Source organism: Marmota monax, unplaced genomic scaffold (genome assembly GCF_021218885.2).
Source record: "Marmota monax isolate L192 unplaced genomic scaffold, Marmota_monax_Labrador192_F-V1.1 WCK01_AAM20220418_F8-fsc00155, whole genome shotgun sequence".
Lineage (NCBI taxonomy): Eukaryota > Metazoa > Chordata > Mammalia > Rodentia > Sciuridae > Marmota > Marmota monax.
Window position 1 is genome coordinate 4035190 of NW_026694554.1, and position 72089 is coordinate 4107278.

The window sequence follows — 72089 nt, forward strand, 5'->3', positions numbered from 1 at the left end:
TTTAAGTAAAAATTTGTACTATTACATGACATAAGGAGCATTGAGAAGTTATAACAATCAAACATGAACACATCTAAGAGTCCCAAAATAAATGAAACAAAAATTAGAAGAACTTCAACTTCAATTACAGCTGAATACTTCAATGTCCTACTTTGAATAATGGATAGAACTAGACAAGAGATGAATAAGGAAATAGAGAACTTGAACAGTACAAATCTACTTGAGTTAGCAGACATAAAACATTCTACTCATGCCATGCATGGTGGTACACACCTATAATCCCAGCGATTTGGGAGGCTGAGGCAGGAGGATTGCAAGTTCAAGGCCAGCCTTAGCAACTTAGTGAGGCTCTAAAGGACTTAGTGAGATCCTGTCTCAAAATAAAAAAATAAATAGGGCTGGGGATTTTGCTCAGTGGTTAAGCACTCCTGGGTTCAATTCCTGGTGCCAAAGAAAATGCAGAAACAAGATAAACATGAAAAAAAATTAATTGTATAAGGCTGTATATGCTGGCAATGAACAACATGATAAGTAAATTCAGAAAACAATTTCATTCATAAGAGCATTAGAGTAAAATACTACGGAATATATTTAGGGAGATTTAAGATTTATACACTGAAAAGTATGAAATTTTAGGATACACCTGTAATCTCAGTGGCTCGAGAGGCTTAGACAGGAAGATGGCGAGTTCAAAACCAGCCTCAGCAAAGGCACGGAAGGCGCTAAGCAACTCAGTGAGACCCTGTCTCTAAAATAAAATACAAAAAAGGGCTGGGGATATGGCTCAGTGGTCAAGTGTCCCGGAGTTCATTCCCTGGGACCAAAAAAAAAAAAAGTGTGTAATTTTACTAAAATTTTAAAAAGATTTTAAAATAGAAAGTTTTCTTGTGTTCATGGATTACAAGACTTAATATTTAAAAAGGGAATACTCCCCCAAATGACCTATAGATTTAACACAATCCCTTTTAAAATCCCAATGGCTTTTTTTTCTTTTTACAGAAATGGAAAGGCTGATCCTAAAATTCATATGGAATTACATAGGTCCCAAATGGTTAAAACAGTCTTAAAACAGAAGAGCAAAGCGGGCTAGGGTTGTGGCTCAGCGGTAGAGCCCTTGCCTAGCACGTGCAGGGTGCTGGGTTCCATCCTCAGCACCATATAAAAATAAAATAAAGGTATTATGTCCAACTACAACTAAAACAAAATATTTTTTTAAAAAAAGAAGAGCAAAGTTGGAAGACATACACATTCTGATATTAAGTTCAGCAATTAAAATAACATAGTACTAGCATAATGATCATCATATGGATGAATGGAACATAATTCAGAGTCCAGAAATAAACCTACACAGCTACAGTCAATCAATTGAAGATAAGGGTGACAAGACCATTCAATGGGGAAAGAAGTCTCTAACAAATGGTGTTGGGACAACTGCATATTACATGTGAAAGAATGAAGTTGGGCTGGATGTGGTAGTGCATGCCTGTAATTCCAGCAACTCAGGAGGCTGAGAGAGGAGCATCACAAGTTCAAAGCCGGCCTCAACAACTCAACAAATTGTCTCTAAATACAAAAAAAAAAAGAGCTAGGGATGTGGCTCAGTGGGTAAGCCCCCCAACCCACCCCATTCTATCTCTAGTACAAAAACAAACAATCCTTTCTGAAACTGTACAACACAAATCTTTGCAGCAGCACTATTCAAAATAACCAAGAGGTGGGAACACCCCAAAATGTTTTAACAACTGAATGGATAAATATGGTATATATGAATTTTTCCATCATAAAAAGGAATTAAGTATTGATACATACTATGCCATGGATGAACCTAAATAAAAAAAAAAAATCATACACAAAAAGCCACGATTCCATTGATATGAAATATCCAAAATAGGCAAATTCAGAGACAGAAAGCAGATCAGTGGTTTCCAGAGGGTGGGTAAACGAGGACTGAAGACTGACTGCTTAATGGGTATTGCATTTCCATTTGGGTTGATGAACATGTTCTGAAACTACATGATGGTGATGTTTACACAATATTGTTAATGTATTAAAATGATTAGAATGGGTCTGGGGTTGTGGCTTAGAGGTAGAGCGCTTACCTAGCATGCATGAGGCACTGGGTTCAATCCTTAGCACCAGATAAAGTAAAATAAAGACTACCTATAACTAAAAAATAAATATTTAAAAAATGATTAGAATGAAAAAATAAAATAAAATGATAGAATGGTAAATTTTATGTTATGTGTATTTTACCAGGATAAAAAATTTAAGGGCTTGGGTTGTGGCTCAGCAGTAGAGCGCTTGCCTAGCACGTCCACGGTGCTGGGTTCAATCCTCAGCACCACATATAAATAAATAAATAAAATAAAGGTATTGTGTCCAACTAAAAAAGTATTTAAAAACAATTTTTAAAAAGTTTGCCAGGCATGATGGCACATGCCTATAATCCCAGCTTCTCAGGAGGCTGAGGCAACAGGATTCCAAGTCTAAGGCCAGCCTCAGCAATTTAGGGAGACCCTCTCTCAAAATTTATAAATGGGCTGGAAGCATAGTGGTAGTGTACTCCTGGGTAAAACCCCAGTAACACACACCAAAAAAAAATGCTTTGAAAGATTTTATTACAAGAATTAGAGGAAAAAATGAAAGGGATCTGAAACTATGAAATAGTTCTAACGTGTTGAATGCAGCACATTCCCATAATCTGTATTAAAAAAAAGGCTCTAGGGCTGGGGTTGTGGCTCAGTGGTAGAGCGCTCGCCTCACACATGTGAGACCCTGGGTTCAATCCTCAGCACCATATAAAAATAAACTAAATAAAGATATTAAAAAGAGGCTCTACAGAAGAACAAGTCTGGCTTTTATTTTTACTATGCTACACATAACTTTTACCAAGAATTATTAAATATTGAAGTCTCTTATGTATCCATTCAAAAGAAAATCCTTAATGTCAAGGGGAAAAACGAAAATAAATTAACAATGTTAGATTTGAACCTGTTCATTATTCAAACATAAAGCAGGTATTATATTAATGGAGCATTAGCAAAGACAATATTTCTTTTTTTTTCTTTTTTGTGGTGCTGGGGATTAGAACCCAAGGCCTTGTGCACGCAAGGCAAGCACTCCAGCCCAAACCCCATTTTATAAAGAATTTACAGATGTTAAGTTTTAAAAACAAACTTCTCCAAGCTTTAGATACAGATGCCTAAATGGAAAAACTTGATTTCCTGAACTATACCCACAAAGAGTATGAATTTCAAGAGTATGACAAAGACATCATATTAAGACCATTTAGCAAACTCAGGAAACTGCATTCGAGAAACTTTGAGGAACATTTTTTTTTGTGACAGTAGTCGGCCCAAAACACAAAATTATTAACAGAAAAGTTAGAATGAGTGCCACAAGTAAAATAAGCATAATCTCTAGTTGTCCTCTCAATTCTGGCCTTAGTTTTATACTGACTTCACAAAACTACTGGACTGTGAGGATTGGAATGAAACAATATTTATACTTGTATTTGATTTTTCTAAAATGGCATTTAAGAACAATTACCTACTCTGAAGATTTTGGGGGCATTTTACTTTTACCATACCCTCCCTCCTGATAGTCCCTCAAAATTATCTCAAAACTATGGTTTTATAACTTTCTTACAATATGTGAATTTTAAAGATATTCCCCAGAAACTTTTTTTAAATAAAAGTTTTATTGGAGAAAAATAGAACCACCACGTACACAGGGAAAAGAGCACAAAAATTCAACTGATACAGAACAACTGAAAGTCACAATTATCCAATGTAGTCTGCAATTACTTTTTAGTTTCTTAAACAATTCCCCTTAATTTTTAATAGTCTTGCTCATTTTTCAGCTGAAATAGCATCAAGTTTTCAAAGAATTAAGAACTTCAAGGAAGGGACCCACTTTCAAGATACTGAAGGTGACATCAAGAGTCTCCTTCTAATAGGACCAACTCTTTCTAAAAATCGTTCAAGAGTAATTAGTGAGTCTGGTGTAATGGTCTACATATCTCAAGAGACCATCATGGGTGAGTTAGAACACTGATGGAGATAGATGGTTCAGTATGGAGAGGGGGCAAACAAAACAGCCACATTTCCTTGTCAGATGAGCTCCTGTGAGGCTGAAAAAACATAGGCAATGGCAGCTCAAAAAGAATTAAGAAGGAATTCTAAAATACTATATGCAGTTAGACAACAGTGTGCAAGTTGACGCAATTAGAGAAAAAAGAGGCAACTTAAAAAATATATATATATAGCTGGCCACAGGTCTTTGAGAACTCAATAAAATAATCAATAGTAGACAGAAGAGTCCCAAGTCTCCTCAATTGAAGGTTAGGAACTAGGCTTCTTTCCTAATGGCTCCAAACAGGAAGGAAATATGCTGTTGCAAAAAGCATTAAAGAAGTTCTAATTAAAAAAAAAAACAAACAAAAAAACACAACTTTCTGCATCTTCCATAACTGATTCCCTTCAAGGAAAAAACAAACGAGGAGACAAAACAAAATCCCACTGATGGTAATGAAGCCTTTTACTCACATTATCAATTGAAGAACAATACTATGTGTGAACAGTCTTGAGACATTCCCTGAAAAGGTGTCCAGTGGCTATGAGAACTCTTTAACTTCAAGCAACTTTGAAAGGAATACAGAACTTGAAATTGATTCCAAATAGGGGTTGTGTGGGGAAAATGAGGGAAGACCTTTATATCTAGGGTTTTAAGATGTTAGCAAAATGGTTTAAAAGGCTCATTTATCAAAGAGAAGAACTGGGATGCTTCAAAAAAAATCCACACTTTGGTAGAGAAAATTGGAATGCTAAATCCTAGAAAGCCTGTAACAATCTACAATTGGTCCAAGATAAAGACAGAACTGTCCAAAAACATTTAAAGTCTAAATCAAGTTGAAAACTAGCTGATGAATTTTCACTCCTGTAATAATTTACAGAACATGTTGATTTTGGTCTCTTTTGCAATTTTTATATTGTATGCACTTTTAACATGAAGAAAGAGTTGGATTTTTCTTTCCTCTGATGTTCCTCTAATATGACTGATCAGCAATCTTTTAATTTTAGCTATTTTATAAGTACCTGTTAATCAGCACAGTAAACTCGGGGCTAAGCCATATATACACATCCAATACTCATAAATGGAAAATTTTAGGATGTGAATATACAAGATACTATGTAAGCAACTGTTACCCTACTTGAAAACTTGTTTCCAAATAAGCTTTTTTTAAAATATCCTCTTCAGTGTAACAGAACATTACCTAGTAAAATATCAATAGCTATGACAACTTATTTTTCTTTTCAAGGGAAATCACAAAACAGGTGAACAACCAAGTCCAGGGTGGTTTTTCTATTTGATAAATACATCCAGAACTCTGTACAGTAAATAAAGTTTGCATGCAGTTTAAGTATCTTTAAATGAGAATTTAAGCAAATAAACCTTTTGCTTCATAATGGTGTATAAGAACCCCCCGCCCTTTATAATAGCCATAGGGACCTCTTCCCCAGTTCCAAAGAGGAATCACGAAGACCGGGTACTTTCTTAAGAGTTTTCTGCACATCATACTAAATAACATGCAAAGAGTTCAACAACATTCTTCTTAAGGTAAGTATTACTCTTTAAAATGGGCATGTTAACCACTGAGAAAAAGTCCACTCAACTATTTCCATTACAATGCTTCATTTGGTCATCGGTAGTATAAAAGAAGTCAAATAATATAGGATCAACAAGTTAGTTTATCCACTGTCTACTGCATATGACACCAAGGTCAACATTCTATGCAATATAGTTGTACTGGTTTGGGTTTTCTTTATCTCTTTCCATGTAGTCCCGGTCAATTAAGGATTCTATTCTCTTCTTAAGATCAGCAGGCTGTAAGAGAAGGCAAATTTTAAATGCAAAGCTAATAATCATTAGCAAAAGCCCACTTAGCAATACCCCATTAAAAAGAGAACTATTGGGGCTGGGGATGTGGCTCAAGTGGTAGCACGCTCGCCTGGCATGCGTGCGGCCCGGGTTCGATCCTCAGCACCACATACAAACAAAGACGTTGTGTCTGCCAAAAACTAAAAAAATAAATATTAAAAAAACAATTCTCTGTCTCTCTCTCTCCTCTCTCTTTAAAAAAAAAAAAAGAGAGAACTATTTTGTATAACAGATTTCATATATTGAATTTACTTACGTTTAGGTTTTTATTTACATAAATCCCTTAATATTTTTCTTTGGTGGTGGTGGTGGGGTGACCTACTGGGGACAGAACACTGATGGGGTACTCTACCATTAAGTTACATCCCCAGCCCTTTTAAATCATCACACCCATATCATTATACAATATTTTCTAGCATTTTTCTGTTTTTAAAAATGTTTATTTTTTAATTGTACACAACATCTTTATTTTGTTTATTTTTATGTGGTGCTGAGAATCGAACCCAGGGCCTCACACGTGCTAGGTGAGCACTCTACCACTGAGCCACAACCCCAACCCACCAACACTTTTCTATTTTAAAGAGATCTTCCCTAAAGCAACTACCCTCTGCACAATTAAATACAAAACCAAACTTCTCATAACTTCCCATGAGGAACACATTAGAGTTTATAAAAATACTACTTAGCTCTAAGCAATGTAGTTTGAAAAGATAAATACACCTTTATTTTGGATAAAAGCTAGGTCTTCAAGTTAGTTTTCATTAATATAAATTAAATTTTAAAATGGATAGGGGAAATCACTATTTAAAAGAATACTATATCAAATGGCTCAATAAACGAAGTATCATCATTCACATGTGTATTTCAGGTTTAATGTAATTAATTTAACTATCAACTCCTATACTTGATTTGGATTTCAGAATCTTAATTTTTTTGATACTTTTTAAAATTTGTTCTACTCAGTTAGAATCTTAACTTGTGGTTTAAAAATCAAGAAAGCTGGCGGGGGGGGGGGGGGGCTGGAGTTGTGGCTCAGCAGTAGAGCACTCGTCTAGCATGTGCGAGGCCCTGGGTTTAATCCTCAGCACCACATAAAAATAAAATAAAGGTATTGTGTCCAACTACAACATTAAATATTTTTTTTAAAAAATCAAGAAAGCTGGATACAGTGGCACATCCCTATAATCCCAGCAACTTGGAAGGCTGAGGCAGGAGGTTGGCATATTCAAAGCCAGCCTCAGCAACTTAGTGAGGCCTAAGAACTTCACAAGACTCTGTCTCAAAATAAAAAGGGCTGAGGATTTCACTCAGTGGTAAAGTGTCCCTGGGTTTAATCTCCAGCATTATAATAACAACAACAAAAATATTATCAAGAAAGTTTATACAGCTTGTGTTCATGGCTGACTGTCATCTTGAGATGACAAAATTATACTAATGTCTTGTGTATCTAGCCTACAAAAAGAATACTAAATTGTCCCTTATTATGTGTGGGAGATTGATTTCAGGACCCCCAAACACCAAAATCTGCCAGTGCTCAAATTCTTATAAAACATGCTGCAGTATTTGTATACAACGTATGCACATACTTGTGTATGTTTGTATATTTTTTGTGGTACTGGGAAACAAACCCTGTTGAGAGCCACAGCCCAAGGGGCCCTAGCAAACTTCCAGCTGCCAGCTGATGATTGGCTCACAGTGGCCCCAGCAACTTCTAGCTGCCAATTGATTGGCTCCTCTGTGGTGATGCTCATTGGGCTGTTTCCCTGCCCTTTCAGACCACGGAGCTGCTCATTGGGGGACTTTTTTTTGGCTCCGCCCATGACACAGCCAATCAGCCTCAAGAGCAGGAGGAGTGGGGGAGGTTGAGAGGCTTGTGAGAAGCCGGTGGTGGCAGTTGGGCTCTGAAGGTTTTTCCTGAGGAGCTGTGTGGTTTGGTGTGTGGTTCTAAAAATAAAGTTCGTTTCTTTTGACAAGTGGCTCCTGAATTGTGCCCAGCCAGACTGCGGCAAAACCCAGTAGTGCTCTACCATTGAGCTATATCATCCCTAGCCCCTAGCCCTTTAAATTTCTATTTTAGCTAAATTGTTGCAGCTGGCCCTGAACTTGCCATCCTCTTGCCTCAGTCTTCTGAGCCACTGGGGATTACAGGTGTGCACCATACTCAGCTCCTGTATATTTTAAATCATCTCTAGTTTATCTACAGTACCTAATACAATGCAAATACTATGCCAATAGTCATTACATTATACAGTTCATGTACTGTTTAGAGAATAATGACAAGAAGAAATCTGTTTATGTTCAGTACAGATACAATTCTGCTTATTTTAGAGATGGGGGCCTGCCTCATTGTGTTACCCAGGATGGCCTCAAGGGCTCCTCCTATCTCATCCTCCTGAAGCTAGTATACAGGCAGGGACCATTGCACCCAGCTAATGTAATTTTTTAAAGAATATTTTTCAAGCTTGGCATGGTGGCACACGCCTATAATCCCAATGGTTCAGGAAGCTGAGGCAAAAGGATCTCAAGTTCAAAGCCAGCTTCAGCATCTTAGCAAGTTCCTAAACAACTTAGAAAGACCCTGTTTGAAAATAAAAAATAAAAAGGGCTGGGGATGTGGCTCAGTGGTTAAGTACCCCTGGGTACAATCCCTGGTACAAATAATAATAATAATAATAATATTGTCAATTGGTTGAATCCACAGATGTAGAGCCCATAGATGGAGGGCTAACTTTATAATCTTGCTTGCTAATAAGGGAATTTTTCAGACCATGAACACTGGATAAAGACGAGAAAGCCATGCAGGGTATCTCACACCTGTAGCCCCAGCTACTCAGGAGACTGAGGCAGCAGAATCCCTTGGGCCTAGAAGTTCAAGGTCAGCTTGGGCAACACAATGAGACCCTGTCTCCAGAACAAAACAAGGGCTAGGGATATAGCTCAATGGTAGAGTGCTTGTGTAGCATGCATGAAGCCTTGTGTTCAATCCCTAGTACCACCAAAACAAAACAAAAAAAAAAAAAATGAAAAACTCTCAAAATATTTTTAAAAATTCCATCTAGTAATCCCAAGGTTTGAATATCAAGAGATTTTTCTGTTAACTGTGATGAGACACCTAGACTACTGCCACATTATAATGACACTTCTACCTTCCTAGCAGTGATCTCTCTCTGGCTGGAGATGAAATGACTATTAGGCAGAGCATGAGGGTGGAGTATGATAATGAGGCAGTATCAGGTTTGGAGAAGAGAAAAAGCCTATCTTATTAGAATCAATAGCTATTGAGTGCTTATTATATGCCAAATCCAACACTAAATTTGTTTTTATATTCATGATCTCCTTTAAGCCTCACAATAATCCTACGGGATAAATACAATTATTACTTCCATTTTATAAAAAGAAACAAGCTCAAGTGATTTATCAAAGTCCAAAGCTCTTAAGAACTCCAACATCCAGGAGTCTATCCAAACTATACTAAGTGTTTAGGAATCTTCTAAAACTTAAGATAATAGTTCAGAATATCATAATGTCTAAGCATCTTTACTACTGGGTGTTTACATGAAAACATATACATTTAATTGCCAATTTCAGTTTACCAGAACTACAGCCAGACTTTTCTTTTTCTTTTTTTGGGGGAAGTATTGAGGATTGAACCTAGGGGTACTTTACCACTGAACTACATCATTGACCTTTTTTTATTTTGAAATATGGTCTCAGTAACTTGCTGAGGAATCCTTCTGCCTCAGCCTCCTGAGTATCAGGGATTTACAACCATGTGTCACCATGCCCAGCTAGCTAGAATTTTTATAAGACACTAAAAGGAGGTTAGATTTGATCAGTGCATGCTGTATGCATGAATGGTACAGCTACACTGAAATCCATTAATATGTATAACTAATACATGTTAATAAAAATGTGAAATATGAAAAAGTCACTTAATGATAACTAGTTATCTGTACATAAGTTTGTTTGTTTTGGCTTTTTTTGTTTGTTTGGTGCTTGGAATTGAACCCAGGGACCTTGCTTGCATGTGGTAGGCAAGTGCTCTACCAATGAACTATATGCTATCCCCTGTACAGTTTGTAATAAACATTTATATAAGCTAACTAAATGTAAGACTTAATGCAACCTAAAAAATAATCAAACCTGCCAAATACCAAGGTGTTTCTTTTTCTTTTGGGCGGGGGGTACTGGGAATTGAACTCAGAGGCACTCAACCACTGAGCCACATCCCCAGCCCTATTTTGTATTTTATTTAGAGACAGGGTCTCACTGAGTTGCTTAGCACCTCGCTTTTGCTGAGGCTAGATTTTAACTTGTAATCCTCCTGCCTCAGTACCTGAGCCACTGGGATTACATATGTGCAACACCACGCCTGGCACCATGGTATTTCAAGGAGAAAAGAAGTTCAAAAGAAATACACTGAATAAACTTGAGAATGTCAATAATTCAGTTAGCCATTAAACTTTCAGGTATAGGGGCTTCTATAAATTGTTGCTCCCTTTTTTTCATAGCCTCCCACATATGCCAACAAAGTCTTCTTTTTAATCATATGCATAAGCACAGGAAATTAAAACTTGTTTCTCTAAATGGTCTTAAGGCCTTAATCTGAGTTTGTAAGATTAGTGTTCAAAAATTCAACATATTCTTTTATTTATAGCAAGCTTAATATGAAAACATGTAAGTACCTACCTTAACTGGAAATTTTAACTGGTTGTACACTTCAGAAACAAGGAGATTGTGACTAAGTGTCTTCCTCATCTTCATAATCCGAACAATTGCAGCATCAATTTGATACTGTCTATCTTGAAATACTCTTTCTGTAGTGCTTGCTTGCTCCTCAACCTAAAAAAAACAAAAAAGCTAAACTTAAGAAAGAATTGTACCTGAAATGAAACTTGATGACTCACAAAAATTGCAAATTAGGGACACGACATTCTTCTGGTTTTACATGTACTGAATTATCTAAGTAAGTGATAATCCCAGTGATTATGAACACAGAAAAGACAGAAAAAACTCACATAACTCCTCCCTATTTTAATTATATTGCCTTGTACTAATGGAGTAAAGCCAATACCAGTTAATAGAATAACACTGTCTTTGAACTGATTTTCTGGAAGTACAGAGGGCTGATGCAGATTTTAACATATTATTCTTTTCTACTGCCTCAGCCTTCCAAGTAGGTGGGATTATTAGCATGCTCTATCAGCTACCATTTTCTTTTACTGTTCTCTTCCTGATAAACTTATGAGTACCAGTACAAGAGCTTGTTCACCAGATTTCTGTATAAAAACAGCTGTATAACAGTTTCTGACTGAAGAAAAATAAGTCAGTCTTTGACAAGTAATTTTCATTTGGTAATATATAAACTTCAAATACATTCCATTAGGGCTTACATTCCTTCAAGATTTACACAAATTTAGGTGTTTAGGAGTCAGTTTGCCAATCCAGATACTAAAGTAAAAATGTTAACCTTTAGTACCTAAAATGAAAGAATGATTTGAATTTTTTGCATCAGTTTAATTTCTGGTACAGCATAAATGGTTTGGAAGGAAGGACAAGGTAATCTTTTTCTTTAAACATTTTTTTGTAGTTGCAAATGGACACAATACCTTTACTTATTTTTATGTGGTGCTGAGGATTGAACCCACTGTCTCACACATGCTAGGTAAGTGCTCTGCCACTGAGCTACATCCCCAGCCCCAGGACAAGGTAATCTTTTACATTAACATCGTGCTTTGATGTATGTGTAAAAAAGGAATTTGTTTGAGGATACTGACCCTGGTCTCACATTAAAACTTTTCCCCCAGTATTGCATTATACCTGGTTGGAACTGAAGCCAACCTGTTCAGGATGTTGTGGTTGGTTTCCTTAATAAAATATCTTACAATTCAAATGGCAAAAATAAAATATCTAACTTCACTGTTAATCAAAGAAATAATTAATTAAATCATTAAAATTCTTCAACAAGCAAGTTGGCAAAGATTTTAAAAAGAAAATATAATCTTGAGCTGGGGTTGTACTTGCGTAGCATGTGCGAGGTGCTGGGTTTGATACTCAGCACCACATATAAAGAAAGAATGAAAAAAAGAAAGAAAATATAATCTTTAGTGCTAGTGAAGGCACAGTAAGACAGGCACTTATGCTGCTGGGCAGAGAATAAATTGGTCTAGAATTTACAGAACACAATACGGCATTATTTTTTATGTTTTTATTAGCATATTATAGTTATACTTAATAGTGGGGAATATAGCATTATTTGCTAAGATGGTTAAAATGTTCACATTGTTTGACCCAAAAAAATTGACTTCCATGAATTTATCATAAGGGAAAGATCAGAGAGATTAAGCTTTAGGTACAAGGACATTTCTTGCAGATTTATTTATAATACTAAAAAGTTATGAATTTGGATTTTGAGACCAGACTGGGCAACACAGTGAGACCCCCTCAACCCCCACATAAAAAAAGTCATGAATTTCAGTGCCAAAGAATCAACAAATTATAATGGCAATGTAAAAAAAATATTATGCAGTCACTTGTCACTTTTGAAGATATTTATAAGCATAGAAAAATTCTCGAGGTTGGGGCTGGGCTTGTGGCTCAGTGGTAGCATGCTTGCCTAGCACATGGGAGGCACTGGGTTTGATCCTCAGCACCACATAGAAAAATAAATAAAAGTTATGTCCATCTACTGCTAAAAATATTTTTAAAAGTTCTCAAGGTTGAAAATTAAGTGAAATAAGCAGGATATAAAACTACATTGGCTATCAACCCAATCATGAATACTCCCGGACAAAAAGAAAACCCAAAATCAAATATGGAAGATTAGATATTGGCACAGAGAATGCATTAAGGTATACAATGTTTGTAAATTTCTACTATGAACATATAGAATTCTTATGTATTAAGACTAGGAGAAAGGAAAGCAAAAGATTTACCGTTTCTTTCATCTGGATTTGATTGATCTTTATCCTGAAAAGTTTGTGTTTGAAATCATCATTACAAATGAACTTGTCACCATCTTCGATATCTTTGCCCTTTGGATTTTTTGCCAGAACTCTAGCTTTGCCACAGGCTAATGATTGCAGTGTTCTCCTTAACTCTCCATCCTCTAAAGAAACAGTAATTTAGTTATCTGTTATCAGCTCATCAGCATGAACCTCATGTACATTCAAGCTCAATCTAGCTTCCATCCCTTCCATCCATCCCTCTATTCAAACTTCTCCCCCCACCCAAGGTCACCAAATACTTTGTCCATGTCTTATCTAATAGTATTTTTCCTGGTCATCGTCTACAGGTGTTAATTATCATTCCATGTAGATAACTATAACCAAATCTGAAATGACATTTGACTTCTCTCCAGTCCTGCGTTTAAAGGACACCTTCTCCAGGCTGTCTGACTATCATAACTCCAGTACATCCTTCTTTCCCCATAAAACTGCATTCTCTTTCCAACTGTTAGTGGTGATACCACTAATATACTAACTACCAATATACTATGATGAAAAACTCTGAAATCATCTTTTAACTCTTTTTCTTCATTCCTCCATGCATGTAACAGCTGCTTCCTTTGAGATGCCTCTTCTCACTGGCCTCATTCTAGTCAAAGCCCCTTAGTATTTTATGCCTGAATTATCACAATAGCTTCTAGATTAAAATATCTTCATCCTCCAAGTTCCCCTGTCTACTGATTCCAGGTAAGTTATCCAAGTAAGTTACTTCTATTACATCCCACATGAGACCCTATAATGTACATTTCATTTGTTAGATTTACCAGGCCTTATCTTACCAATTGAATTTTGTAGCTCACTATTCTATGCTACAATTAAACTCTTCATGATTCCTGCCATGTTGTCCCCACTCCTAAGTACCAAGTTTTTTCACACAATTTCCCCTTGCCTCATATGCCTTCTCACTGACCAAAACTTAAAAGTCCAGCTCAAGTTCTACTTCCTTCATGAGGGCTTTCCCAACCGTGCCAGTCTCAAGTTATCTCTTGTTTTTGTTTGTTTGATTTTGGGGTGAGTGGTAGTGGGGATTGAACTCAGGGTTACTTGACCACTGAGCCACATCCCCAGCCCTATTTTGTTTTTTATTTAGAAACAGGGTTTCACTGAGTTGCTTAGCTAGTGCCTCACTTTTGCTGAGGCTGGCTTTGAACTCCTGAGGCTCCTGCTTCAGCCTCCAAGCCAATGGGATTATAGGCATGAGCCACCATGCTGGGCTTCGTTTATTTATTTCAAATGTCTTTTCTCTCTTTCTCCATGGTTACATTAAGAGTATGGAAGAGAGAGATTATTCCTTTGTATCCTCCAGACTTTAATGTAGTTGTGTGCACATTGTGGATACCTAATAATGCTTGCTAAACAACTGGTTCAATACAAACCTATCCCGGTAGCTTGCTTGATCTCTTCTAAACTGAACTCCTCTCCCTCATTAAACATTAGCAGCACCAGTGTTTGAAAAAGAGAGACCTGGAGTTCTTTTTTACCCTGTTGGAAAAACAGCAATGTTTAACCAAAATTAAAAAAAAAACAACATAAAATATTAATCAAACTAAAAATCTCTCATAGGAAAAGCATTTTTCAATTAGTGGGTTTAGAAATGGATTAACATTATTCAGAAAAACCACTTGAGGTGGTAATACAGTATGTTCAGTGTAGGGTTTAGGTATGATCCTTCCTAAAATAAGGGGAAGGATTAGTTAATCTCTTAACAGTTTAAACCTTATAATTAAAATAATTTTCATTACTTTGTTATTCTAGTAACTCAGCCCATTTGTCCTTACAGACATTCATCACAAGCAGTAACAAATCACTATATCAAATGCATTTTTTGACTTGTTTGATTCGGATTAATTTGGAGATATATATATATATATATATATATATATATATATTTTTTTTTTTTTTTTGGTACCAGGGATTGAACTCAGGGGCATTCGACCACTGAACCATATCACTAGCCCTTTTTTGAATTTTATTTAGAGACAGGGTCTCACTAAGTTGCTTAGCACCTTGCTTTTGCTGAGGCTGGCTTTGAACTCATGATCCACGTGTGCCACCCCGCCCAGCAAGTTTTTTGAAATTTAGATACATGAACTGTTCCCCTAAACTCCTATTCTATTCTTAGCTCTGGCCAACAGGAAGATTTCAGTCAAGAAGTCACAATGTGAATTCTTCATCCACAGATGGGAAAGGGTGGGGGGAAAATTATTGTTTTTGATTTTGAAGAAGGACCAAATCAATTGTGAAAAAGATCACAATCTTAAAATATACACACAACCGTAGTAATAACTGCTGTCAAGCAGATGACTAGGATGCCTTTATAAAACAATACTAGAAGAAGGATGACCTCCATACTGAAGATAAAAATGAAAACTTAAGTTTTGGGAACATGTACTTACCTCTTTAAATTCTGCTTTTAGCACACAGTGTCCTAGGGTTGATTGCCACTGAAGTTTCCTGCCACTATGTTTGCCTAGGTAAAATGTCTTGAAAATTTCCTGAAGTTTTACCATCTAAAGTAAATAAAATAAGGCTTCATTTAAGCTCTGTACCTAATACCACATTCATCACTCTTTATACTTACCTCATATGTAAGAATTTCTGAAGTTTTAAACACTATATCCAGTAGGTCTACCAATCACTTTGATGTACAGTAATTATCTCCCAACCACCAGATCTAATGCACTTGCCAGCCTTCTTACTCTTTGATCTCTCTGTACCATTTAATCATCCACTCTTATGATACATTTATCACCAGTAGCTTTGTGTCTCCACACTATGCTGGTTCCTTTACCACTGTTGCTTCTGCTCTTAAAAGCTTATGTCAGTAACACACCAACAACAAATGCCAAGTGTGTTTACTGACATAGGTTTTCTTTCTTACCTCTTCCTACCATCTGCCAAATGTTAAGTCTTTTCTAAAGCTTTTTCTAAAGCTCTGCCTCTACACTTTTTTCCTCTTCTCCATATTCTCCCTGTTACTGAGGGAAATCTACTCTCTTCCATAATTATCTCTATGGAGAATTCTTAATATCTCCCTTTCTAGCTTTAACCCGTCTTCTAGGTTTCATTCCTGAGTTAGACATTTTTCCCAGGAGTTAGGATGGATTTACTCAAGCAGCCATCAATTCAGTAATCCTGCCTGCAGGTGAAAAATGGACAAGAATTTTTCTTTTTTTGTGTGGTGCTGGGGACTGAACCTAGGGATTTGTGCTTGTGAGACAAGCACTCTACCAACTGAGCTATACCCCAGCCCCTGGACAAGATTTTTTGACAGCTAGGAAGTGAGGGATATAATCTGGGGAAATGATAGAGTCAAGGCAATTAGCCCTCAATCTGGAAACCCAACATCATTAGCTAAGTGCTAAACTAGATTTTGAAATAGATATACAAGAATATTAAAAGACTTGGCATTTGTTGTTGGTGTGTTTACTGACATAGGCTTTTACAAAGCATCTACTTTATTTATATTTATTTTTTATACATTTATTTTGTTTATTTACTTTTATGTGGTGCTGAGGATCGAACCCATGGCCTCACACGTGCTAGGCGAGCACTCTACCACTGAGCCACAACCCCAGCCCCTACAAAGCATCTACTTTAAAATAACAAACAAAAGTATCATGATTACTGTGCCTAAACTCAGGTCATAAACAGTAAATCTTACCTCCGGTGGCAAATGGACTTCCATAGGCACATATGTTGGCCAATAACCCATCGTCAGGATATTCACAGTTAATTCAATATTCCCAGGTACATTCTGATTCTGCATATACTATAATAAGATCAACACATACACTGAGATCTTAAAATACAAGTACATACATTTTATGTCACAATAATGACTCATTTAAGAAGTTCCTCATTACAAATATACATGCAAATATTGACCATTCTGAAAATAAAAGGCAGCTATTAAGAGAACTTTAAATGAAGCCTACATAAAATGCACTGGAAAGGTGCATAAGTTAATATCTCGACACAGTGGCATACAAGAATCCAAGACCATTGTTTTAGGCATTATTAACTCAAATAATTTTTTACATAAAGCTGGGCTTAGAATCTCTTCTCCTTTCTTTCCCCCAATACCACCAGCAGTCCCCACCTTTGGAGACCCCTATGTGGTTTGGAACACCTTGTAGCAACCCCCATTCCTCACCCCACCAGCCAGCCCAAGTCTCCGGTTTTTCACTTGCTCCACTGCCTTTTTGCAGGGGATGACCTGAAGTTAGAAAGGAAGAAGAGGGGGGAAAGGGCAAAGCAGATAAACCCTACTTTGTAGCTATTACAGGATACAGATTCTATTATCCCTGATCTTTCGCTTTCATTTCCACCTTTATCAATATAATGGTAAATAAGTTATTACTAAAACCCTAAGAGAAGCAAATCTAACTTGTCATCACCTATGCTGTTGTTGAGATGGGGTCTTGCTATGTTACCCAGGATGGTCTCCAATTCCTGGGTTTGAGTAAGCTTCCCGCCTCACCCTCCAATGGCTGGTACTATAGGTATGCACTACTATGCCAGACTATGTTATTAAATATTTAAAAATACTTTCAACCTACATCTTCAAGACTATAGATCTAGCTTTTCATTGTTAAGGTCCCCAAAAGTTTTATACAACCACCTTATCACCTCTTCCCCCAGCCCCACTGTGAGTTCTGAACAGGAAAATCATGAAGCGATTAGATGCTTGGGAAAGCCCCGTTTCCACTGACTAACCACAACTTTTCTTGTGCTGACTCAGTTCAACACATTTTATTTCTATTTTTATGTTATCTTGGGCATTTATTAAGAATAAATCCTAAAGTAGGTCAAATATACTTACATTTCATTGGTGATCTTTTTTCCCTCTACTGAGAATATCATTTAAGTTTCTATGAAGTACTTATAAGAAATTTGTTTCTATTTATTCCCTTTAGTACAAACTGCCACAAGGAAATAACTACATCGTATTCAAGTTTGAGGAATAAAGTAAGAGTTTAACTCACTTTTACCTGTTTGAACTGAATCATGATGTCTTTAGAAAGTTCCATATCTTTAAACATTCCTTCAAGTTTGCTGGTAAAAGCAGCTCCACATTCTATTAAAGATGTTTGTACATTTATAATATTTTAAGGCAATAAAAACAAAGAATTTAAGTGAAAAACAAAAATTTAGCTTGAAATATAATCTATAGCTATTCATAAGAATAAAAAGAAATCCTTAACCAAAGTGTATGCCCCACTAATTCAGTGTCAAACTCTTAAAAACTGTACTAACCCTATTATTTATATATAAGATACATGGGGACTTTTTTAAAAACAAGAATAATGCTTTATTTTTTAAAAAATGCAATAGCAGTGGACATGTACATAAGGATGGAAAACTCATGAGCTTACTTAATTTGTCTTCACCACACATACATGATTGACCAAAAAAAAAAAAAAAGAAGGCAATCAATCAAGGGTAAAAATTAAGCTAACATTTCCCCTTAGAAATTAAAGAGAAGAAATAGAGAGAATGGAAAACATACCATGTTTAAGTTTGGACAGCATTGATTTTTCAGCATCTACAGATGCACTCTTTCCAACTAATAGGCGCTTGGCTAAATCCTTCTTATAGAAGGCTTCAAAAACATCCTTCCCTATATTAAATAAAAAATACAACACTCATAATATTCTAACTAAAGTTCTGACAAATGGCTTTGAATTTCTTAATCAATAACAGCAATATTCCAGGTTATTTTATTTCATATATTTTATCCAAGTTTGTTAAATGCAAGAACATTGGAAGTTAATTTCTCTGACAGACATTTAAAAAGTTCTTTAAGAATTGAAATTGCATTAACTTAAGAAAAACTTTAGTTGATGGGTAGCTTTAACAACAAAATTCAAGAGGTTAAAACAAGTAGCAAAAATCCAGGCTTTTAATAGCAGAAAAGTCAAAGCCTAAGACAAATAACATTTCTCAAGTATCCCTAATGAATTAAATATAAAGAATAAAATAGGGGCTGGGGATGTGGCTCAAGCGGTAGCGCGCTCGCCTGGCATGCATGCGACCCGGGTTCGATCCTCAGCACCACATACAAACAAAGATGTTGTGCCCACCAAAAAACTAAAAAAATAATTGTTAAAAAATTCTCTCTCTCTCTGTCTCTCACTCTCTCTTTAAAAAAAAAATCTACATTAAAAAAAAAAAAAGAATAAAATACATTATTCACCCTCTAATTTCCAAATAGTACCTCCAGGTTTTATACTTGCTAGTTTCTGAATGCATTATTTTAAAAAAAAATATTAAAACAGTTATACTTACCATAGATAAATCTAAATATGATCATAATTTTATCCAACATTTTCTCAAGTTCTTCATCTGTAGCTTCTTTGTTTCCTGCACGAAGCTTTGAATCTACATACTTAGCTAAAAAGAAGGAGGAAGAGTTTGTTGTTTAATGGCCATGGGTATCCATAAAGTATTGGGTACTATACATACACAAAAAGGCGTATGATACACCAAGTTTTAGAGTGTTTCTGAGATGCATTTTTAAAAGGTCTCCCATGTCAGAGATTGAGTAACCTGTTAAATGACACAGAGCTATTAAACACTAGAACCTGAACTCAAACCCAAGTCATCTGATTCCAGATTGAGTGTATTTCCTACTATAATGATGTTTATTAAAATGAGATATGAATACCCTGTGGAGGAGGCTGCATAAAGCCATGTGTGGGGTAACTGAAATTACCAAAAAAAAAAAAAAAAAAAAATAGAACATCTTTGTGAGTTTCCATTTTGCACTGATGATAAGCATTCTTAAAACTTACTTGCTATTACAATAAACCAAATACACTACAAAGAAGGAAAAATTTGTAAAACTTTTAAAGATGAACAAAAATAGACTTCAGCAAATTCCATCCTTTTGGCAGAGGACCCTAGACCTTCTTAGGGTATTACTCCTCCTCTGACATTAATAGGTACATGAGTGGGATGACCTGAGAAGCACTGCAGTATATACCAGACCTGTACAAAAAATGGGCCCAGATTATTAGGTTTATTTTCATTCTAGACTTTTACCTTTTTCACTGGCAACTAATTTCAGGTATATCTTTCCTGCAGCCCTAACTTTGGGCCTCTAGAAATAGCACCCTGCCCCATTTCTAAGACACTATAAGCATGGAAAACAGATAATCAAGTTTGTTATCAATAAAAAGAAATGGGGTCCAAAGTTTTGTCTTACAAATGGGCTTTAAGACATTACTTAGCTCGAAGGACTCTATTTCCTTACATCCAGGTACTTAGATAACACTTTTTAGACTTGGTATTATCAGCTAAGCAATCACAAATAAATGAGGTGTTGGTATAATACAACCTTGTCAAAATTTCAGATTGAGAGTTCATGAATACAAAAGAACATCAAATAATTGGGAAAAGGATTGGAAACATACCTATAAGTTCAGCAGGTTTATTTGGTCTTTTGTTAATGAATGTTTCAAAAGCTTCTTTCATGGCATTGATAAATTTTTCATTCTTCAGAAAGCAGATATCAATTATATGGTCAACCTTATCTTTAAAATCTAGCAATTCTTGAACCATAGTTTTATCTTTTTCAGGATTAATAACAATAGTGCTCCCAAATGCCTAAAAACAAAAATTGCCATTTTTACTGGAATTGATTATTCACACACACAAAAAAAATCCCCAAATAATATTCTAAGTTGGTACATGTATTTAATTAAAGATGCTAAAAAAAATAATAAAGCTTTTTTAGCCATGTGTGGTGGCATACACCTGTAATCCCAGTGGCTCATGAGGCTGAGTCAGGAGGGTTGTGAATTCAAACTCAGCCTCAGCAACATAGTGAGGTGTTAAGCAACTCAGTGAGACCCTGTCTCTAAATAAAATACAAAATAGGGCTGGGGATGTGGCGCAGTGGTTGAGTGCCCCTGAGCTCAATACCTGGTACAAAAAAAAAGAGCTTTTCTGAAGCGAGAAAAAGAAAACATAATGTGATAAAATATTCAAACTGATACCATTAATCTATAATCACAAAAATAATAAGGAATGGCTATTGATTACATAATATCTTTTGAGGGGAGGATTACTGGGGATTGAACCCAGATGCACTCAACCACTGAGCCACATCCCTAGCCCTATTTTGTATTTTATTTAGAGACAGGGTCTCACTGAGTTGCTTAGCACCTTGCTGTTGCTGAGGCTAGATTTGAATTTAGGATCCTCCTGCCTCAGCCTTCTGAGCCATTGGGATGATAGGTATGTGCCCACACCCGGCTGGTTATACAGTATCTTAATAATGTGTTACGCTTCAGGATCTTTAAAGAAGCTAGCTTTGAATCTTTTCTAAATGGAAATTTTGCTTTACTGTAAAAGGAAAGAATGAAATTTTGGGTTCAAAGAAAATTCTCTCCCTAACCTAAACATTCACTGCTTTAAGTACTGGAGCTATAAATCACATCCGATACCAAGTTTTACTGCTGATGTGCCACACAGCTATCATTCTCAGGCTGACTTCTCAAACCTTCATTCATTGCATTTTTCTTTTTTGTTTGAGGGAGAGTGTTGGTACTGGGGATTGAATCCAGGACCCTGTGCTTGTTAGGCAACACTTGACAAACTGAACTATATCCCTAGTCCTCATTACATTTTCCTAAAAAAAAAAATTCAAAATTCCCTTATTTGAAAAAAATGTGTATCTAACAAACAAATGCTTACTGAAACTCACTCTGGGTATGTAGATTATAAATCATGAGTGAAAAATCACAGGTAAATAAATTGTTAATACCTTGATATATTCAATCCATTGTTGCAAGAGCACCTGAACGCCACCTCGAACTCTGCTAAAGAGTTGATACAGGAGAGATAAATCTTGAATTCGGTTTTCATCAAGAAGATTATTTAAACCTGAAATTTTAAACATTGGCATTAAAATACAGCACACAATAAAGTAAACAAATTGTCAGATATTTTGATGAACATTTAAGTTAATATTACTATGATGCTGGTTTAAACTATGACTAGTCTGTGAGTTGCAATACAAAGATTTCCTTTGAATTAAACCCAAATAGACAATAACTTTTCTTTCTTTCCTTCTTTCTTTTTCAGTATTGTGGACTGAACCCAGGGCCCAGGGCCTCACGTTAGGTAAGAGCTCTACCACTGAGCTACAACCTTGCGCCCTACCCCCCCTTTGGGTATCAGGAATTGAACGCAGGGGCACCCCACCACTGAGCCATATCCCTAGCCCTATTTTGAATTTTATTACAGACAGGGTTTCACTAAGTTGCTTAGCGCCACACTTTTGCTGAGGCTGGCTTTGAACTTGCTATCCTCCTGCCTCAGCCTCCTGAGCTGCCGGGGTAACAGGCATGTACCACTGTACCTGGCTAATCCCTGGCCCTTTTTATTTTTGAGAGAAGGTCTCACTAATTGCCAAGGCTGGCCTTGAACTTGTGATCCTCCAGTCTCAGCCTCTTCAGTAGTCAGAACTATAGGTGTGGGCTACTATGCCCAACTACAACCAACCTTTCTGGGTGAAAACTAAATATAGGGTCACTACAAAAAAAGTTGAGTGTATATTGGTTTACCACTTACATGATAGATTAGATAGATAAACCAATTTATAAAAACCTACTTTTACATATTTATAATACATAAATATATATTATAAATTCTTCATATATGCAATAGCCATATTATATCTGGTACAACTATGAATATACCTATGACAAATCAAAAGGAAGCATAGATAGGTTTAAATGTGGTTCTAATTATTTGATTTTTCAGAATGAGATAAAATAACCTGCATTAAAATTTTTAAAGTACCCATTTTATACAAAAGAAAAAATTTTTGCCTACTCATTGTGGCATTATCAAACTAAAATTCAGGGTATACTCTATAAGATCATCTAGGATTAGAAGTGCTTGATTTTACCTACTATGTACATCAGTAACAAAACTATTTTAGTGCTGAAAGAATGTCTTTCCTTACTGTAGTCTTACCTATTAAGAATTTAAAATTCTCACTTTTTTTTATGTGGCACTGGAGACTGAACCCAGGGCCTCATACATGTTGGGCGAGTGCACTACCACCAACCTATATGGCTACCTGCCTCACTGTTTCTTTACTGGTGTTTATGTACCATTCTTCTCTGTTCCTTTACTTTTAAGGGATCTGGCACCTCTAGAAAGCCTACTATGTGGTACAGAATAGAGGACACAGAAACCAATCCACAAAACTACAACTATCTTATATTTGATAAAGGGGCTAAAAGCATGCAATGGAGGAAGGATAGCATCTTCAACAAATGGTGCTGGGAAAACTGGAAATCCATATGCAACAAAATGAAACTGAATCCCTTTCTCTCGCCATGCACAAAAGTGAATTCAAAATGGATCAAGGAACTTGATATCAAATCAGAGACGCGCCGTCTGATAGAAGAAAAAGTTGGCTACGATCTACAGTCGGTGGGGTCGGGCTCCAAATTCCTCAATAGGACACCCATAGCACAAAAGTTAATAACTAGAATCAACAAATGGGACTTACTCAAACTAAGAAGTTTTTTCTCAGCAAAAGAAACAATAAGAGAGGTAAATAGGGAGCCTACATCCTGGGAACAAATCTTTACTCCTCACACTTCAGATAGAGCCCTAATATCCAGAGTATACAAAGAACTCAAAAAATTAGACAATAAGAGAACAAACAACCCAATCAACAAATGGGCCAAGGACCTGAACAGACACTTCACAGAGGAGGACATACAGTCAATCAACAAGTACATGAAAAAATGCTCAACATCTCTAGCTGTCAGAGAAATGCAAATCAAAACCACCCTAAGATACCATCTCACTCCAGTAAGATTGGCAGCCATTAGGAAGTCAAACAACAACAAGTGCTGGCGAGGATGTGGGGAAAAGGGTACACTTGTACATTGCTGGTGGGACTGCAGATTGGTGCAGCCAATTTGGAAAGCAGTATGGAGATTTCTTGGAAAGCTGGGAATGGAGCCACCATTTGACCCAGCTATTCCCCTTCTTGGTCTATTCCCTAAAGACCTAAAAAGAGCATGCTACAGGGACACTGCTACATCGATGTTCATAGCAGCACAGTTCACAATAGCAAGACTGTGGAACCAACCTAGATGCCCTTCAATAGACGAATAGATAAAAAAAATGTGGCATTTATACACAATGGAGTATTACTCTGCATTAAAAAATGACAAAATCATAGAATTTACAGGGAAATGGATGGCATTAGAGCAGATTATGCTAAGTGAAGCTAGCCAATCCCTAAAAAACAAATGCCAAATGTCTTCTTTGATATAAGGAAAGTAACTAAGAACAGAGTAGGGACGAAGAACAGGAGAAGAAGATTAACATTTAACAGGGATGAGAGGTGGGAGGGAAAGGGAGAGAGAAGGTAAATTGCACGGTAATGGAAGGAGACCCTCAGGGTTATACAGTGGAGGGGGTAGAGAGAGAGGAGGGGAGGGGAGGGGAGAGGTGGGGAGGGGGGATGGTGGAGGATGGGAAAGGCAGCGGAGCACAACAGACACTAGTATGGCAATTTGTAAATCAATGGATGTGTAACTGATGTGAATCTGCAATCTGTGTATGGGGTGAAGGTGGGAGTTCATAACCCACTAGAATCAAAGTGTGGAATATGATATGTCAAGAAATTTGTAATGTTTTGAACAACCCACAATAAAAAATTAAAAAAAAAAAAAAAAAAAAAAAGAAAGCCTACTATGATGGGTAGGGAGAAAGGATTGTTTTCATCCTTAGAAATACAGGACATGCTATCAAGCTTTAAAAATGGAATTTAAAAAAAAAATCCCTATTAGTTTTCCATTACCAATTTTAAAGTTATCTTATTTATAAATTATCAATTACCTTTTTGAAGAATAGCTGTTAAGTGTTCACCTAGAAGCTGTTTTTCTACAGTAGCAATTAATGACTTCCTACAAGGAAAAAAGAGTTAGAATTATTGACAGTTGACTGTTCTAAAACTGTAAACAGTCTTCTGGGGAAAAAAATCAAATAGTCTCATTTTATGTTAATTTCCATACTTTGATTCCATGTATAAATTTAAGAGCACGTAGAGTTACTCTATGCCTAAAAAAGGAAAAACTGTTTCAGAATTTGAGTTATGTAATGAAGTGAAATATCTCCAATGGTCTTGCTGTGGCTAGCCTTTTCCAAAGTTTCTCTGCTTTTATTAGGAAGGTAGAGAAGTCATCTATGCTGCTTATAGGAACCACTTGATTGGTAATATTTAGGAAAGTACAAAAACAGTTTCTTCTACGAACACCCAGTGACTTTTAATCAGCCTAAAGATCACATCAGCCTCTAATACTATTTTAAAATTACATCCTAAACACACACACCAAACCAATAACCAAATTCTTGACTAAATGTAATTAGGTAGGGAAAATAATAACTTGAGGTCTGCATTATGAAATCAACTGTTAAAAGTCTAAATCATACCTGAAAATAGTTACTAACATGCCTAAAGTGCCTTAAGTGATTTAACAACAGTTTAAGACTATTAGGCATGTAATACTTACTGGGTAGTCTGATCTAAGTAAGTAATAAGTCTGTCTGCTTCTTCTTCTAGACGTTTGTTAACATGATGAAGATATTCAGGAACCTACAAAGATAGTTTTTTTTATATTATTGCTTTCCTCCCCATAAATCATTCAGAAAATGTCAAGTCCAAAAGATCCTGGGAGCAGCCCTGTCAAATGTGACAGGGTTGAATCATATGTAAAATTATAGGTAGAGTTTATGATCCCGAATTCTGGCCTTTAAGAAGAAAGAAAAGAAAGGAGCACCTAAGTGAGAGAAGAGCATTATAATGTTGGGAAGATAAATGCAAAGGGAAGTTTGTTGTACAAAGTAAGATATATTGTAAGAGGCAGTAGTTTTATTAATCATGATTTTAAAATACCTCTCTTTCTTGCATCAACTTTTGGCCTTCAGCTGCATAGAGCCGATTAGTTTCTTCCAAAAATCGTTGTTCAAAAGAATCTTGATAAATCTGGGAGGGGGTAATAAAATAAATCAGTTTGTTTATTCAATAAATATTTACCAAATATTCTCAATTTGAACAGTACTATGAATGTTTTTTAAAACAAAAACAAAAACAAAACATCAAACTAGGGATAGCAATCAGCTCTGTAGGTAGTAAAGTAACTTACTTGCAAATCAGAGAGCATACTTAAAAGGCTTCGGAGTAAACTTCTATCAATTGCTTCACCATTTCTTTCTCTCTCGATCAAGAGAAGAATGCCATCAATTGTCTTATTTTGGACTTTCTGATCACTTATAATATGAGCCCTAAATAACTCCAGTCCCATGTCCCTAAAATAAAAAACATATAATCTGGGTTAAATGACAAGACCACTTCTGAAGACACTTGCTTAACATGTTACCCATGTTAATTATGGTTCTAGGATTTGAAGTAGCAATTGTAAAAAGATAACATCCACACAGTTTTTTTGAACAACATTTAGATTAAAGCATACAAGGACACTCATTTTCTCTTTAATGAGAACTAAAGCTCAATGCTTGTCTTTCCCCATAATTAAGTTTTGTTGTACTACTTCCTCTAGTGGATTACTTCCTTGGTCAAAGCAAGAAATAAAATTAGCTCAAAGACAAAATAATTTTCACTGACTGGTACTGAAAGCTTATTTACTCACTTATTAACTGGCTTCAGTACTCCAAACTCAGTGTACTCTGATATTGCTGTTTATATGCTAGGCACATGGGAGGGGAAAGAGTTCATTATACTATTCTATTTTTATGTATTCATGGACTTTTCCATAATATTGTTTAAAATGAGTAAACACTTGATGATAAGTAGCAAACATGATTCACTCATTAATATTCCAGAGCAAACTTTAATCTTCTTACTTAATAAAAATCATCTTCATATATTAATATATGCTCAGGGAAAGTTACCTATCTTCAACATTAGTGACAGGCAAAATATAATTTAACTTCCTATAAATAAAAGGCTAGAAGCCAAATGGGCATTTTTAAGAGAACAGTCACAGCACTACTCGCTATCTTTCAGTAGTATAATTAAGATTTATACCATGAATTGTAACAAATCTACATTACATTTTTCTGGTATCCTTACCAAATAGAAGGTAGCATTGAATTCTGAAGAACATAAGTTCTATCCAGAAACAAAAAAATGCTCCTGATCATGATCTGTCAATGAAAAAGATAAATCAAACAACTTTTATATTTTGTAAAATTGAAATCTTTGCTCAATAAAATAATAAAACTGAAGGTTTTTATACTAGATTATAGACTATTAGGATTGAACATATCTACCTGAGATTATGTCCATACCATTTTCATCAAACCATTCTATTTTCTTAATCCTTGCTGTGGTTGCTAAAAAAGAGATACTTACAATGGTCCTTTGACTTCTTTGCTACATGAGAAGTAATTGAAAATAGAAATGGAATCAAGCACTCAAGTCTTCCTTAATAACAATGGTGGGGGTGAAGCTACCTTAAATTCTACCTGTATCAGTCTAGGTGTGGTGGGTTGATGGACTTTTAAGATTTTAATTTACAGAATGTAAGGAATAAAAGTAATACTAGGGGCTGGGGTTATAGCTTAGTTGTAGAGCAATTGCCTAGCATGTGTAAGGCACTGGGTTTGATCCTCAGCACCACATAAAAATAATTAAAAAGGTACTATGTCCATCTATAACTAAAAAATATATGCATTAAAAAAAAAAAAAAACTAATGCCAGACTAGGGAGAAGGGAAAATAATACCCTTCAGTGTGACAAAAAATAAATAGGACTCTAAAAATGCTGGTTTATGGGCTGGAGTTGTGGCTCAGTGGTAGAGTATTTGCCTAGCATATGTGAGGTCCTGGGTTCGATTCTCAGCATCACATATAAATAAATGAATAAAATAAAGGTTCATCAACATCTCAAAAAAATGCTGATTTACCTGTAATTCAGAGTTTTAAAATTTAAAAAATTTGTTTCTAACTCAGAAAAAGAGCAATTGAGATTGTCTCCCTATTACAAAATTTTTAAAACTAACACTCCTATATGCAAAGAAATGTGTAAACTACGATGTTTAGCTGAAATGTAATACTTTTCTCAACTCACCATTTGCCTACAATGATTCTGCCAGCATCTGTCAATCTTCTTTAGAAAAAGAACACTATCCAATGAATCCGTGAGATATATGTTAAGGGTTTAACACAAGTAATACGTACAATGTGAATGTGCATTTGTTTTAAATATGAAGTGCAAATGAAACCAAACAGTACTTAATAGATAGTAAATGAAATCAAAGAGTACTTAATATAGAACAAAATGTTATTTCTTAAGCCACAGAAAAAATCTTAATCCCACTAAAATACACCTTTAAAAACAAATCTTAAACATAAATGAGCATCATGTTTTTAGTCTATGATTTCCCTTAAATCATCTTTCCTCTAATGGAAATTCGTTAGGACAAAAATGGTAAAGACATAAAGAATTTTATTTACATGAATACCATATGTAGATTTGGATCTAATTAAAGCTGAATAGTTAAAATTTTGTTTCTTCCTATAGAAACACAGGAGGACAAAAATAATGAATCTAGAAGTCATAAGCATTCCACTTTAAGCTGGGTTAAACAGTAAGGGACAGGAAGGAAGAAGAAAAAAATTTAGGATTTTTTGTTTTTAAAAGGATATTCTCTGAATTGATAAATCTGTGCTTTGATATGATCTTCACAAATCTGTCTCAGCTGTTTGTACAAGTTTGCAGAAATCTTGTAAGAACAGAGATTTTCTACAGCCTAAAAGAATAAACACACACTTTGTTAGAGAGCATTGGGAATGTTTCTCAATTATTTATATGAAATTCTTATTATTTTGTTATTTCTACTCTGTCAGCTTATTAAGAGGGATTATTTATCCATTTAAGACATGAGGTAAAAAGACAAAACATATTAATGTGGATGGTGAATTTTTTTATAACCAACATACTGTATCAAAATAAAAAACAAATTAATATATTTATTATAGTTGTATAGGTTAAGAATGGAAGGGATCGGGCTGGGGATGTGGCTCAAGCAGTAGCGCGCTCGCCTGGCATGCATGTGGCCCAGGTTCGATCCTCAGCACAACATACAAACAAAGATGTTGTGTCCGCTGAAAACTAAAAAATAAATATTAAAATTCTCTCTCTCTCTCTAAAAAAAAAAAAGAATGAAAGGGATAAAGCCAAATTCTACCCTGAAAGGACATCAAATTTGTACCACTGCTAGATATGAAAACTGTCTTGTTCTGGCCAGGCACAGTGGCACATGTCTATAAGCCGCTCAGGAGGTTGAGGTAGGAGAATCCTAAATTCAAAGCCAGTCTCGTCAATTTAGCAAAGCCTTAAACAATTTAGCAAGACCCTTTCTCAAAATAAAAAGGGACTGGGATTTTCAGTGGTAAAATGCCCCTGGGTTCAATCCCTGGTACTAAAAAAATAAACATTGTCCTGTTCTCTAAAATGTTAATCATTTTTACAAATAAAACTCCATGTTTTTTTCTTATGGTACTAGGGATTGAACCCAAGGGCACTTGACCACTAGGCTACATTCCACCCCTTTTTATTAGACATATTCTCCCTAAATTGTCCAGGCTGGCCCCAAACTTGTAATCCTCCTGCCTCAGTTTCCAGGGTTGAATCGCTGGGATTGAGCTACAGCGTGAGCCACAAACACCCAGTTTCCAATTTATTTATTTTTAAAATATTTTTTAGTTCCTGATAGATCTTTATTTTTTAACACATGGTGCTGAGAATTGAACCCAGTGCCTCACACATACCAGGCATGTGTGCTACCACTGAGCCCCAGACCCAGACCCCCAGATTCCATTTTAAATTTAAAACATTATAGTTGTGCTGGGCTAGGTGTCATATGCCTGTAATCCCAGCAACTCAAGAGGCCTAAGGCAAGAGGATAGCACGTTCAAAGCCAGCCTCAGGAAGTTAGTGAGAACCTGTCTCAAAATAATATAAAAAAGGAGCTGAGGATGTAGCTCAGTGGTAAAGTGAACCTGGGTTCAATCCCCAGTATCAAAAACAAACAAAAAAATGATAGATGGCTTAGGTACTCCTAATATAACTGAATTAAAACTCATTTATACTTTATTGGTTTTCTCAACAGAATAAAGCAGTCATTACTGCTAGCAGTATTAAAATGAATATGACATAATTAAATACCAAGGAATTTTGTCCAACTTTTCTGTTCAAGAATAGTTAAATAAACAGGGCTGGGGTTGTGGCTCAGTGCAGAGAGCTTCCCTCACACATGTGAGGCACTGGGTTCGATCCTCAGCACTACATCAAAATAAACTAAATAAAGATATTGTGCCCATGTATAACTAAAAAAATTTTTAAAAGAATAGTTAAATACAGAGGTTTTAAAATTTGCAAACTGAATAAACAATTACAAAGGAAAAGACTGCATTTTCACTTTATACTAATATTTGAATCAGACTATATTATACTCAGATCCCAAAAGGACAAGCTTCTTATGTATATCAAAAGACTTTAGAGCCAGGTGCAGTGGCGCACGCCTGTAATTCCAGCAACTCGGGAAGCTGAGACAGGAGGATCATAAGTTTACACCCAGCCTCAGCAATTTAGCAAGGCCCTAAGCAACTCAGCGAGACCTTGTCTCTAATAAAATATAAAAAAGAGCTGGGGCTAGGTTCAGGGGCAAACACGATGGAGAGTTCAAAACCAGCCTCACCAACAGTGGTTGCTAAGCAGCTCAGTGAGACCCTGACTCTAAATAAAATACAAAACAGAGCTGGGGTTGTGGCTTGATGGTTGACTCCACTGAGTATAGTGGCATATGCCTGTCATCCCAGCTACTGGGGGGAGGGGGCTGAAGCAGGAGGATTTGCAGTTTGGGGCCACCCTGGTTAATTCAGTGAGACCCCACTTAAAAATAAACTTTAAACAGGGCTGGGGATGTAGCTCAGTGGTAGAACATTCCTGAGATCAATTCCTAGTATAAGCATAAAAAGCATGGTAAAACTAGTGAACTCTGATATAATAATCTACAATTGTAACTGGTGATGACTTATGTGTAACACCAAGATTCCTTTCTCACCACAACAGAAAAAAAAAAAATCCATTAAGATGGACTTCAGGGGAGCATCCAAGTTTTGTTGGTTAGAGTGGAACTTTAAAAATATGTACTAGGTAGTCACATTCCCAATTATGCAGGTAAGTAAATATATTAGCAAATGAAAAGAAAGCTTAAAGGAACCCACTTATACCACAGGAGAGAAGTCACCACATCTTACCAGGAAACAGCAACCCAATTAGATTCAGCAGCCATGGAGGAACAGGAAAGCCAGTCTCCTCTGGCCACATTCCACAAGACCTGGGGTTAGGCCACAAATGCCTAAGGGTATGTTTATTTAAAGAGCCTCCCTACTCATACAGGTCCTCTATGTACTTTCCCTCTTCCTCCCTCGTTATTCCTCTCATTGTATTTCTGTTCCTTTTGAATTACTGATTCATTTTCTCAGCATTTCTCATTTCCAAGCTTAGATTTTGTCATATGACTTAGTGCATACCTCATCTTCTCCACTTTTCCCACTTCAGGTACTTCTCCAAATCTTATTTATCTCATTTCCTTCTGCTGTGTTTGCCTTTCTCCCATAAAACAGTTCTCGATATATCTATTTATCTCCTCAAACAAGACTGTATTTCCTTACCACTCAACTAGGTCCCACTTCTTCCAATAATCTTAACTGCATCAGCTGCCAGTGACTCACATAAAACTCCACCAATCATACCTCACTGACTTGTTAATAAGTCAGTACTATGCATCTTTTTGTGTATATCCTCTCTCTACTTGACTCTACATAAAAGAAAACAATCACATGAACATGTTATAGGGTATTGATTTAACATTTGAGCAGCCATCTTAAATGTTAACCACCATCTTATGAGATAAATTTCACTTTCCTGTACTTCCTCTTACCCCAATTTCCCCCACCCCCATTAGTGATCTATCCCATGGTACCATAACCCTAAGCCAATTCCAGAAGGACACGACCCCTTGACCCTGGAATGCCCCAAGGTACCATCTACCAAAGCCAATCTCATGCTATTCCCCACCCACGTAGCTCTGATGCAAGCACCCCCCACCCCCGCCTATCCCATAGCACTACTGCTACAACTCCAAAACCCTACCCCACAAAAATTGAACATCCGAATATCTTGAGTGCCTTCCTCCACTCCATAGAGGGATGGCCTTTATTTGTCAGCTTTGACAAATAAACCTTTGTGTGGATCTCTGCCTAGTCTCCATTTTTCTTGTTCCTCGCTTTCCTTTCATTGGTGCTAAAACCCAGGATCAGGTTCCCCGGCGTGTCTGTTCCCCTCTTCGAGGGTCACTGAGCATCCCCAGGCCCCGATCTGAAATCCATCGTGGGATCAGGCCCTCCATTCAGCCAAACACCCTCTCTGCACCCACCACCAGACAAATCAGATAAGATCCCTGTCTCTGGTTGACCTAAATGACCTACGGTGATCCCAGGAAATGACTGTGGATAGTCTGGCATTCCCAGGGTTACCATGTGGTTGGGGGCACCCCCAGGCACAGCTTTCACTTTTCATCCCCACTGTCAATGGCATCTATAGGTGGTCTTTTATTTGGGTTGTGGGTTTTGGGGAAAAAAAAAAAGAGGGTGATTGGGAGTTGTTCCTGGCAAGACTACCTGTAGGCCTTGGGTTAATCTCTACGGGCTTTTGTCCCTACTATGTAGTCAAAACCAGGTGCCCAAGTGCCTCTATGGTGAAGACCCCTGAGTGTAACTGTTCTCTGACTAGGTGATACTAGAGACTGAGGACACCCTACCCTAAACTCACCTCCTACATCTCAATATGGGCAATTCCTCGTCCATTCCCTCCCATAGTCCCCTAGGCTGCCTCCTTGCTAACCTAGGGTCTCTCTTACCCCGGACCTAAAGCCCCAAAAACTTATCTGCTTGTGCAATTAGATCTGGTCTCAATATCCTTTGGATAATGACTTTAAATGGTCGCTTAAGGGCACTCTAGATCCCAATATTATTAGGGATCTTTTCAACTATTATACACCTTCAGGAAAATGGAAACAGATCCCCTATCCTCAGACCTTCTCTTTCCTTCCTTACAAATCATCCTTCTGCTCTTCCTGTTCTCTGGCCTAGGTTCTGCTAGCTCTTAAACCCTCTCTTCTCGACCTCAGGACCCTCCCTGAAACCATAGACTTCAACCCCACTGGCCAACTCCCTCCCTACCATTCTCCACTTTCTGCTCTGACTTTTCTGGGACCTCCCTCACCTACTTTCAGTCCAACCGCTACTTGCTCTTGCATGGCCCCCTATACCCACCCTGCACCTCTGCTTCCCTTTGATTAAGTAGCAAGGTTGGAGGAAGTTGCCAGGGTACACGTTCCTTTCTCCCTTAGTGACTACTCTCAAATCGAAAGGAGGCTGGGATCCTTCACTTCCAATCCTTCAGGGTACTCTTGGTTTTTGGTTTCCTATCAGTCCTATTTTTTACTCAACTTTGGAGTTTTTAAACATCTGTAACATTGCAATGGAGATTCACCTGCAAAAAGCTACAACGCCCTTACTTTTGTATGTGTGCACACTGTGTATTGCGTTATCTGTCCTTATGTGAATGTGTCCATGTCATGTATATGACATCAAGATTGGCAAACTGAAAGTGAATGCTCATAAATTTAAAAAATGGATCCAAATACATTTAATTCACATGATTTAAGAAGGTTCAATCTAAATTGGGTAAAGAGATGAAAGTAAAGATGTCTTTAAAATTAAACTTAACTCACAAGTCTCTCTAGGTGGTCAAAGAATAAAATGTTGATGTCTATAAAATGTCTAATACCCATTGTTTCTAGGACTTTTCTTCAACATGGAAGAAATGACTAATACTGTTCAATACACTTGTCTGCTATCTTGGTAAAAATAAGTGAAGTAGATTTGACATGGGATTACTCATCAATGTGTTTGTTAGATATCTGATTAACTTACAAGGTTAAAATGCTAACTGTTAAGTATACCATCAAGTACCCTTAACTCCTTGCATTCCATTGGGTAACATTATTGATGTTTTTATAAATTGGTAAATGAAAAAAGTGGGGGGGAATTAAAGTTGCTTTGTCATTACTGGAAAAAGATTACTGAAAATTTAAAGTCCCAACAGGTATAATTCTATATACTTGAATATTGTGTTTTCATGAAATGGTAAACAGATGTGATTCTCTATACAAAGATTTATAGAAGATTTCTGTATACAAAGGCCCAAAAGTTTTAATTGCTCCAATTAAGAGTACTGTAAATAACAAAGTATTTCTTTTTATTAAAATGAAATAACTTATCTAAATTCAGAATTTTACAGGGATTGTTTCAGAATGTGAACAGAAAAGAGGGTTAACAGATGGAGAAAAGAAATTAGAAGGTTCTAGGTATGGAAGCCATATTTAATAGAAGGAAAAGAAAGTGTTTCTAGATAAGAAAGTCCTTAAGTGATGAAGTAAATAAGAGGGTTTAAATATGTGATAAAGAAGGTCTATCTAAGTTAGTTATATATGTATATGAAACAATCAGTCAAGGCTATTTAAGGTTTTTTTTCCATAAAGCCAAATGTTAATATACTGATATAAACCAAAGTTTAATCTATGTGTTAAAAGGACAAGGATTTCTTAAAACATTAATTTACCCATAACATTAAGTTTTTTTTTTTTTTTTTTGAGCAAGTAATCTTGAAAGAATTAAGGACTATACAACTGTGGTTAAACAACACTGCTATTTTGGAATACTGTAATGTTTTTACTCTTGTTAATTTTATTTTGTATTTTCCTTATAAACTGTCTAAATGTTGCCTGTTACTGTTTTGAAGAGGTATTACTTCAAGAACACACAACCTGGGTTAATTTAATATAATAAGCTATCACCTAGATAGTATAATTCAGATCCCAATTAATAAAAAGGGCAAATGACTGTCGGGTTGTGGACATTAAAGTTAAAGCCCAGTACTCTCAGTTTAAGACTGGTGAAACTGATTTGCTAGATGTTTAAGACGAAGATTTAAAGATTAAAGTTAAATTAAAAGGGCCAAGAAAACCAATGTTTGGCTCTTGCCCTCCATGAGTCAGTCTGAATCCATAGAACAGGGAACTCCTCTAAAAAGCTTTGTAACTCTGGGCCATATAACCTTCCGATCGGAGAGATTAGTAAGGTCCCTGGAAAACAGAAAGCCAATCGGTGCACTTGCTATGAAGAGGAGGGTCATTGGAGAAGGGAGACATCCCTAATGATTCCAAGGAAAACCACATGGTCAGTAAGACCTGAACCCATCCTAGCGCAAATGGCATTAGCAGAGCTAAAAATCTGCTCAAGTTCTCCAAGAGTGACTTCTAAATGACTCTTTAACAGCAGACAGAAACAAAAGTCAGTTTGACCTGCTTCATCTTAAACACCTAGCAAAAACAGTTAAAATCAAAACACAGCCATTCCTGGGCATTTAAAAAAATAATAGTTTAGTATATAACTTAGGACATACATTTGTGTTAGCCCCCCAAAATAATTAAGACTAGCGACTACAAAAGAGAGATTCTTAGGAAGGAATGTCTAATAACTATCAAGTGAAACTGCCAAGTCAGAAGTTTTTAGTTCAAGGCCTACAAACATTAAAAGTTAACTGTTGTGTTTACATTCCTGATAACTCTGGGATGTTAAAGATTTACATTCCCAAATAAAGGCCTTGTCCACTCTGGCCTTATTATGGTACAAAGCCTCAGCCCTCACACCTCCTAATGAGAGATTATTGGCTTCTCTCATTTAATAGCAGGTCTTCTAGGCCTGAAGAGCTCCTTGGTAAGGCCCTACTAATGTGAGCCCTTGACACAAATGGGGTATTCAATTTGTTTCCCTACTAGCTGCCCTGGGGTTATGGCAGGCCTAGCCACAGGAATAACCACACCCATTATCTATTTTCATCAGCTCTCCAATCAGCTGATAGGGGATATCCAACAAGTACCTGAATCTATATTAACCCTCCAGAATCAACTGGACTCCTTAGCCTCTGAGGTCCTACAAAACCACCATGGACTGGACCTATTAACAGCAGAGAAAGGTGGACTTCGTCTATACCTACAGGAGGAATGCTGTCAATCAATGCTGATATAGTCAAAGACAAGATAAAACAACTCCAGCAGGACCTTAAATATTGGAAACAACAGCTCTCCTCTGTTGGAGGATGGCAGCTAAATAACCCCCTTCTTAGGTGGGCACTTCCTTTCCTGACCCTTCCCCTTATCATAGGCCTTCTGAGAATGCTTGCCCTCTGCGTCATTACATTGTTCCAGACCAGACTCAAAAAATCTCTCACCACACTGTGAACCAGCTTCTGTTACAGAACTACCAACCCTTCACCAAAATTGGTCTATCCAGGGTCAGCATCACCACCACCTCCTGACCCTATTACCTCAATAACATCCCGCACCCCTAACAAGGGTCCAGATGCTGCCCCTTCCCATCAGGAAGAAGCTACAGAAGATTGATCTATGCCCCTGTCCCTTAAGGTCCCCAATAACAAACAAAAAGGGAGGAATATAGGGTATTGATTTAACATTTGAGCAGCCATCTTAAATGTTAACCAGTGTACTTTTTCTAAGAATTCCCCCCACCCCCATTAGTGACCTACCCCATGGTACCATAAACCTAAGCTAATCCCAGAAGGACACTACCCTTGACCCTGGAAAGCCCCATGGTGCCATCTACCTAAGCCAATCCTATGCTATTCCCCACCCACCTAGCTCTGATGCAAGCACCCCCCCCCCAGCTTATCCATAGTGCCACCACTACAACTCCAAACCCCCTACCCGACAAAAGCTGAACATCTGAACATCTTGGGCGCCTCTCTCCACTCTATAGAGAGATGACCTTTATTTGTCAGCTTTGACAAACTTTCATGTGGATCTCTACCTGGTCTCCATCCTTCATTTCTCGCTCGCCTATCTCTTGCTTTCTTACTTTCCCTTCACATGTATCTATAAATTTTTCATTACTTTTTAGGCTGTGGACCAAGCGAATACATTAACTATTAAAAAAAAAGCACATATCTACAACAATTAACAATATGTCCCACATATAAAAGGGACTTCTTATAAAACCAGAAAACATGTTAATTCCAACAGAGTATGCCAGGTGCTATAGTGGAGTTATGCAGAGAGATGGTGCTTCTAACCCAGACTTAAGACAGAAAGTCAGGAAAACTGGCAGAGTCCTAAAGACTCAGAAGGAAATGGATAAAGAGCTAAAGGGAAGAGTGAGAATTAAGCTGGACTTTATGTGCATATAGCTTCATCTGGGTTTAGCTGAAAGGTAGTTTTAGAAGTTTGACGTGGGAAATGGGTATGGCTCAGTAGTAGAACACATGCCTAAGATGCATGAGGCCTTGCACTCCAATCTCAACACTGCAAAAAAGGTTTGATTCAAGAAAGGCAGGTGAATTTTGAAGGTGAATTTCAAAGGGAACACTGCTTCTCTAATTCAGCTTTGGAGGCTACTTAAAATGTAGAGCAAATCTAATAATTTTCCTTCCTCAATAATCATCCATCAAGTAATCTTCATGTACTGTTATGAACAAAGCTCCTAATTGGTACAAGCAAAAAGCTAAGGACAGAATAGTGGTTCATTATCTACTATCATTTATGCTAAAACAGAAAAAAAGGGTACAGATATGGCAGTAGTTTTTATATAGATAAAACATCTCTAGAAAGATGATCAAAAAACTAATAATGTGCTGGGGATGGGGCTCAGTGGTACAGTGTTTACACAGCATGTATGAGGATTTGGGTTCAATTCCCAATATTATGAGGAAAAAAAAGAAGACACTAATAATATTACTAAAGACGGTAACTAGCTAAGGAATTAGTAGATGGGTTGGAAATAAGACTTTTCAATACATGCTCTGTAAAACCTTGGGGCTTTAAACCAAGTAAATACATCATTCAAAAAACTTAAAATAGGGGCTGGGGTTGTGGCTCAGCGGTAGAGCACTTGCCTAGCACGTGCGAGGCCCTGGGTTTGATCCTCAGCACCACATAAAAATAAATTAATTAAATAAAGGTATTGTGTCCAACCACAACTAGGAACAAAAGACTTAAAATATTTGCCTTATCCAAAAAAAAACCCTTTCCATCTTCCCCATCACCACACTTGTTAACATGACATCCAAGACCCCATCTTAACATTTTAGTCTTACGGTTAAAAAGCTTACCACACAACCCTATGATCTAAGCACTCTTTCCTTGCTTTTGAACAAGGTTTGTTTGAAGCAGTCATGTGTGCCAAAAACAGTAGCTTCCAAAACTTTAACTTCAAGCCACATTAAGAAATTTATTTATACTGTCATGTATAACTAAAAAGAACAAATAAAAATTTTAAAAAGAAATCAATCTCGGGGCTGGGATTGTGGCTCAGCGGTAGAGCACTCGCCTAGCATGTGTGAGGCCCAGGGTTCAATCCTCAGCACCACATAAAAAATAAAGATATTGTGGGGCTGGGGTTGTGACTCAGCAGTAGAGCGCTTGCCTAGCACATGCGAGTCCCTGGGTTCGATCCTCAGTACCACATAAAAATAAACAAATAAAGGTATTGTGTCCAACTACAACTAAAAAATAAATTATATATATAAAAAGATATTGTGTCCAACTACAACTAAAATATAAATTTTAAAAAAAGAAATCAATCTATCTACCTGCAGTGCTAGTGATTGAACCCAGGACCGTGCATGGTAGGCAAGTGCTACCACTGAGCCACACAACCCCAGCCCCACATCTCCAGCCCTTTCTAAATTTATTTTGAGACAGGGTCTCCCTAAGTTGTCCAGGCTGTCCTTGAACCTGTGTTCCTCCTACCTGAGCCTCCCCAGTACCACCACACATGGCAAGAAATATATATATTATAATCTCCTGCACATAAATGTATGTACTTGAAACAATATCTACATAATCATTACCATGCATGATACACTAATTATCTTCCATTGTATCTTTTTTCAAAAAAATGCTAAGGGGGGCTGGGGATGTGGCTCAAGCGGTAGCGCGCTCGCCTGGCATGCGTGCTGCCCGGGTTCGATCCTCAGCACCACATACAAAAAAACCAAAGATGTTGTGTTCACCGAAAACTAAAAAATAAATATTAAAATTCTCTCTCTCTCTGTCTCTTAAAAAAAAATGCTAAGGGGCTGGGTGTAGCTCAGTGGTAGAGCACTAGCCTATGCTGCATAAGCCCCTAGGTTCGAATCCCTAGCACTACAACCAAACAAAAACTGTTAATCACAAACTACTACCTTCTTACTTTGCAGGGGGGGGGAGGTTTACTGGGGATTGAACCCAGTGGCATTTTAACATGGAGCCACATTCCCAGTTCTTTATAAGTTTTACTTAGAGATAAGGGTCTTGCTAAATTGCCATAGCTGACCTCGAAACTGCAATACTCCTGTTTCATTCTCCCAAGTCACTGGGATTACATGTGCCCAGCTACACATTAATAATTTCAAGAACCTACTAGAACATAAACACCTTAGGAGCAAGGACTAAGAGATTTCTATATCACCGAGGTGTCTATCCAAATATGCAGACAGTAAGCACCCTGTAATCCTAGCTACGTGGGAGGCTAAGGGAAGAGGATCAAAAAGTTCAAGGTCAACATGGACAAATCAGTCATAAACTGTCCCAAAATAAAAATAAAAGGACTATGTAGGATTTGGCTTAGTGATAGAGTGCTTGCCTAGCATGCAAAAGGCCCTGAGTTTAATCCCCAGTACCAAGGGGGGAAAAAAAGGAATGAGTGTTTACTAAGCACTACTATATCCTATTAGGTGTTGGGATAGAAACAGGAATAAGAAAGTGTTAAATCACAGCCAGGCATGATGGTGCACATCTGTAATACCACCAACTCCTGAGGCTGAGACAAGAGGATTAGAAGTTCAAGGCCAACCTCAACAATTTAGCAAGGCCCTAAGCAACTTAAGTGAAACCCTATCTCAAAAAAATAAAAAGAGCTGGGGATGTGACTCAGTGGTAAAGTGCCCCTGGGTTCAATCCATAGTACCAAAAAAGTGTTAAATTACTAATTTAGAGTTAGGGGGTGGGATGGGGGGTAGGGATTAGCTCAGTCTGTATAGTGTTTGCCTTACATGCACAAGGCCTTGGGTTCTATCCCCAGAACCACCAAAAAAAAAAAAAAAAAAAAGAAAAAAGAAAAGTTTGAGGGGCTGGGGTTGTGGCTTGGTGGTAGAGTACTTGCCTAGCACTTGTGAGGCACTGGATTCAATTCTCAGCAAAAAAAAAAAAAAATATGTATATATATATATATATATATATATACACACACACACACACATACATACATATATAAAGGTGCTGTGTCCATCTACAACTAAAAATATTTTTTAAAAAAGTTTGAGAGGGCTGGGTTGTGGTTCAGTGGTAGAATGCTTGCCTACCATGCATGAGGTACTGGGTTTGATCCTCAGCACCACAAAAATAAAATAAAGATACTGTGTCCACCTAAAACTAGGGAATAAAATATTTTAAAAAAGTTTGAGAGAAGCTCTATTTTATTCCAGATCTTTGAAATGTACTTTTGGAAATGAATTAATTATTTTACATCTCACTAAATAACACTTTGGTAATTCTTAGAGTTGTAGTATAATTATTGCTAAAATAACCTCTTATCTCACAAGCACCTATTTGGATTAAACAGATTCTAGTTTGACAAGTCCTCTAAATAAAACTATCTTTTTATTAAGCTTCCAATCATTAGTGGTAAATAGTCTTAAATCCTTTGAAGACAGTCAGGTATAAAATATAAGCATTCTATCAAGATTTTAATATGTATTCCTCCAAATCCCAACAACTCAGAAGGCTGAGGCAGGAGGATTGCCAAGTCTGAGGCCAGTCTCGGTGATTTAGTGAAGCCCTAAGCAACTGAGGGAGACCCTGTTTCAAAATAAAAATAAACAAAGGGTTGGAAATGTATATCAGTGACAAAGCACCCCTGGGCTCAATCCCCAGTACTAAAAACAAAAAATCTTGTTTGAAAATTAAAAAAAAAAAACTGAGGCTGGGGTTGTGACTCAGTGGTAAAGCAGTCACCTAGCATGTGCAGGACCCAGGTTCGATCCTCAGCACCACATAAAAATAAAGGCAATGTGTTGTGTCCATCTACACCTAAAAAAAATATTTTTTTTAAAAAATAAAGGTATACGAAAAAACCCACCACACACTGCCAAGAAAATATAAATGTGTAGCAAATGAATTGCAAATGTTCACTTAACAGACAACAAGAAAACTACTAAATTCCCACCATGATGCTGAACTTTATAGTCACAGACCTAAACGAAGTGGGTCCCATTTTCCAAAGAGTATTTAAAGAAAGAAAAGCACACCACAACTTTTCAACATCTGACACAACAATATAAATTATCTCTTTTTGCAGAAAAGAAACCAATCATGCAATGAAACCTAAATTGCTTTTCTTTTTTACATCTAGTCAACAGGGTTTAAATAAGACTGAGAATTAGCAAGGACTAAGAATTCAGTCTTGCACATTTTTTGAAACACCAGTGATAGTACTGATTAACAATTTAGTAAAAAGAATACATAATATATAACTAAGCTTAAAACATCAATAGAGTGACAACAGTTTTACTTAGAGAATACTATAGCTAGTGATCAACACTTAAGAATCTCACTATTCTCCTATAATCAATCATTGACTACTTAAATAACCAGATTTACAATAAATAATAACCTATACTCAGATGGACGCACAATCTGTTTCCAGTCTTTTTTTTTTTTTTTTTTTTGAGGGGGGGAATCAGGGATTGAACCCAGTGGCGTGTTAACACTGAGCCACTTTCCAAGCCCTTTTTTTATTTAAAGACAGGCAGGGTTTCACTAAGTTGGTTAGGGCCTTGCTAAGTTGCTGAGGCTTGCTTTGAACTTACGATCCTCCTGCCTCAGCCTCGTGAGTCTCTGCAATTACAGGTGTGCACCAACGTACCTGGCTGCTTCCAGTCTTGTGGTCATCTACTCTATAAATGAATCACTAATAGAAAGGTTATTTTAAGATCCATTTCACAGAAAGCTAATCAAAGTTCCCATTACAAATGACATACAAAATTATTTTTAGCTGAGTGTAGTGGCACATGCATGAAATCCCAGCAACTTAGGAGGCTGAGGCAGGAGGATAGGAAGTTCCAGGATAGCCTTGGCTACTTTGAAAGAACCTGTCTCAAAATAAAAAATAAAAAAAAAAGTTCAGAGAGGCAGCTCAGTGGTAGAGCACCCCTGGGTTTAATTCATAGTACCACAAAACAACAAGGACGAAAAGTGGTGCATACGAATACTGTTCCTAGAGAGTTCCTATTATTTTTCCAATTCCACTAATGGTGTCTGCTGAAGCATATTTATTTGTAATGTAATCTAGTTATCAACCAGCTGTTCTAACCTAGTGTGGATTGAGAATTTCAAAATGTGTCTTTATTACTCTAATAAAATGTAATTTTCAAATAAAGGCTTCTTTTCTTAATGACCCAACCATATATTATAATTGATAACTAATACATATCAGAGTGTCTGTTAAATACTTTTTGCAATATTTTATTTACAACTAAACAACCTGGTTATATGGTTAGGGTCATTACCCTATTTTGCAAATGAGAAAACTAAGACTTAGCAAAGTAACTGGCCCAAAGTTTTATGACCAGTGACAAATCTCTACTCTATGGCAGACAAATCAACTTTCAAGCTAGTTCATTTAAACATAATCCCATCTGTAATTGATCAAAAACAAACAAGAAGCCAGGCACAGTGGTACATGCTTATAATTCCAGCAATTTGGGAGGTAAAACAGGAGGATCACAAGTTTGAGGCCAGCCTCAGCAACTTCAGTGAAGCCCTAAGTGACTTACTGAGACTGCCTCAAAAAAAATTATATATATATATATAAATAAATAAAGGGTTGGGACGTGGCTCAGTGGTAAAGCACCCCTAAAGTTAAACCCCAGTATTTCTCCACAAAAGAAAGCAGCAAACAAACAAAAGAACCAAAACCAAAACATTAACCACTGCCTCACTTGTTCAGGATTTCAAGGTTGCCAAGGAAAGGTAATCTTAAAACTGAGGCATAATTCTCATTTTAGATTACTTAAAAAGACAATGCTTGCAGAGCTGGGGATGTAGCTCAGTGGTAGAGGGCTTGCCTAACATGCTGAAGGCCTGGGTTCCATCCCTAGTATCAGAAAAAAAAAGACAATGTTTGCTTGTAAATGCTCTCTGAGCAGCATGTTCTGTTCTAGAAATTAAAAACTTAAAAAGTAACACATGCAACCCACCTAAGGGAATTCCACATTTCAACTTTAAAGCAAAAATGGTTTTTCATGCAGAAAAAAAGTTATGTGCCAGTTAAGTGTTTACCTCAGGGAAAGAAGGGAGAGTAGGGGTTTGGAGACATTGTTTGGTGTATCTATGTATTTCTATTATTGCTCATTTTTAGGATACTTTTAATTACACTGAGTTAAAATCAAACATCACTATAAAATTACATTACATATGAAGTCACATTGTTACATGTAACATTTCATATAACATTATTAAATAATATTACCTCCTTTTGAACTTGAACATCTCAAAATAATAATTTAATAATCCAAAGCAGCATTTATAAAGTTAAGGTCAAAAACAATAAAAGAGCTACAAACATGCTTTTGAATTTATTATAGCAGAAGCAATAAGGTACTGAAACAGAAAAGTTGTAATAATTGTGACTAGGGTAAAGAACTCAAATGAAGAACAGCAGGTAAAACTTTTAAAGTACAAGAAAGCAAAAACAGTAAAAACAATGTATAAGCTCTTGGAAGAAAAAAAAATTAACAGAATCAATGTATCAAGGAAAGTATTTTTAAGTCAAAAGTTCAAGAAAAATATTCAAGGTAAACAGGGTTAACAATCACAATTAACGTTGTTCTATATGTAAAACATACAAAGTAAAACATTATTGAAATTAATGTTGTACAGCAGCATATCAAAATAAACACCACGTACATACACAAAAGAAAAAAAAAAACTGACCAGCTTTGATGACAGTTTTTCCTAAAGTAAAACAATTTAATTGCTACAAACACTGCACAACAGTAGTATCTGCAGTGTTGTGGTATTATTAATGAAGTAGCATGGAAGTGAAAACGTGGACTAGGAATTCAGCATCTCAGTTTGATACCCCTATTCTTCCAATACACGACTCTGGGGAAGTTATTTAACTTCTCTCAGACTCAAGTCTCCTTGTCAATAAAATAGGGATAATAACTACTACCCTTATCTATTCAGAAAGAGTTTCTGTAATGATTAAATGAGATAACAGAAGATTAATCCACTTTGCAGGTGGTTATACACACTGTATGAAGAAAATACTGGACCACATGATCTCTTAAGGCCTTTTAAATTCTAATTCCATAACTCTATTTTTATTAATGTGCAACTTAGGAACCACATAATGTATACAACAAAAAAAAGCCAAATCAAGTGGACTTTTTTTTGATATGAGGGATTGAACCTAGGGGTGCTTTTTATTTTGAGACAGGGTCTCACTAAGTTGCCGAAGCTGGCTTTGATTTTATGATCCTTCTGTATCAATCTCCTGAGGTTCTGGGATTACAGGTGTGAACCACTGTGCCTGGCCTGTTACCCTTTTGATCTTAGGTTAGGTACTAAAACTCCTGTCAGTTTACCTTTCCTCCTCTGTAAAACAGATAAAAGGATACCTGCCTTATCTATCTCTCAACATTGCTTAGAAGAATTGGATGTTTGTAACTGGGCATGGTGGCACACACCTATAATTCCAGCATCTTGGGAGGCTGAGGCAGGAGGATCATGAGTTCAAAGCCAGTCTCAGCAAAAGTGAGGTGCCAAGCAACTATCTCTAAATAAAATACAAAATAGGGCTGGGGGATGTGGTCAGTGGTCCATTATCCCTGAGTTCAATCCCCATTACAAACAAACAAACAAAAGAATACATCTAGGGGCTGGGATTGTGGCTCAGTGGTAGAGCGCTCGCCTAGCATGGGCAGGACCCGGGTTCGATCCTCAGCACCACATAAAAATAAAGGCATTGTAAATAATACACCTAAAAAATAAATGTTAAAAAAAAAGAATACATCTACTTTGCCAGGCACAGTGGCACGAGGATCAAAAATTCGAGGCCAGCCTCAGCAATTTAGAGCGGGGCCCTAAGCAACTTAGCAAGATTCTGTCTCAAAATGAAAAAAAAAAAAAAAAAAAAAAGAAAAAGCGCTGGGAGGGCAGGGTGCAGTGGCACAGGCCTGTAATCCCAGAGGCTCTGGAGGCTGAGGAAGGAGGATCACAAGTTCAAAGCCATCCTCAGCCACTGAGTGAGGCCATAAGCAACTCAATGAGACCTTATCTCTAAATAAAATTCAAAAAAGGGCCGGGGATGTGGCTCAGTGGTTAAGTGCCCCTGGGTTCAATCCTAGTACCAAAAAGAAAAAACATAGATCCCAAATTAGATAATTAGATCCCAAAACTGTTTTCTGACTCCTAATCCATGGTTCATCCATCAGCATACTACCTCTGCAACTAAAATATGAAAACTATAAATACTGATACACTGAACCAATGTAATTTCTTACAAGATTTATCAAACTCAAGCCAGTGTATTCAGAAGTATTTTTTAATACCAAACTGCTGATGCTGTAATAGAAAATTAGTTTTTGAATTGGCTGTTTATGTCAAAAAAAACAGGGCCAACTCTCTTGGAAGCTAGAAGTCTCAATCAGTAATTGCTCTGGACTTTATATTTAAGTTAAATCTTTCATTTGTTAAACAAAAACAAATGTGAACCTCAGGCTAAGTTGCTGGGCTATAACCTGCTGCACATGTCTAGGTTAAGGTGTGTCTTGTAGACCAGGAGATAGAACAAACATGAAGAGCAACAAAAACAATGGCAAAAAGCTACTTCAGGGACTAGGGTTGTAGCTCGGCAGTAGAGCACTGGCCTAGCATGTTAGAGGCCCTGGGTTGGATCCTCAGCACCACATATAAATAAATAAATAAATAAATAAATAAACAAACAAACAAATAAATAGATAGATAAATAAAGGTGTTGTGTCCAACCACACCTAAAAAATACATTAAAAAAGCTACTTCATATTAATATGTGAGGTAGAATAAAGAATGTGAATAATATCTTGAGGACTTTCCTATATGTGGATGACACGACTAAGCAAGAATTGTCACAATACAATGACATGTCACCAGAAATTATTTTGGGATCTATGCTACAGGATTCCATAATAGGTGAAACCTCAAATATACCACGATATACCTAAATGAATCCCTATTAGAAGGGTCTAAGTACATACCCATAGTTTATGTGAGAATATGTGGTCTGATTATAAGAGTATACTAATTAATAAATTATAATCAAAAGTGAACCAAAAGTCTACTCAAGAACCCATTTGAGAAATTACGTGTAAAATCCACACACATCCCATTACAATTTATTTTCATTACATCTGGTTATCTGCACTAATACATACCTGGTAGAGTTCTTCTAAATTGTATTTAATTGAAGTACTATTCTGAATAGCTTCCACTGCTTCTTTCAGTTTCTGCCATGTTTCATCTGTGTAGTTTTCTGGTAATTTAGGTTTATCTAGATGATATGTAAAAGATTGGTATTAGAATAATATGTAGGATATAGTAACCAAAGATCTATAACACAACATTACAATTTTTAGGATGGTATGATTTTCATAACTATTATAGCTAAATATTAAAGTAACCACTGTATTTAAGCTCAGTATTAATAAAATTTAAAATGCCAGAATACTGTTTAAGGCATTTTGACTCACCTATTAAAACTGAAGGTGAGGGTTTTTTTTCTCCTATTGATTGTATTGCTTCAAAAAAATAAAAATTCAAGAATGACAGATAAAAAAATAACAATCCTGATCATCTTGTGTAAAACCTGTATCAACATGAATGAGTCTTGTACATGAGATTTAAAATTCTGAGTATCTACTAAGTGCAAGGTATTTTATAAACTTCTTAATCTTTTCAACAATTCCCTGGAGTAAATATTATCATCCCTATTTTACAACTGAGGAAAAGGAAACTGAAGTGGGAACTCATTTGGTGAGCTTGCCCAAGGTCATCATACCTAGTAAAATGGCAAAGCTGGGATTCTAATCCAGGTCTGTGTGACCCCCAAATTTATGCAACATCTACATAAATGGAAAGAAATATCTTTAACCAGTGTTTGAAGTACCTTTATGATCAGAATGAATTTTAAAATATTAAAACAAATGACTCCAAAATCTATGCAGCATTTTCAGAATGTAAAGAAACCTCTTAATGTAAGCTTTAAACTTCACTGGCCAGCAAAAAAAAAAAAAAAAAAAAATTTAATTAAAGCATCCAAATGCCTTAATAATGTGTTTTTACTTTAGAGAGAGAAAAATGAACAAAATCTCTGGAATTAATTTGCAAATGAAATTAGGATAACAGCTCATTTCCTAAAAATTATTGGTTATTGATGCATTTTTAAGTGAAATAATGAACATATTAATAATTACAATTCATATCCAGTTTAGAAAACTATACTATTAAATCACAAAGAATAAAACACTTGAGAGCCTAGAGATGGGAAGGAGATGATATAAAAAAGGGTTAAAAATAGACAACATCCTAATCTTCTGCTTGAGACAAAATAGAGCATATTCCTGATTTCTATACCAATGCTGAAAACACAAGCACAGAGAATCTAATTTTCTCAATGCTAATATTTAGCCACAAGACATTTGTCTGGTAAATATTACTTAAGTTTATTCATTTACTTCTCCATTTAACAAGTATTTTAACATCTATTACCTGCCAGTTAGGGGTGGTAAAAAAGTAAGTCAGAAAAAATAGAAACACATTCAACAGATAAAAATTAATTCAGCTCAAAAACATTTTAAATGTTGATTTTATACTTGCATCAATGCATTCATTATACGAAACCACGTATCTCAAACACAATACAAGCAAATTTTCCTAAAATCTGTAGGTCAATACTTTAAAACCTACTTAAGTGAGGAAAAAATGTAGTAATTGTTCCTATCTTTAGACTAGTGGTACACAGAGTTACTACTTCTGTGTATACACAATATTTTTTCACTTCCAAACCCTACCTTTGGAAAGAAATTCAGAGACCCTAAATATTTTTCTCCAAATATTTTTTCCACAATGAATTTCTTGAATATAGTACAACATTATACACCTATTATAAATCTTATATGAGCATGGAAAGATCACCATTGCTACCTGCATTTATTTCTAGGGATAGAATGTGGCCTACTGAAGCAGAAAAATAAAAATCTCAGCAGTGCCAAGGCTCACTATGCACCTGAACTAAATAAACCTCTTTAGAATACAATTTCTCACCTGTAAAATCCGGATCAAACATACTGTAGATTGTCAATGTTATAAGGAATAACAGATTAGATACAATAGGTTCAGAAAGACCTCGAAACACTGCAAACACCCGGTGGATGCTTCAGCACAAGGATACTAACCACCCCCGGAAAATGAACCCTCCACCAAAAAAAGGACCTCCCCTCCATCTCATTGATTATGCATAAAACATTAGGCCACCTCTATACTGTTTAATATATTAACATAAATAGAGCACGTGACCGCTCAAGTGTCAAATCCTTAGGTGATTATGGATTTTGGCCTTGGTTACCTTTAAAGTTCTTGATCACTAACTTCTTAGCAGAGCCAGGCTTGCTGTTAGCAAAGCTAGAGACGGTGGTAGATGATTTGGCTAGGCCGTTTGCATGATGCACCGAAGCCACAGAAGAGATTAATATACTCTTATTTTTAAGTTGCTGCTGCTGCTGAGATGTTGCAGCAGTTGGTGAAGATGAGGAGGAGGAAGAGGAGGATTCCTCAGCCATCTTCGCATCAAACCCTACAAACTCCAGGGTGTCTTCAAAACGCAGCTTCTTCTGTATCGGTACGTGGCTGGAAGCAGCCACTGAAACCCCCAAGCAGTAGGACGAGGTTGAAGGGGATGCCGAATCCCTGGGTTGTAAAGGAGGAGTGGAGGAGGAGGAAGACGTGGAATCAAAGTCTTCTCTCTCGTTACTACTGTTACTGCTGCTGCTGCTGTTTAACTTTCTCTTCTTGGCAGAGGTGGGCGGAGTGGTGCTGGTATTACCATCAGTGGCAGATCTGACCTCCTGAGCAGCAGCAGCAGCTGAGGGATTGGGGGAAGAAAAACCTGTTGGAAACATGAAAATAGCGGGGTCAACAGGCAGAGGAGCATCAAAACCCTACGTTTATATGCCTGCGTGCGTGTAGGAGAGAAGGTGGCAATGCTAGAGGGGGAAGGGAAGAAAGAAGAGAGGAGAAACACAGAGGACAAGAAGGAAAGTGAAGGGGGGGGCAAACCGGGGGAATGGGAGGGTTTGGGAAGGCGGATAGGCTGACACCAGAAGTGAGGAGAACGAGGGGGGAGAGCGAATGAGGAGGCAGACAGGTAAACGGCCGTGCCGTCCCCCCTCCCCTGCTTTTCAATCTCTCCCCCCCCCCCTTTTCTGCAGGAGCGACTCAAGAGAGTCTGTGAGGCTGCAGCTCCTCCTCCTTTTCTCCCCCTCTCTGGGAGGGGAGATGCTGTGGTTGGGGGGAGGGGAGGGGGAGCGAACCAGAGCTTGTTATTGTCAATAGCACAAGAGGCTAAAGATGGCGCCACTTCCGGTCACGAGGCACCAAAGGAGGGGCGGCGTCTCTCCCCAGGAGTGGGGGGTGGAGAGAAACACTGCAGCCACCCGGGGGTTGGGGAAGCTGGCTAGTGGTGGGGCGGCGGGAAAGGGGCAACCAAAGCACCTCAAATGCTCTTGTTAGTTCGTTCCGGCTCCTGTTCCCTCTCCCCTTCCCTGCCATCTTCCTCCCCAAACCCACCCATAACTCCCACCCCTTCCTTAACGGTCCCGCGGGGAGCTTCGCGCCGCAGCGCCCTTACCGGAAGTGACTGGGCAGACACTTTTCATAGCGCCCAGATCCCGAAGCCCCCAGGTCCGCAGGACTCCAGGGGGGGGGGATGGGGGAGGGAACAAGGGGGGGAAGAGAAATGGAAAGGGAGGAGGGGGCGGGCCTTTGAGACACCTTCAGAGCTCCTGATTGGATATTTCTGACCGTGAGGTGGGCGGGAGCAAGGGGTGGGGGTGGCGGGAGAAGGAGCGGGAAGGAGCCTGGAGAGGAGGGGAGGTGGTGACGGCGAGGGGCGGGGTAAGCTAGCTGGGAAAAAAGAGAAGAGAGGGAGGAGGTAGGGAGTAAAAAGTAAGGAAGAATGGAAACTTTGAAAGAGATAAAGGAATAGGAGGGGTTGCAAGGTGACGGGAGTAACCCGAAATAGAAGAAAACATAATCATGCTATTATGCCTGCTGCTGCAGAACGTCACGATTTTAAGATAGGAAAGAAAACCTTAGGAAGCAAAGGAGTTTTTAATTCCATGTAGCAACAAATTGTTTCTCTTTTGTGTCAAGGACACCAAAGACCCAATGCTGAATAGAGCCTGAATTTTTTTGTTCTTTTCTCGGTGATAAAGGCATAAATCCTTTTACCTTCCTACCAGAACATTTTTTAACATGGCCGACCAGAGTCAAAGGTGCAATCTAAGGCCAAGAAACAGCCCCCACCCAGCCCAAATCCAAGGAACACTCCCTACTCCCAACCCATTAGTCATTAACTCAGCAATTTGTAGACCTAAGCTAAGACCCGCTTCTTTTACCAAATCTCAGTTTATACGCTATATGGAAGAAGACATTTTTAGGAGAACAATATTGGCAAAAGTCAATGTTTTAGTCCAGAGTGGTGGTGCACCCCTGTAATCTCAGCAACTGAGAGGCTGGGGCAGGAGGATTGTAAATTCCAGCCTCAGCAAAATTCTCCAAGCTCTCAACCGTAAGCACCTAGCAAGACCATCTCAAAACAAAACAAAACAAAACACCACAGCTCAAGGTGTTCCATGAGCCAAAGTTGTACATTTGATGATCTTTGCTGGTACCAGGGATTGAACCCAGTAGCGCTTAACCCTTGAACCACTGCCTCAGCCCTTATTGAGACAGGATCTAGCTAAATTGCTTAGGGCCTTGCTAAATTGCTGAAGCTGATTTTTAACTTGCCATCCTCCTACCTGGGCCGGGGATTACAATCCGCAGCGGGGCGGGGCGGGGGGGGGGGGGTTCCTTATCAATAATCAAATGGACAGCTGGGCTCAATGGCACATGCCTGTGTGATCCCAGTGACTCAAGAGGCAGAGGCAGGAGGCTTGCAAATTCCAGGCCAGCCTCAGCAAGAGAAATCATGTCTCAAAATAAAAAACAGATAGGACTAGGGAAGTGGCTCAGTGATTAAGAGCCCCTGGGTTCAATCCCTGGTACCCTCCCCCAAAAAAAGTTTGAAACATAGTTAAATTAGCAACAATAAACCTTGTAAATTCCCTCTTGGAAGTTTCTACTTAATCCTAGGGCATCCTCAGAGGGAGAGAACATAATGTCAAAAGTAAATTTTGCTAACCTGTTGATCATTCTAGATGCAGAAACATTGAATAAGCACATATCCAAAGGCTTTATATGCCAGATGCTATGCCAGGACCCTGCCTCTGAGAGGCCAGTGGGGGAAGATAGTCTCCAAACTAGTTTCCACAACATTGTACAAAAGTACAATGTGCTGTGGGAAACAAGAAGTTTGGAGGAAATCTGGAATAGTCAGGGTTTCATCCAGCTGATGTTTATGCTGAGTCTCAAAATGGGAACTGTCCCCAAAAAAAGGACAACAAGGGGAGAGGATGCACTGTGGACAATGAAAACGTGGGCAGAGCAATGAATTGTGAAAGGGCTTGGCCTGTTTATGGGTACATGGAAAGAGCAGGGAGGCTAAAAATCAGGATGTCTCTTTGGAAGTGAGGAAGATGAGAGGTTGCAAGGTACCTGGCCCACTAAGCCAAGAACTTTGGAGTCTACCTGGTAGGCAGAGGTAGACAACAGGGAGACAAGCAAGTGGGGCTTTTGTAAGGGAAGTGATAGGCTTGTGGTAGACCAAAAGCAGCTTACATGGTATAACATGTGACAGGGAAATCCGAATACTGCAAATAAATCACCTTTCCAACTTTGTTTAAACAGACTCACCTTTTTTATTTATTATTATTATTTTTGTCTTGAAAAGTCCTGGTTAAAAGGCAAATCTTCCTGGAAAGTTACTACCTTGGGGATTACCAGCCCTTACCTTTGTGTTGTTTGTGACAGCCTGCTGAGAGAAAGGCTCTGATGGAACTTAGGCCCAGGAAGAAGAAAGAGAGAAAGGCCAGAAAGAGGACATATGGAAGCACTTTTGTTTTGAATATACCATGTTGTTCTTGCTGCCCAAAATGAGATGGTAAGCTCTTAAGGCCAGGAAAGATGACCTAAAACATTAAGCCTCCCTTTGCTGTGTCTTACATTTCACACAATGCTGAACTGGGAAGGGGTATATATTCCCCAAAGATAAACTTAAAATAACCCTTTTTACTCTAAACTTTTTAAATTTGGATTCATCAGGACTTAGTGCTACGGAAAGGCATATGTGTCCAAAAAATGTGCATAAGCCCAAGGTACTTTGGAAGGATATTCTAACAGGACAATGGAAAGGTCCTGACCCAGTAATTGTCTGGAGTCCGGGGTCTGTTTGTGTGTTTCCACAGGGAGAACAGCAGCTGATTTGGATTCCAGAGAGATTAACCAAGGTCCTGACCCAGTGATTGTCTGGAGTCCGGGGTCTGTTTATGTGTTTCCACAGGGAGAACAGCAGCCGATTTGGATTCCAGAAAGATTAACTAAAGCGATTTCTACAGACCAAAAAGAAGATGATTTGGCTCAAATCCATAACAACTGATATCCAAAATTCCAGTTTGGCTATTCTTACATCTGCAACAGAACCAGGATGCTTTTTTCAATATCTATTTTATTATTGCCCTTTGCCATATCATGAAGTTCTATTTTGTTTTTTGAGCTCATACAGACCTAGGTTAATGTTTTGCTGATCAGTTCTATTTTTTGACTATAGAGTTTTTAAACATTGCAATGGAGATTTCACCTGTAAAAAGTTATAAGGCCTTTACTATAATGTTATGTGTTGTATGTATTATATTATGTGTGCACACTTGTGTTTTGTGTTATATGTTTGAATGTATGTATGTCCATATATCATATATGATGAGCGCTCATGATAAAATGGATCCAAATATTTTTTTTTTCACGTGATTTATATGGTTTAATTTAAATTGGGTAAACAACTGTTGAGGATTGTTTTAATATGTAAACAAAAAAGAAGGTTAACAGATCTGTTTGTTTACTTTCACCTTTCCTTTTCATTATATTTAATAATTCTCTTAAAGATAATGTAAATTGTTAAGAAAATTGTTTTCTTTTAGTGCCTTCTGTAATGTTACATAATTTTTTCTTTAGCCATTATTGCCAGAATTCCTATCTTCATCCCAGTGCTGGTGAAGTCAAAGATAAAACCAATCTACAGCTTCTACAATAGCCATCACTGAACTGCTTGCAGAACTTGCCTGGACACATTGTGAGCTCACCTGTATGCATTGTGAACTATCTGTTGGTGCAGCGACTTGTGGTAGTGTTGGGGTATTTTTGCTGATGATGTCACCAGTGGTACAATTTTTCAAAGGAGCCCTCAATTGGCTTAATGTCATGGCATTTTGCATCCTCCTCTACTAGTGATGGTCTAAAATTTGGGGGCCAACAGAGGTGAGGCAAAGAACCTCACCCCCCCACTGGTGCAAAGGCCTATCCACAAGTATAGCTGTATGCTGGACCGGTAGTCAGTGACGGGTATGATCCAATTGCAGTGGTACCAACCTAAGACAGGAGGCTGACGCCTAGAAGTCAGTTCATCCGATGATGGGTAAGGACCATATGTTGAATTGGACTGCCTAACAGACACGGTCCCTAAGCCACATGCTTGTTGTTTAAACAGAGAGGGGGAGATGTTGAGAGCCACAGCCGAAGGGGCCCCAGCAAACTTCCAGCTGCCAGCAAACTTCCAGCTGCCGGCTGATGATTGGCTCACAGCGGCCCCAGCAACATCTAGCTGATTGGCTCCTCAGCCCCAGCAACATCTAGCTGATTGGCTCCTCTGCGGTGATGCTCATTGGACTGTTTCCCTGCCCTTTCAGACCACGGAGCTGCTCATTGGGGGACTTTTTTGGCTCCGCCCACGTGACCCAGCCAATCGGCCTCAAGAGCAGGAGGATTGTGGGAGGTGGAGAGAAGCTTGTGTGGGAGAGAGAGGCTTGTGGAAAGCCGGTGGTGGCAGTTGAGGCTCTGAGGGTTTTTCCTGAGAGGCTGTTTTGTTTGGCGTGTGTGGTTCTAAAAATAAAGTTAGTTTCTTTTGACAAGTGGCTCCTGATTGTGCCCAGCCAGACTGCGGCACTGAACAACCATGTAAACGCAGAGTAAAAACTTACTAAATATTTTATTGAATGAGAAAGAAATAATGCTGTGTCTCTACAAAGGAGGATTAACTGTCTAATTTTCAGGACCTACTGCACAAGGTTGTTCTAATTCATGTAGTTATATTCCTTAGAAGGGAATATGGAAGTGCTATTTTTAAATTTATGAGTATTGGTGCAATTGAAAGGGAATGGACAAAGATGAGAGAAAGTTGTGTTTGCCATACAAAGATAAGCTTTTATACGGACCTAAAGGATAGCTGAGTCTTGTTAATATTCAACACATTCTAGTAATAATAGCTCCCAAACTCAAATGATTATCAAAGCCCTTTCAGTCTTCTGAGTTACATCTTCATTTGAAAAGCCTGGATCCTTTCAGCTCTTGAGCTATAGCTCACTTTGAACAACCCAGTAGTGTAAACTACTATTAAGTTCTCCATGAAATATCCTTAGGAGAATTTTGTGGAAAGAATAACTGTTTCTCTTTTTCTCAAATGATTAATAATTATATTCCTTTTGACATTTTACAAGCTCACTTTATTTCATTCCAGATCAACTCTCACATATTTAGCATATCTTAATATGGTTATGTAATTTTAATGATTTTTATTTAACATTCACATTTTGTGGCACAAAACAACTTAGATACATGATGTGTGAGGACCAGAACTTACTTTTTTCTTATATCTTCAAACCAATTTAAAAAGATGATAACTTCCCATGTTATTTTGTGAAAACACCTTTTACATCAAGAATAACTGCTTGGGGCCAGCAAACACATAAGCATATATGCAATATACCCAAACATTTGCCAAATAGACTTAAATGCATTCTCAACACTCAAATTCAAATATATTTTTCAAGGTTTAACTCAATGAACCCACAAATAATCAAGATGTATAATATAGAACACCATACAATTATAGTCATTATCAGAGTAAAGCAGATTGGACACTTAATACATATTCCATATATAGAATCTTTTCATCTTGTGATTTCAACTCATACCTCAAAAACATTAATTAAACTTTACAATGTGGCCAGATGAGGCATAGTTATTATTGGCTCTCTTTTAACCAACCTATTTATAAAGGTAAATATCTGCATAAAGAAAGAATGCAAATGAGGACTGGTTTTCCTAATGTCCATTTCTATAAGCACCTCCCTAAAAAAGGCAGAGTACAAAATGTTTTCCTCTTTTGATCACAGGGATTCCCCCAGGGTGTTAGGTTTTAGTTCTTCTCCAAACTTCTCATGGCAGATTTTCAGACAGACAGACAGACATTCCTGGAAGGCTTGTTATCCAGTGAGTGGGATTTTCCTTAAAAATGGGAGAGACAGCCAGGCTCTGTGGCACATGCTGTAATCCCAGCAAATCTGAGGCTGAGGCAGAGGGATAGCAAGTTCAAGGCCAGCCTCAGCAACTTAGCAAGACCCTGTCTCAAAATTTTAAAATATTTTTTTATAGGCCTGGGTGTGTAAGTAGCTTAATGTAAAATGCCCCTGGGTTGATTGGGCTCAATCCCCAGTTACTTAATGTGTCAAGATAAAAAGAACTGCTGGGTAAAAGGTAGTTGGTGTTTTGCTATCATTTTTTCTGAAGGACCATCTTTAAAGCCTGGAAATACAGACAGTAACCAAGCTGTATTGAGATAGTATATCAAAATAAGGGTTTGTTATGTGCTACCAACAGCAGTGGACTGTTATGAGATGGCTGAGGAAGTCAAACATCATTTTCCTATCCTGAGGTTGTTTTATAAAAAGGAACAAATACTGAACCTATGGTACTAAATAAAATGTGAACATAACACAGAACTCATATTTAATAAAATATTTTATTGTCTATGGAAAACTACTGCATCAACTGAAGACTCACTTGGTACATCAACCATTTGAGTACTTAGACCCTTAGCTCAGAGATTTTAACTGTTATACCTCTGAACCATCTAGAAAGCAGATTTAAAAACTAAAAATTAGGGAAAGGCCATTTTCCCCAGGGGTCTGGGAGTGGGGAACCAGACCAGCCACAGATTACTTCTCACTTTGGTGCTACCAAACACTTATTATGGAGTTGCAGGGCCTATTTTAACCTTTTGTACATTTTATCAAGGACTTTCAGTCCCCCTCCCCGAAACCTGCTTTAATGTTTGATCTTCTAATGGCATTAAGGTCTTTCTTTTTCTCAAAAGCAAGGCCAATTTAGGTTTAAATCAGTAGTTCCCAACTCTGACTACACAATAGAATCACCTGGGGAGTATTAAAAAAACCATGAATGCCCAGGTCCAAACCTATCCAATTCAACCAGAATCTCTTGTATGTAGGGCCTCAATTATCAGTATTAAGAATGTCAGGTGATTCCATGTGCCTCCAAGGTTGAAAGAACAAAGCTGCAGGTGAAATAAGCAAAACCTGGTGGGGCTGATAAACCCTTTCACACCTAAAACTTCATAATTTAATGCCTAAAATTTCACAATTACTTATTCACCCCTTTGGTAAAACAATGTTTCCCTCTCTAGGAATCTTTCTCAAATTTAAATTAGCCAAGGGACCTAGTTCTTCCCTTTAAGGTGAATGCCTCTTGGCTAATAAAGTTCTAAATATTTGGACAGCCTTCACGCCTATAATCCCAGCTACTCAGAAGGCTGACAAAGGAGGGTTGGAATTTCAAGGTCATCTTTGGCAATTTTGTGAGACCCCCTTAGAAAAACAGTCCTAAGTGCCTGAAGGTAAACCCTAGTAGAAGGGGCTGCAATGGGGAGTGGGGAAAAGTAAGATTACCTACAAGGAAGGAAGGATTTCTGAGAGTCCATTTTGCTAACTTCACAGTATTACTGCCTAGTGCCAAGCCTGCTCTGTAATGAGTATATACTTAAAGGTCTAGTCAAGTCTGACAGCTTATCTCAACTGCCAAAATTATGTTAAAGTAAATTTTACATATTTTTCATAAGTAAAGCAAAGAGTAGACATTAGGAATATAGGTTTAGAGCTCTCTGATAAATGCCCACCTTCTGAATTACCACTCACCATATGGAAGTTTCCATTACCAAGTTATCTATTTTTCCTGATTCTGTTAAATGCCCTTTATTCCTACAAACAGCATTATTTCTCTTGCCAATTCATTTAGTCATTCAACAAAAATGTATTGAGCAAGTACTCTCAGCAAGGCATGGCGCTAGATGCCATGAGGAAATACTGAACCAATACAAAATTCCATTGGTAGTTGATGTTAGTTTTTCAAAGCACTTTCACATACAATTTTATTTTATCCTCATAGTAACACATGAGATAGGTGAAGTATCATCCCCATTTTACAGATGAGAAACAGGTTCAGCAAAGGACACACAAATTATTTACCAAAGTCACAAAGCAATGTACAGACGATTTAAATCCAGTTATTCACTAACTTCAAATATAGTGCCTTTCATAGCTAACAATTTAATAAGACATGTCATATAACAGTCTTAAGTGGCAAAAAGTTAGGAAAAGGCATTTAGAGCCCCACCCACCAGGAGAACAAAAATGAGGAATAAAGTAAATCCTTTATTGAGATGAGCCAAATCACAAGGCCCAAAAGGAAACCAAGCTTAGATGAAGTTCAGGCCATCATCTAGAAGGCAGGACAAAGTAGCAGGCAATGCACATTTCAGGATAGAGGAGCATTTTGGAGTATCAGTTTCTAGAGTATCAGTCCATTCCGTGGCTGATCTTCACAGGACATAGAAAGCAGCTCCTTCTCCTGGCTAAATCCAGGCAAACACTGAACAAACCTTGCCTGAAGACCCGTTATGATCCAGTCGCTGAGCATACAGAGACAACCCTTGACCTCAATGGTTCTCAATTGGCTTAGTGGGTGAGGCAGACAATTACAAGACAGAGTAATAAAGGCTACTATGGGAACATAAAGGAGGACACCTGGCCCAGCCTAGTAGAGAGGGTGGGACAGAAAAGAGGAAGGGGAGGGAGTTAAGAATTACTTCCAGAAAAAGAAATTCAATTTAAAGCCTGGAGGGTGGGCAGGAATTAGAAGGCTAGGGAAGTGAAATGGAGCCTAGAGCACAAAGAAGGAAGACAGGGAGTGCATTTAAGTCCTAAGGGTAAAAGAGTCATATTCAGGAAATTGTAAGGAGACCAGTTTATTAGGACATAACTTCAGTCCTAACCAGACTCTGGAAAGCTAAAGAGGAAAATAAAGAAAGCATCCAGCCAGATTGTGAGTTCAAAGCCAGTCTCAGCAAAAGCGAAGCACTAAGCAACTCAGTGAAACCCTGTCTCTAAATAAAATACAGAATAGGGCTGGGGATGTGGCTCAGTGATGGAGTGCCCCTAAGTTCAATCACTGGTACCCTCCCCCCCAAAAAAAAAGAAAGCATCCAAGGGCTGGGGCTGTAACTTAGTGACAGAGTGCTTGCCTAGCATATGTTGAGGCTTTGGGATTCATCCTTAGCATCACATAAAAATGAACAAATAAAATAAAGGCATGCTGACTATACACAACTACAAAAAAATTTTTTTAAAAAGAAAGCATCCAAGTCTCAAATCTTGTACGTCAATTCCTAGGCCTCTTAGTACCAAATATTACTCATACCGTATTTGCTGTTGGAGCTGTGGCTATTGATAATACTTCCTGCCTTGAGCCATACTGGTTTAAGAAATAGACTTAAGGTTGGGCTCAGCCATAGAAATAGCTGAGACCCGGGCTAGGGCTGTAGCTCAGTGGCAAAGCATTTGCCTAGCATGCCTGAGGCACTGGGTTCAATCCTCAGCACCACATAAAAATAAATAAAATAAAGGTATTCTGTCCATCTACAACTACAAAAAATAAAAAATGAAAGAAAAAAAAAAGAAATTGCTGAGACCCACAAAAGGGAAGAGGTGCTGAAACATGGGAAATTAAGACATGGATGATAATATGACCATAATACTGGACAATACTATACGAATTTACATGAACTAGACCACGGTGGGGAAACTATAGCCCATGGACCAATCCCAGCCTGTTTGTGTAAAGTTTTATTGGAATATTGCCATATTCATTCATGTACATATATTCTTTTCTTTCTTTTTTTTTTTTTTTTGTGTGTGTGGTGCTGGGGATTGAAACCAGGGCTTTGTGCATACAAGGCAAGCACTCTACCAACTGAACTATATCCCCAACCCCCTCATGTACATATTTTCTGTGGTTGCTTTTGTGCTAAAACAGAGTTCAGAGTTGTTGTTTTTTTAAAATATTTATTTTTTAGGTGTAGATGGACACAACACAATGCCTTTATTTTTATGTGGTGCTGAGGATCGAACCCGGGTCCCACCCGTGCTAGGCGAGCGCTCTACCGCTGAGCCACAATCCCAGCCCCAAGTTCAGAGTTTTAATGGAGATCAAATATACCCCACAGAGCCAAAAATATTTCTATCTAGTGCTTTACAGGAAAGAAAATTGCTGATCTTTGCACTTGAATATACTAAGTGCTAAAAAAGAGAGATTTGGAAAATGTTTAGTTGTGTGTGGCACAAAGGAGAAAGAAAACTAAAACATGTTAAGAATTTCTATTCCTAATCTCTACTATCAATAATATAGACATCAAAGGATGGCAAGATAATATTCGTTGATAATCATACAAAGAAATACTACGCAGCATTGAAAGATAAATGGAGTGTAGCTATAAGCTATAAGTTCAGAACGAATGTTATATGGAAAAAGCAAATCACAATATAAATATAATTTTATAACTTTTTAAATATATATGTATATTTTTAATTTTAGGTGAACACAATACCTTTTATTTTTATATGGTGCTGAGGATCAAACCCAGGGCCTCGCACATGCTAGGTGAGCACTCTACCACTGAGCAACAACCTCAGCCCTATCATTTGATTATTCTTAATAAATTATACACAATACATATTCTTTTATATGTATTAAAATTACTTAAAGATTTTCAAAGCAAGTTGCAACCTGTTGATGGCTAGAACATGTTGATGGTTGGAGAAAATAACTGACAGAGAAAGCAAATGACAACTAGTGCTGATTTTTGGAACATTTAAGATTGTCTTGTATCCCTGAATGCAAAAGGCCCTGGGTTCAATCCCCAGCACCATCAAAAAAAAAAGATTGTCTTATAGGGGGGCTGGGGTTGTGGCTCAGTGGTAAAGCGCTTGCCTGCCATGTGTGAGGCACTGGGTTTACTCCTTAGCGCCATATGTAAATGAATAAATAAAAGTATTGTGTCCATCTACAACTAAAAAAAATTTTTAAAGATTGTTTTGTACATTCCCTAAAATTACTCAGGGAGGAGGGGCATATTCCCCAACCTGGTGAAGAATGGACTTTCTATGGTCCACATAATGGGGGTTTAGTGTTGTTGTAATATGTATATTAATCATATCATATAAATCCAAAATTAATTTGTAGCATCAAGATGGTGATATCTGGAAATATATCAAAAGGAAAATAGTGTATGCAAAGACATAGATGCATGAGAAAGATCATGTACCATTTAGGCATACATAAACATTACCATCCTGGGTGGATATGTGCAGTAGTGCCGCAGTCTGGCTGGGCACAATCAGGAGCCACTTGTCAAAAGAAACTAACTTTATTTTTAGAACCACACACGACAAACAAAATAGTCTCTCAGGAAAAACCCTCAGAGCCTCAACTGCCACCACCGGCTTTCCCCAAGCCTCTCTCTCCCACCCAAGCTTCTCTCCACCTCCCACAATCCTCCTGCTCTTGAGGCCGATTGGCTGGGTCACGTGGGCGGAGCCAAAAAAGTCCCCCAATGAGCAGCTCCGTGGTCTGAAAGGGCAGGGAAACAGTCCAATGAGCATCACCGCAGAGGAGCCAATCAGCTAGATGTTGCTGGGGCCGAGGAGCCAATCAGCTAGATGTTGCTGGGGCTGCTGTGAGCCAATCATCAGCCGGCAGCTGGAAGTTTGCTGGCAGCTGGAAGTTTGCTGGGGCCCCTTTGGCTGTGGCTCTCAACACAGTAGGCCTGTACAAACAGTGGGAGATGAAGATAGAGGCAGGTGGGGTTCAGATCAAATGCCATCCTCGAGTTTGTGTTCTATCCAGTAGGTCCTAAGTAATCACTAAAGGGCTTCTAACAGGGAAGGGAATACTATGAATATACATTTAGCAATGTCCAGATCTCAACAAACTTTTAACTACAAAGTAAAGTATCATCTTTTCTCCTCTCACTCCTGGCTCCCAAACTAAACCCATTCTTCAAAAATAAGCCTGAATTACTGGTTTGCTGATCAAAGACTGCTGGCAGCTGGAAGTTTGCTGGGGCCCCAACAATTTTGCTCAACATTTGGCATTACTCATATAACAGGAATCCCATACAATCCACAGGGACAAGGCATAGTTGAAAGAGCTCATCAAACTATTAAAATGTACTTATTAAAGCAAAAAGAAGGAATTGGGAAGGGGTATATATTCCCCAAAGATAAACTTAAAATAACCCTTTTTACTCTAAACTTTTTAAATTTGGATTCATCAGGACTTAGTGCTGCGGAAAGGCATATGTGTCCAAAAAATGTACATAAGCCCAAGGTACTTTGGAAGGATATTCTAACAGGACAGGTCCTGACCCAGTAATTGTCTGGAGTCGAGGGTCTGTTTGTGTGTTTCCACAGGGAGAACAGCAGCCGATTTGGATTCCAGAGAGATTAACCAAGGTCCTGACCCAGTGATTGTCTGGAGTCGGGGGTCTGTTTATGTGTTTCCACAGGGAGAACAGCAGCCGATTTGGATTCCAGAAAGATTAACTAAAGCGATTTCTACAGACCAAAAAGAAGATGATTTGGCTCAAATCCATAACAACTGATATCCAAAACTCCAGTTTGGCTATTCTTACATCTGCAACAGAACCAGGATGCTTTTTTCAATATCTATTTTATTATTGCCCTTTGCCATATCATGAAGTTCTATTTTGTTTTTTGAGCTCATACAGACCTAGGTTAATGTTTTGCTGATCAGTTCTATTTTTTGACTATAGAATTTTTAAGCATTGCAATGGAGATTTCACCTGTAAAAAGTTATAAGGTCTTTACTATAATGTTATGTGTTGTATGTATTATATTATGTGTGCACACTTGTGTTTTGTGTTATATGTTTGAATGTACGTATGTCCATATATCATATATGATGAGCGCTCATGATAAAATGGATCCAAATTTTTTTTTTCACGTGATTTATATGGTTTAATTTAAATTGGGTAAACAACTGTTGAGGATTGTTTTAATATGTAAACAAAAAAGAAGGTTAACAGATCTGTTTGTTTACTTTTACCTTTCCTTTTCATTATATTTAATAATTCTCTTAAAGATAATGTAAATTGTTAAGAAAATTGTTTTCTTTTAGTGCCTTCTGTAGTGTTACATAATTTTTTCTTTAGCCATTATTGCCAGAATTCCTATCTTCATCCCAGTGCCGGTGAAGACAATGTAAATTGTTAAGAAAATTGTTTTCTTTTAGTGCCTTCTGGAATGTTACATAATTTTTTCTTTAGCCATTATTGCCAGAATTCCTATCTTCATCCCAGTGCTGGTGAAGTCAAAGATAAAACCAATCTACAGCTTCTACAATAGCCATCACTGAACTGCTTGCAGAACTTGCCTGGACACATTGTGAGCTCACCTGTATGCATTGTGAACTATCTGTTGGTACAGCGAATTGTGGTAGTGCTGGAGTATTTTTGCTGATGGTGTCACCGGTGGTACAATTTTTCAAAGGAGCCCTCAATTGGCTTAATGTCATGGCATTTTGCATCCTCCTCTACTAGTGATGGTCTAAAATTTGGGGGCCAACAGAGGTGAGGCAAAGAACCTCACCCCCCCACAGGTGCAAAGGCCTATCCACAAGTATGGCTGTATGCTGGACCGGTAGTCAGTGACGGGTATGATCCAATTGCAGTGGTACCAACCTAAGACAGGAGGCTGACGCCTAGAGGTCAGTTCATCCGATGACGGGTAAGGACCATATGTTGAATTGGACTGCCTAACAGGCACGGTCCCTAAGCCACATGCTTGTTGTTTAAACAGAGAGGGGGAGATGTTGAGAGCCACAGCCAAAGGGGCCCCAGCAAACTTCCAGCTGCCAGCAAACTTCCAGCTGCCGGCTGATGATTGGCTCACAGCGGCCCCAGCAACATCTAGCTGATTGGCTCCTCGGCCCCAGCAACATCTAGCTGATTGGCTCCTCTGCGGTGATGCTCATTGGACTGTTTCCCTGCCCTTTCAGACCACGGAGCTGCTCATTGGGGGACTTTTTTGGCTCCGCCCACGTGACCCAGCCAATCGGCCTCAAGAGCAGGAGGATTGTGGGAGGTGGAGAGAAGCTTGGGTGGGAGAGAGAGGCTTGGGGAAAGCCGGTGGTGGCAGTTGAGGCTCTGAGGGTTTTTCCTGAGAGACTATTTTGTTTGTCGTGTGTGGTTCTAAAAATAAAGTTAGTTTCTTTTGACAAGTGGCTCCTGATTGTGCCCAGCCAGACTGCGGCAAAGACATTTTTATAATCTGGAGCTCTGGTGCATGTCTATGATCCCAGCCACTGAGGCAAGAGGATCTCAAGGTCAAGGTCAGCCTGGGCAACTAAGTGAGACTATCTCAATTTTTTTTAAAAGAGAGAGAGAGAGAGAGAGAGAGAGAGAGAGAGAGAGAGAGAGAGAGAGAGAGAGAGAATTTTTAATATTTTTTAGTTTTCGGTGAACACAACATCTTTGTTTGTATGTGATGCTGAGGATTGAACCCGGGCCGCACGCATGCCAGGCAAGCGTGCTACCTCTTGAGCCACATCCCCAGCCCCTATCTCAAATTTTTTTAAAAAATGGTTGGGTATGTAGTTCAGTGATAAAGTGCCCCTGGGTCTAATCCCCAGAATTGTCAAAACAAGGCGTGGGGGCTGGTGTATGTGTACTTAGCATGTGTGAGGTCCTTGATTCAATCTCTGGCACCCCTTAAAAGAGTTCACACTATATGAACTGTTCTATGACATTATTTATTTATTCCTTCCTTAATATTTTATCACAGATATCTGTCCTTATTAGTATACATAGATCTACCTTATTATTTCTAAGGAGAGCATAATATACTATATATGTGTGTGTGTGTGTGTATACATATATATGTATGTATGTATCCTATCCAATCACTTTTTTTTAGAGAGAGAGAGAGAGAGAATTTTAATATTTATTTTTTTTTTAGTTTTCGGCGGACACAACATCTTTGTTTGTATGTGGTGCTGAGGATCGAACCCGGGCTGCACGCATGCCAGGCGAGCGCGCTACCATTTGAGCCACATCCCCAGCCCTATCCAATCACTTTTAAAAAAATTATCACTTTAAAAAAGTCTATCGCATTTTATTGTTTCTTTTTCCCTTTTCTTTACTTTTGCTGAACTGACTTTCCCTTTTAATTGTATTTGGAAAGTGCTACATAGTATATACTTTCTACATAGTACATACCTTTCACTTTTGTTTACTTGTACAAATGATGCATAAACATTCTTCTTGTAAGAAAAAAAAAATCAAAGCTAGACATGGTGGTGGACACCTGTAATTTCAGTGACTCAGGAAGCTAAGGCAGTAGCATCACAAGTTTGGGGTCAGCCTCAGCAGCTTAGTGAGGCCCTAACCAACTTAATGAGATGAGACCCTGTCTCAAAATAAAATATAAAAAGGGCTGTGGATGTGGCTCAATGGTTAAGCACCCTGGGTTCAATCCCCACTACAAAAAAAAAAAAAAAAGCAATATAGTAGAATATAGGATAAAAAGCACAAGTGTCCTTTCCCTGTTGAATTTGGTGCATTTCCTTCACCATCTATGGCATTTATATACATGTGCATATATATGTGTGTATACACATGTATTCACACACAAACATGAAGCTTTGGTATTTTTAGACAAAAATGGTATCATTACTATATATATAGCTATATCATTTGCTTTTTTCACTTAATAGAAATTGAAGATATTTCCACAACAGTGTATAGAGATTAACCTCATTCTTTTTAAGGGCTGCATATTATCTCATAGTAAAGATATACCACATTTTATTTTACTATTCCTCTATTGGGGGATATTTGGTTATTTCCAATATTCTGTGACTAACATGCTGCAATTAGTATCCTGCAACATCTATCTATGTGCATGTACAAAAGTATTTCTGAGCATATATTCAAAATAGTAGAATTTGTTTGAGGGAAAGATATATTTAAAAATTTGACTGCCATGACACCTGTTAGAAATATTGTCCCAATATGTAATCTCATCTTCTGAATTAATGTTTATTGCTCCACACCCTTAGCAACACTAAATTTTATCAAACTTGAGTTTGCCAAAATGTTACATGACTTCATTCTCATTGTAAAACAAGAATAACTCATTGTAAAACAAGAAGTGCCCTCTTGACCACCATTGCCTCATGCCAATTTTTTCTGGAGAAATTTACTTCCACCTTGCTATGTTTGTTTCACTGTGCTTGATCTTCTTAGGTATAATTTCTTTATAATTTACTTATGCTTCCTAAACCTATTGTCAACAATTATTTACATTTAACTCTAAGCTTTACTAGCCAACTTACTCACCATTGCCTTCTGAGGGTGCCCGATCCTCATTCATTTCTCCTGATTCAGATGAGTGAGGCATCTTCTATCTTTTAGGGCTATGTTAGAAAACAGAGAATTCACTTTTGGAGCAATCCTCTCCCACATATCTAAATGGTTTTATGGATTCATTGACTAATTTCTGAACAAACTGATTGCTAATCACACTCCTCTCTTTTACTCCTTCTAATTATACTGCCTTGTTTGTTTTGGTGCCAGGGATTGAACTCAGGGGCACTCAACCACTGAGCCACATCCACAGCCCTTTTTTACATTCTCATCGTTGCTAAGTGCCTTGCTGTTGCGAAGGCTGGCTGGAACTCAGGATCCTCCTGCCTCAGCCTCACTGAGCTGTTGGGAGCTTGTGCCACAGCAACTGGTGGGTTTTTGTTTTTTGTTTGTTTAGTACTGTGGATTGAGCCCTGGCACGCTTAATCACTGAGCCATATCCCCAGACCTTTTTACATTTTATTTAGAGACAGGGTCTCTCGCTGAGTTGCTAAGGTTGGCTTTGTACTTCCGATCCTCCAGCCTCAGCCTCCCGAGCTGTTGGGAGTGTGTGCTGTAGCAACCGGTGGTTTTTGTTGTTGTTGTTGTTGTTTGTTTGTTTGTTTGTTTTTAGTACTGGGGATTGTACCTAGGGACGCTGAATCCCTGAGAGACAACCCCATCCCTTTTTACATTTTATTTAGAGACAGGGTTTTACTGATTTGCTAAGCGCCTCTCCAGTTGCTAAGGAAGGCTTTGTACTCAGGATCCTCCAGGCTCAGCCTACTGAGCCGTTGGAAGCTTGCGCCACCCCAACCGGCGTGTTTTTTTTTTTTTTTTTTTAACAACTGGGGATTGTACATACACAGGGGCGCTTAACCACTGAGCCAGATCCCCAGCCCTTTTCACATTTTATTTAGAGACAGGGTCTCAATGAGTTACTTAGGGGCCTCGCTAAATTACTGAGGCTGGGGCCTTGAACACAGGATCCTCCTGCCTTAGTCTCCTATGCCCTTAGTTTCCTGAGCCGTTGGGATTAAAGGCAGTCGCCACCACCCCCAGCACTATTCCTATATTTTTCATCTTCCATTTGAAGCTAATCAGGGAAAGAAAATACATTGTTCAGACTAATATCTAAGTCAGAAGCCTGAAATGATATTTCAAATTACAATGGCTTGAATGCCCCAAACACCAAACAAACAAACAAACTGACTTCCCTCAAAGTGTCCTCCAGCTATTTATCTGGGTTATCTAAAATATCATCTCATATGAAAGCTGAACCAGGTCTCCAAATTTGTTTTATGCCAAACTCTTCAAGTCACAGTACCATGGTTAAGGGGCCTTCTGTGATCACTTTCCTGCCATAAGTAATTACAACCGATTCTAATACGCTTTTCCCTTCACATCACAGGTGAGTAAAGCCTATATTTTTTAACATACCTCTTCTAAATATTTGGGAACAATGAAATTTAGTACAACAAAGAGAACATGAGAATAACACGGCTTCCCTTAGTTTTATGGCCCAAAACCAGGCCTACCTTCAGGAAGTTTCTAAATGATAACCCTCCCCACATTTCACAATCTCAGAAAGGTGGTGTGGCTCACTCTCACCGCAGGAATTTATTGTTTTGTTCCTTCTAACGTCCGATCACTTCAATTAAACCAGAGGTTTGAAGAGACCTTCCAACGAGAAGCTAGTACCTAATGCCCTTTGTTCTAGTCCCGCCCACCGAAGCCAACCAGTTAACAGACTTTTAGATGATTGACAGCATATCTGACCAATCCTTGCAGGGGAATAACCAGTTGGCTCGCAGCTTGGCCAACAAAAGCATAAAATAAAAACTCAAAAAGATTTAATAGCAATATACTTCCCAGAGCCTATGGCAAGTCGACTAGTAAGCCAAGGTTGTTCTGTGCTGACTGGCACAGTTCCTAAGCTGGCATTACTGAGGAGGGGTGGACTCTTACTGTGAGGTGGGGGCTGAAGTAATGAAAGTTCTCTGACACCACCCCAGGAAGGGGAGGGGCATCAGGCTCACTAAGTGGTCTCCACTGAGGGGTTGGGGGAACACAAATGGGAGTCTCATTATGGATTGCCAAGGGTGAAAGTCTAGGGTTGGGGGGACACAAAGGGTAGTCTCATTAGAGACTGCCAAGAGTGAAAATCTAGACTCCCCACTAGGCCATTGCAGGCATTGGTGAATTATTTCCCTGGTACTTGGCTTCAGTAGATCAATTAAAATTAAAATTCTGTGTTGCTGGGTTGCTCCTTTCTACTCCTTTGTCTAGAAGGAGAATTTCGTTGCAACTTTATTTGTGCCGCTGGTGTTTCACATATCACTGTTGTGAATGGGATATAATATTTCTGGTTTTGTTTCTGTTATACTAGAAAAAGAGAAATCTATTGGAATATAATAATAGAATGATAACTGTAAAAGGGTATTGGGTATACTGATGTTCACTTTGATGTTTTCTGAATGATTGAAAAATTTTATTAATAAAGCTGGAAAATGAGGGCTGGGGTTGTGGCTCAGTGGTAGAGTGCTTGCCTAACATGTGTGAGACACTGGGTTGGATTCTCAACACCACATACAAATAAATAACATAAAGGTCCATCAACAACTAAAAAAATTAAAAATTAAAAAAAAAAGCTGGAAAATGAAACAAAAAGAGAGGGGCTATTTTATAATACTTCAAAAGATACCTCAAAAAAGAAAAAAAATGAAAGCTATGGGAATCTGTATATTTATCTGACACCCAGCTTCTGTTACAATGCTTTTTTTTGCAAGTGACAGAAACCCAAGTTGAATAAACTTAACAGGAAAATGCAGTTGACTGATTTATGTAATTGGGAAGGTCAGGACAGATTGCAGATGCAACTGGATCCAGGGACTCAAATACTCTCTAGGTTCTCCATCTCTTCTTTCATCTCAACTTCTCTCTTGTGTTGCCTCATTCTCTAAGAGTCTTCTATTTGGTAGACACACAACATGGCTTCTAACTGCTCTGAGGTTACATCCTTATAGTTCAAGATTGAGGGAGGGAGGGAGGGAGGGAGAGAGAGAGAGAGAGAGAGGGAGAGAGAGAGAGAGAAACACTACTTCTCTACCTCTGCTTTGGAAAATTCCAAGGAAAGTCTTATGTCTCCTGTCTGGTTCTCATGCCTACTCTTTGAAACTGCCACTGGGTCCAGCAAGGTTTCATATTATGATATGATATATCCATTGCAGGTTAGGTGCTTTGCCCTGAAGAGTAGGGGAGATTGATTGCCTGTTCCATCAGGACTATATCAGAAGGACAGTGAAGTAGGGGCAGAAAAATCAAAGGAAGAAGAGAACTATTGCTAGAAGCAGAGAGGAAGGAATGCTGAGTAAATACAAACAACAGATATCCACCACATAGACTTAGTTTTAATGTTTTGGAGTTGCATTTCTTAGATTCTGAATGCATATAATCATATCATCTGCAAATAATTGCAGTTTTTTTCTTTTAGACTTACATAGTGTATTTCATTTCTTTGTCTTATTATATTTCAGAACCTTCATAACACTATAGTGGACATCTATCTGTGCCTTATTTCTGAATTTCAGGAGAAATGACATTATTACAATCCTTGAAGATGGCCTCTTGATACCCTTTATTATGTTTAGAAAGTATTTTTCTTTATTTTGTCATTGGTACCAGGAATTGAACCCAGTGGTACTTAACCAGTGAGCCACATCCCAAAAGTCCTTTTTATATTTTATTTAGAGACAGGGTCTCACTGAGTTGCCTAGGGCCTCACTAACTTGCTGAGATTGGCTTTGAATTCAGATCCTCTTGCCTCAGCCTTATGAGTCAGTGGGAATTACAAATGTGCACCCACTGTGTCTGGCTAGAAAATATTTTTCTATTCCCATTGTACTTAAGAGTTTTTAATGGAATAATCAGTGGCATTTGTTTTTGGTGCTGTAGTTTGAATCCAGGTCCTCTCACATGCTAAACACCTACTGATTGATTGACAGATAAATTAAAATTTTTGAGCTGGGGGTATATCTCAGTGGTAGAGCATGTGCTTTGACTGTACAAGGCACTGGGTTCAATAACTATCACCCCTATTTTTTTTTTCATAAAAGGAAAGTGAAGTCCAGAAATTTACAAAAAAAAAAAAAAAAAAACATAAAGAAAATGAAAAACTCTAACACTGAGTCTAACTTCCATGAAACTAGGAGAAAAATCTTACCTGAAAGCACAACTTATGAAGATGGAAAGCTGACAGAAAGCTGAATGAGAGTAGCTAACACCAGTAAAAGCACTAACAACTGTAATCCCAGTGATTCGAGAGGCTAAGGCAGGAGGATTGCCAGTTCAAAGCCAGCCTCAGAAACTTAGTGAGACCCTATGCAACTTAGGGAGACCCTGGCTTTATTTTTTTTTTTAATAAGGCATGATTTTTTTTTAAGAGAGAGTGAGAGAGAGAGGGAGAGAGAGAATTTTTAATATTTATTTTTTAGTTATCGGCGGACACAACATCTTTGTATGTGGTGCTGAGGATCGAACCCGGGCCGCACGCATGCCAGGCGAGCGCGCTACCGCTTGAGCCACATCCCCAGCCCGAGACCCTGGCTTTAAATAAAAAAAAATAAAAGCACTGGGGATGTAGTTCAGCAGCAAAGTGTCCTTGGGTTCAATCCCTAATAGCCAACAAAACATTCCTGCCATCCACTCATTGTACAACCAAGCCCATCCCCTCTCACAGGTACACAGAATTTCCAGTCAGGTATTTGGTGCCTTATTTTAAAAATAAACTAATCACCAAGGACTTCAGCCAATTCAAGGGAAGTTTCAGCATGAAAGCCAGAGGCTACCCCATTCCCCCCCACCAAAAAAAAAAAAAAAGAAAAGAAAAGAAAAGAAAAGGGGAACTTGGAGAAAATAGGCAGTGAAGGGAACAGACTGAAATAAAAACCCACTGTGCTTCTATTCCAATAAGCTTACTCAGAGAAATAAGAAACTGTTTTATTTGTAAAACATGAAACATGAGTGAGAAAAGGCCTGCATAAATGTGAAATTTCAGGATACTAGAGTTAAAGGAAAGACCTTAAAAGCTTCCAGGGGTGGAAAAAAAATAAAAGGTTCCATATAAGGAATCAGGACTAGGAATGACATTGGCCTTCTCAAAAGAAATCAGGAGCTGGGCGTGGTGGCACATGCCTATCATCCCAGTGGCTCAGGAGGTTGAGGAAGGTGGATTGTGAGTTCAAAGCCAGCCTCAGCAATGGAGAGGCACTAAGCAACTCAGTGAGACCTTGTCTCTAAATAAAATACAAAATAGGGCTGGGGATGTGGCTCAGTGAACAAGTGCCCCCTGAGTTCAATCCCCAGTACCAAGAAAAAAAAAAAAAAAAGAAATCAGTAACACTGAAAGACAATGCCTTCAAAATTTGTAGTAAATGTAATTTCCAACATATGATTCTATATTCAGTTAACCTATCAATTGATTATTAGGGTAAAATAAATACATTTTCAGACACACAGTGCTCAATTTTTTTTCCTCCCAAGTGCTGGGGAGTGATATTGGCCAAATTATGTTATATATTGTGTGTTGCGTACATATATGAATATGTAACAAAAAAATCTTATCAGTATGTGCCAATAAAAATGTGAGAAAAAGAAAAAAAAAACTTTAATAATTTTTTTCTCCTATGCATACACTCTCAGGAAGTAACTAGAAGGCATGTTCCACTAAAACTAGAGAGTAAACCAAGAAAGAGGAAGCATGGGAGAAGATCTGACTTAGGAGATGAGAGTAGGAGGACAGAGGGCTCTGAGAAAAAAATGGAACTGTCAGATTATCTATTATTTTAACTGCATATAAAACCATATTGAGGGGCTGGGGATGTGGCTCAAGTGGTAGCGTGCTCGCCTGGCATGCATGCAGCCCGGGTT

At 38.0% G+C, this 72089-nt stretch overlaps 1 protein-coding gene and 1 long non-coding RNA gene across 4 annotated transcripts; one reads left to right on the top strand and one right to left on the bottom strand.

Annotated features, from left to right (window-relative positions):
* Positions 1-4515: 4515 nt before the first annotated feature.
* Positions 4516-50189, bottom strand: Cul4b (cullin 4B). 2 transcript variants are annotated; one of them, XM_046420928.1, is made up of 21 exons: positions 50085-50189; positions 48804-49343; positions 46615-46730; positions 28659-28762; positions 28081-28150; positions 27082-27155; positions 26135-26297; positions 25885-25974; positions 25502-25584; positions 24828-24895; positions 21721-21839; positions 20366-20558; positions 19239-19343; positions 18460-18570; positions 17942-18027; positions 16612-16719; positions 15344-15457; positions 14324-14429; positions 12876-13048; positions 10630-10782; positions 4516-5886 (listed from the first exon to the last, which is right to left on the bottom strand). In XM_046420928.1, the coding sequence occupies exons 1-21, from the start codon at positions 50110-50112 to the stop codon at positions 5791-5793; spliced, it is 2700 nt and encodes an 899-aa protein (XP_046276884.1). In that variant the 5' UTR covers positions 50113-50189; the 3' UTR covers positions 4516-5790. The 2 variants fall into 2 exon arrangements, with proteins under 2 accessions (XP_046276884.1, XP_046276883.1); XM_046420927.1 differs by having other exon boundaries at positions 17936-18027; positions 50085-50174.
* On the top strand, positions 49540-56381 carry LOC131423270 (uncharacterized). 2 transcript variants are annotated; one of them, XR_009224604.1, is made up of 3 exons: positions 49540-49601; positions 52370-52499; positions 53567-56381. It is a non-coding gene; the product is annotated as an uncharacterized LOC131423270 (long non-coding RNA). The 2 variants fall into 2 exon arrangements; XR_009224603.1 differs by lacking the exon at positions 49540-49601 and having other exon boundaries at positions 51329-52499.
* Positions 56382-72089: the final 15708 nt, after the last annotated feature.

Coding starts and splice junctions, on each gene's coding strand:
- Cul4b (XM_046420927.1), bottom strand. CDS start 50,112: ATGAAAAGTGTCTGCCCAGTCACTTCCG. Junction 27,156..28,080: donor AGAATCATTGTAGGCAAATG/GTGAGTTGAGAA, acceptor TTTCATTGACAG/ATCATGATCAGGAGCATTTT. Junction 19,344..20,365: donor TAAACCTGCTGAACTTATAG/GTATGTTTCCAA, acceptor CCTTCTTTTTAG/CTAAGTATGTAGATTCAAAG.